The sequence below is a fragment of the Pelmatolapia mariae genome, linkage group LG18 (assembly GCF_036321145.2).
Source record: "Pelmatolapia mariae isolate MD_Pm_ZW linkage group LG18, Pm_UMD_F_2, whole genome shotgun sequence".
Lineage (NCBI taxonomy): Eukaryota > Metazoa > Chordata > Actinopteri > Cichliformes > Cichlidae > Pelmatolapia > Pelmatolapia mariae.
In genome coordinates this window covers 20,622,155-20,693,250 of record NC_086243.1, presented here as the reverse complement: position 1 = coordinate 20,693,250, position 71,096 = coordinate 20,622,155, and the positions used below count along the sequence as shown (strand labels likewise).

At 40.4% G+C, this 71,096-nt stretch overlaps 4 protein-coding genes across 5 annotated transcripts; 2 read left to right on the top strand and 2 right to left on the bottom strand.

Moving 5' to 3' along the window:
* The first annotated feature begins 49,961 nt into the window (after positions 1-49,961).
* On the top strand, positions 49,962-51,671 carry LOC134616814 (ATP synthase subunit g, mitochondrial-like). Its single transcript, XM_063461828.1, has 3 exons — positions 49,962-50,059; positions 50,339-50,499; positions 51,476-51,671. Exons 1-3 carry the CDS (start codon positions 50,008-50,010, stop codon positions 51,572-51,574), a joined length of 312 nt encoding a protein of 103 aa, XP_063317898.1. The 5' UTR covers positions 49,962-50,007; the 3' UTR covers positions 51,575-51,671.
* A 58-nt stretch (positions 51,672-51,729) lies between these two features.
* On the bottom strand, positions 51,730-57,158 carry ift22 (intraflagellar transport 22 homolog (Chlamydomonas)). The gene is made up of 5 exons (XM_063461827.1): positions 56,885-57,158; positions 52,729-52,811; positions 52,428-52,511; positions 52,122-52,324; positions 51,730-52,044 (listed from the first exon to the last, which is right to left on the bottom strand). The coding sequence occupies exons 1-5, from the start codon at positions 56,921-56,923 to the stop codon at positions 51,896-51,898; spliced, it is 558 nt and encodes a 185-aa protein (XP_063317897.1). The 5' UTR covers positions 56,924-57,158; the 3' UTR covers positions 51,730-51,895.
* Positions 57,159-57,343: 185 nt separating this feature from the next.
* Positions 57,344-66,608, top strand: LOC134617078 (outer dense fiber protein 2-like). 2 transcript variants are annotated; one of them, XM_063462244.1, is made up of 17 exons: positions 57,344-57,389; positions 58,248-58,419; positions 58,517-58,640; positions 58,770-58,901; positions 59,035-59,109; positions 60,275-60,346; positions 60,424-60,540; positions 60,638-60,823; positions 60,910-61,019; positions 61,112-61,247; positions 61,402-61,512; positions 62,265-62,369; positions 62,674-62,832; positions 63,247-63,347; positions 63,477-63,639; positions 63,916-64,041; positions 64,140-66,608. In XM_063462244.1, exons 2-17 carry the CDS (start codon positions 58,256-58,258, stop codon positions 64,302-64,304), a joined length of 2,046 nt encoding a protein of 681 aa, XP_063318314.1. In that variant the 5' UTR covers positions 57,344-57,389; positions 58,248-58,255; the 3' UTR covers positions 64,305-66,608. The 2 variants fall into 2 exon arrangements, with proteins under 2 accessions (XP_063318314.1, XP_063318315.1); XM_063462245.1 differs by lacking the exon at positions 62,674-62,832 and having other exon boundaries at positions 64,140-66,606.
* A 904-nt stretch (positions 66,609-67,512) lies between these two features.
* On the bottom strand, positions 67,513-69,663 carry LOC134617079 (CCN family member 1-like). Its single transcript, XM_063462246.1, has 5 exons — positions 69,307-69,663; positions 69,013-69,217; positions 68,566-68,913; positions 68,269-68,465; positions 67,513-68,169 (listed from the first exon to the last, which is right to left on the bottom strand). Exons 1-5 carry the CDS (start codon positions 69,346-69,348, stop codon positions 67,867-67,869), a joined length of 1,095 nt encoding a protein of 364 aa, XP_063318316.1. The 5' UTR covers positions 69,349-69,663; the 3' UTR covers positions 67,513-67,866.
* Between the last annotated feature and the right edge of the window lie 1,433 nt (positions 69,664-71,096).

The window sequence follows — 71,096 nt, the reverse complement described above, 5'->3', positions numbered from 1 at the left end:
TAAAACACTCTCAGATGGATGAGAAGTAGGAAACACTACTTTCATTCACATTTATCAGAAGGACACTTTGGTTATTTATATTTTTCTCCCCGACACATCCACACTATTCTCCTACCATGGACACTCCTAAGCGAACAAATGTGTATTATTCTGTAGATAAAAATAGTCCCCCAAGAATACACCAATTCATTATATGCTCTTTGTGTAATTTGAGAAAACACAAGATTTATTAAAACTGAGTGCAGCTGGGGCACTCAGGACATCAGAACAGTTGAGAGTTTCAATGTTTATTATTTAGTCAATTTAAAATACTGGTGCTGGCTAATGTTTGCTGTATTGGGTATTAATTTGTAGGATAGAATAGCTTAAAGACTGACATTTCAAAAGAGTAAAAAGGCCTTGAGGGGAAACTCATGGGCTGGTTGTGATGAACAGAAGCACTAAAACACTGACTTATTTAGGTCGCCAGACAAACACACCACATGCAGCATTCACTGAGTTTCACATTTAAGCTTAAAACAGGAGAAACCTGCACGAAGATGAAATAATTTTGAATTGTAAAACAAAATAAGGTAGCTGTAGATGCATCTTGTTTTTCAATCTTTCGAAAGATAAATCTAGTCTCCATTTAAGACGACCGTGACCAACAACAACCCAGTGATGCTGTAGATATTTTACTTTAGGCAAGAAGAAAAATAAAAAAGCACTTTACAAGTATAAAGCTGAAGTTAAGGTGAAGGGTGTAAGAAGAACATAGTAGCTGAGATGTTTTTGACTACCAGTGTTCAAGCATCCCCACATGGTTTCAGTTGAGCGCTGGCAGTCTGCCAGTCCACTTCACCAGAGGCAATACCGTCCAGACCAGAGTCGTCTCTGCTAGCGAGCGTCCAAATGTAGGAGAAAAAAATCTGTTTCTGAGATAAACAGCCTTTGAATAGGAGGGCAAAACTAACTGCTAGATGAATTAAACCATGTGGGGTTTAAGTTTGTTAAAAAAAATAAGTAACTGATTTTTCTTTTCCTTTTTTCTGCCAGCACAGCTTGGACATTTGTTTCCTGAAGCGACGTCCGCTGACATAAATAGCGACTGAAAAGACCTCACAGGGCTAAGCTGCGAAAACTGGCCTTTCTTTCTCATGCTGCAGTGTCTGTATGTTGCATGCATGCAGCATATGGAGCGCATTTATTCACTGCACATAAACAGTGCTGCGCTTAAAAGACGGACGTTCTTAAAAGAATGAAAAGGTGAAGATTTTTAGTGTGGGTTTAAGAAGAAATATGGAGTTGTTGATAAATAGGAAAAAAAAAGATAAATATAAGTGATTTTGGGGGGGTCACCATACATGTAAAACACAAATAAACCAAAATAAATAAATGAGATTGAAGAAAATTTTACTTCAAAATAGAAAAAAATAGTATGTTGAATGCATACAGGAGGTGAGACCTGCTACAAGAGACATTTTTCTATGAATTTCCTGTGAGAAAAAAACAAATAAAAAACAAGTTAATCAAGTAATCATGAAGTAATCATCCTGCACCACAAATCAGTTGGCTTTTTTTCTCACTTCTGCCCGCGCCGCCTCTCTGAGGTTACGGTTCTTGTCGTAGAACAAACTGCACAGTTCAGCTGGTCAAACACTGCAGTGAAAAGGGCCCGCCCAAACCTTTCATTAACGTGAGTAATGACAGTAAATATGAGTTGATAATAGCAGAGTTCAGGCAAACATGACTCACAGCTTGTTGGGAATAACAGATGTCCGTTCTGATTAAAACGTCTGCTTATTGTTTGTTGTGTTGCTATTATCTCTTCATCTTTTTTTTCTTTTTTACGCAAATGTCTTTAACCCTTTGAAGCTAAAGCCTGAAAACTGCTAAATGAGTCATGATGTATGTTCTTATTTTGCTTACAGCATATATTCTAGGTCCACAAATTCAGCCCTCAAAACTATTTAACAAAACAAAACTTGTATTTTTAATACAAACTGATGGGAGACATATCCACTTTGTACTGCATGCTTTTATTTTAATAGTGTGGCATCCACAGGTATGTTAACTATTAGTTCATTCCAATAAAGTATTTTTAATGTAATCTGAAAGATTTTCTTTTCTACAGAAACAGTCTTATTAAAAGAATTTAGAAGTTGAAGCAACCCCTGGATTTATGAATATTTTTGATTATATTTTTGAAGGATAGAAAATATTCTATATAAAAATCAATGTTTAGTTGATCGCACACAACAAAGCAGAGGTACGGGACAAAGAAAATTTTATTTGAGTGCAGCAAAAGCTTAAAGTGACAATTTATGTGGGCTTTACACACATTCACACGCATGTCTTCACACTTTTTTTCACCTCCATGAAAAACTCTTAAACCAGGGGGAAAAAATGTTTAACAGTTTTAATGGTCTTGAACCAACCTGCATTGTCCAAACATGCCATGTTGTATTACAACTGCAGCCAATAAAAAACTCGGTGACTGACTCATGAGTGTATTACCATTGTTTTGATTTGTCTGTAATTTTTAACAGAGCTCTGCAGTTCACTGACCTCGCTTCTGAAGCACAGTTCATATTTCTCCCCCTGAGCTCTCGCTCTGCCTTTGAAATAAAAGCAGCATGTAGCGAGGTCGACTGAGGTAGCTACGAGTGCTTCGTTATTCAGAGGAGGATGTACTACTCACGCATCTGTGTGTGTGTGAGTGTGTGAGAGAGAGAGAGCCTCACCATCTGGCCTCCATCCGCAGCCTGAGCCGAGGTCCTGCTGACAGTCATGACCAGCTGGCTGACTGGACAACTGTGCATTTGTACCAGAGAAGACCAGAAGCAGAAGGAGGCGGGTTACTGCGACGTCTGACCCGCACTGTGGGAGAAAAAAAAACAGACTTTATTTAAACTTTTATTAGATTTAACAACTTTAATCATACAGTCCATTCAGCTATAAAAAGCAAATCCAGTATATTTACTGTTATTGCAGCATGCTCTTTTCTTTCATGTTAGAATCACAAAATATTCCTTTAATATTCTTTTGTATGGCACACACAGCAGTAATGCATTCATATATGTCGATGTGAATGAGTAGGAGGTATGCGATGTTACTCAATATGCATTACTTAAGTGCATTTATGTTTTATTATTATGAATAATTTTAACCGGGTCTTATGGGAGGTGCTATAACCCCCCCACCCCACCCCAGTCTTTGGTGCCAGCCATAAAAGGCATTTCAGAAAATTCAATTTACTTTCAATATAAATCTCATTTGCTAGTCTGAACATGTGTCTTGCATTGTGGGAAAAATACAACATCTACAGTAATAACAGTGATGAACAAAACACCCCGAATGAAGAAAAGCATTCCACTGCTTTAATTCCATCTTATTCGATTACTTTACCGACAAAGGGTGTCACGCTGTATGATCAGCTTACAGGGATCACACTTCACCTAAACAAGAAACCCACCAGATAAAATCATTTAACTACATAATTAGGCATAAGCAATTCATCTGTGATATTGTAGCTTTACCCGATAAAACCTCTGTACTTGTGTTTTACTGTGATTTCTGTGTTATTTTATACTTTTATTCTAGACCTAGACCTGCATCCATAGACCGCTGTGCTTTAAATACTTCACAGCTTCCTGTGTTATGTGTTGTCTGTGGCACTCAGCACATTTTCATACTGAAAACACACAAATCTGTGAAAACTGGTGCAGATTCATTCAGATCAAACACAGTGATCCTTGAGTGTTTTTAATATATGCCTGTTGTGGTGTAAAATACGAGAATAAAAATATGAGACATCCGCTGCACACAGCAGTACTAATTTAAGCGATGGGTTCATGGCTGCTTCTGATCTTATTAAGTGTTTTGGTGAAAATGTGGTGGAAATAAGTACAAAAATTGCATTTTTTGTTCTTTTTACTGCGTCATCTACGTAAAGGATTCACCCCTGACAGTTTCTCAGACAGACAGAGCACATGGAGCAGCTGTCAGTTTGGGAAGTAGAGGTCTGCTACATTTCCTCCATATTCAGCCCTGGATGAGATAAGAGGGCAAACCAGGCGCACAGCAGTAAAATGCAGAGGACTGAGACATCCTGTATGCCTGCCAGCACCCAAGCTGGCACATTGCCTGCGTCTGATTATTGTATATTCCACCGCCGTGTTTCAAGTGCTGTGACGCACATTTGAATACACTGTGGAAATTGCCAAGCGGCCTGTGCAACTGGTGAGTCAGTGAATCGTTGTTACGGCCCACCTTCCTCAAAATGTCCCCTAAGGGCCAAAATGGACCAGAGCACAGCAGAAAGAGAACAAAGCATGGCCTCTGGCCCCAGTGTTGTTCCCACACTTCCACCACTAATCATAGAGAGTCCAAAACACTAGAAAAAAACAGGCTTAGATGAATCAAAACAATTTCTATAATCCATTAAGTCTGAATAAGTGCTAAGAGAGAAATTATTAACAGTTTTAAAGATAAAAACAGCACGCTGCTAACGTATCAGATATCTTCATTCATTTGAAAATTACACCCAGTTTTGTGTTGTTCAGGAGAAAGCCCTCATGGTTTAAGTCATGCAGTTTGTGACATGTGAGTGTCTCTTATTTTCATTTCATAAAAAATGTATGCGTGTATATTTTCCCGAGCACGTCTGCACCAACATCTTGTGCAATAACGGCACATCCCACGAACCATGAAACAAAAACACACACGAGGGCTGTGGTGGACTTAGAAAAACAAAACAAAACAAAAAACTACAATCTTGACAGGAGAAGTGAAAAAAGCCATGAGTGAGAATGTGTCTTTTAAATCGTTCAGCTAATTAATCACAAGAAGTAAACCTAATGCTGAAATAGTAGTAGCTCACTGTAATGGGCTGAATGTGTTTAATCTAGTAAACTGTTGTCTGGTGTGGAAAAGCGTGCTCCCTGTGGTGTAAAAAGATTCATTTTTTAAAGATTGTGTCTGACTCATTTACTGTATTTCTGCAAAACGCTTGTGACATTTCCAGCGATCATGTATTGTGTGTCTTTAGAGGCGAGCCTGGATGTCCCGGAGGTCTGAGGCCTGTGACTCATGCTCAAAGCTTTTGGGCCTGTGACATGAAGAAAGGAAATAAGAGCCAGATGCCAACAGATATCTACAAGCACATGGCTCATGCGACCAACCCCGCTCTGTGTGTTTGTGTGCATGCATGTGTGTGTTTATTTCCAGCTGTAATACAAAGGATTCAGGTGTGACTCAAGTGATTTTCCAGTGGCTACAAAATTTCTCAGAAACTCACCTTAGGAATTAAACTGTCAATAGAAAAACACATTCAAAGCACAAACTTTTTTTCAGAGCCTATAATTTTATTCTGGTTCTTAAGATTTTGGCAGAGGTGAAAACATTTCAGCTAAAGCAGATTATACCAGCCATATTTTACAGACTTTACTTTCCTGCAGGGATCCTAATATATTGGGTGTGCTGCCAGGAAATCATTTAAAATTCAAGATCTACCAAACTGTGGAAGTTTAACCATCTGCTCTTATAGCCCATTGAAAGAACTCTGCTTTTTGAAGTTGAGCGTTCTCAGGGGTTTACAAAGTGTATGCCACTTTAAATGAACATGAACAGTCATTTACTCTTTGTTAGATCATTACGAGGCTTAAAACAATAGTTTGGCAGGTATTTGGCAAGAAAACAAAGTAAACGTCACAGTTTGTGGATGGTAGCAGGAACAGGAAGCAGACTTACTAACAAAAAGCAAGACAATGTATTGACGTTGATGCAGGAGTTAGGAGATGAGGAAAAGCCCAAAAAGCAAACAACATATATAATTGGTAGGGCTACTTCATACTGATGTGTCAACACTGTGTCAAGCTTATGCAGTGCAGATGTTTTGAAATGCTGCTGCGGAGTGTGGTTCATGTCACCCACCTCACGTGACCACGGCTAATTGAGGTTTTGATGTGTTTCAGTGCAGTTTCTACTGGTGGCTTACCTGCTGCTTTTAAGTTTGATTGATGATGTGTAGAACAAATCTGATGTCACCACAAACTCCCAGAAAAAGTCATCATCATCAACAGCAGGAGTGTCAGAAGCAGCGATAGCAGAGGACTGTTTGTAGGAGCTTTTTACTGCCAGGTGAGTTTAGTACATACGATGCAACCGCTGATACCACTGTAGAGGTCAAAAGACACCTCACAAATGCATTTGTTTCAAGGGCACATGGTCCACTAGTTTATTTGCAGGAACAATGTGTTGTATATCCACACTTTTAGAGCTTAGCAAAAAATATTTATGTATATTCGCAATAAGTTTGAACAGGTTTTTGGCAAGTCTCAGGACATAAGAAACTGACCCAAAACAGCTGAACTACAACAAATGTAGACATTATTAATGTGATTTTCTCTAATTCATCTTCATTCTCCATAAGCATAATTAACTACAGTCATTCACACTTTCCTCTGTAGATGATAAATCTTTCACAGAATTCCCTGTTGTTTACATTTAGCCTAACTGCAAAGTACATGACAATTAAATCTACATAACAAATGTAGTTATCACAATAAACATTGCAGACTGTTCTCTATTTCTCCATTACACTGAATTACTAAGAAAGTGAAACAGTAGGTAAAGTATTTGCTAAAACAGCCTTACAGTCACAGCCTGTTGTCTAACACTCTCAAAAAATGTTCTTGCTTTGGTGTGTGACGATTTCTCCAAAACATGTGTTGATTATCAATAATTATTTATTGATAATCTTGCCTAATAATTAGCCTTGATTCCAATTGTGCAACAATCTTCTGTGTTAGTATTTAACGGAACAGTTTTTTAAAGATGTAATAATAGCAAAAGTGTCCAGTAGGTCCCTTTGTGGAGATAGATGTCCGATTGTTTTGAAATCTCTGTAAATTTCTGGCTAAACTGTGTTAAAAAATTTCAGTGTTTCACAAAGCCTCACTTTGCCCATCAAGAATAACCAAGAGGAGCACAGAGAAACAAACATCCTGCCAAAGGACACAGGGAAAATTGGGCTATTTGTACACACAGAAGCCTGACTAGGGATAATGCAAAGCTGGGGGAACAAGACACAGGGGCAAACAATCAAGACAGTCCATTAGACGGTTAGTAAAAACCCAAAACGAGACACAAGAGGAAACTAGTGATCAGAACAAAACAGGAAAGGAATTATGACCCTAACAGAGGTACAGTCATGGGGAATTAGCAACTAACATTAGAGTATAATAGTAAATCATATAAACAGGCATATACAACTCCATGAAAAGTAAACATTCTTAAACTCAACACACTAAGACAATAATGAAATCATGAACCAAAAACACAGGACTGGTCAGGTTTAGAATAATAAAGAACTCAAAACAGGAATCAAATTAAAGCTCAGTTTAAGTTATTGATCCGTATCCATCATCATTTGTTTCTAAACAACATTAAATTTGAAGCACAGTGAATTTAGTGAGTCCTTCTTCCAGCAAAACCTCAAGTGATTTTTCTTATTTTTCAGGCACAGTTCCTGCAGATCTTTGTTCTGCGCTATGAGGCTTGTCACCTCATTGAAAAGCTCTCCATGCTGCACCTCAAGTTTCTTACACCTTTTCTGCAGTTCTTCTCATTTTTCTTGATTTTCTTCATGCTTCTCTTGCAGTTCCTCATTTTTTCTCTGGCAGTTCTTTATGTTTTTCTTCTCAAACTTTCTTTTCCTGCATATTGTTGTTTGTTTCTTGTACTTTGTCATGGATGTCCAGTAACACTCTTGCACCGCATCTCTTGGTTTTTGTCTTGAAGCTTGCACTGCAGTTCCTTGTTACTAACAGAAATTATGAATATTATCTGTTAAAGAAATGTTGTATTAAAATGTAAATGTTTATTTGTTTATTTTTTAATAATTTTTAAATCCAGATCATTATAAAATCCATGCCCTTTATTAATATACATAATGCAAGTTATGTCTCAGCCATTGGAAGTATTTTGTATTATTTAATATATTTGATGCCATTTCAGCTCATTACACAAGAGAAACATAATTATTCTATATTGTCTCTGTTACCCAAGTATTCATCTCTTCTATATTCAACACCATTTCACAACATTAAATATAAATGTACATTTGCTAACTTAATCTAAGTTAGTTACTTTGTAAAAATGAAAAAAAAAATGTATATAATATAGTAAAACATTACAACAACATTAAATTTAAATGTACTCATTTAATGTAAATTTGAGTTTGAGTTATTTTATGCACTTGCGGGTGGACGGTGGGTAACTGTTTCAGGTCATCTAACCAGTTATTTAACAAAGAAGTCCTTCTAGAAGCAAGTTTCCCCTTTTGAAAGCCGTTTTATGATTCATGTTAAGGTTTCTCGATGCATTATCATAGTTATTTTTACAATCACAAGTGAAATGTGGTTAAAAAACTTTGCTTTGCCCCAAAGTAAAGTTTTCTCTGCTCTTCATAGAATTTGTTGCTAGGTACACGGCAAATGAAGCCGAGTTTGAACAGAATAGGAAACTAATAGTACACGAGCTCTTAAGGGTATACCAGTGGACCTATAGTTTAGAAAGCTAAAATTAATTAGCTCTAACAATCTAGCCTACATTAACTAACATTGTAATATTATTTAGAGAACAAATAACCAGCACTTCTTGCGTCACAGTAATGGCCCTGAGTTATCAGAACTATTGACACTTTTTTGTGTTTTGAACCTTCACAGCTGAACTGCGTCATGAAATTCTTCTTTATGTTGTAGTAACGCAAAATTTACTTAGAAATGACAAGCCATGCTGACGCATGCAGCACCTCTGTGGGAGCGCACTGGTTACGTCATCACCTCAAGAACAGTGCCTGGAAAAGGCCCGGCAAAGATCTTGCCAAGTGTAAGGCTTTGGTAAATATGTGCATAGATTTCGAACGTGTATTTAAGTTTTTCTATCGATAAAGAACTCCCCACTGCCATTCCCACTACACCAAATAGTTACGAAATCAACAATTAAATCACAGAAAAATTGCTGTTTTTCCAGTATCAACTTTACAAAAAGAGCCTTATTATAACCTTACTATAACTTTATTATAAACACAGGACATTCTAGCCAATGAGCTACCAGAAACTTTTCAGGTATTTTACACATTCATCATGTAGAAAACTGTGATGTAAATTGCACTTCTTCTTTCTTTAGGATATGTCAGGGATTAAATGTTTAGTTAAATGTCTGAAGACACTTAAGATCAAAGTGGGCCATATGTGGCCTACACTGCAAAATTAGTTTAATATCCCTCCTCTAAGGACAATCAAACTAATTTTATTACACCCCCATCAACATCATAGCAGTTATAAATTGCCCTCTGGGAACCATCACTGTGATCCATCAACAGGCCAACATTGCTATTATTGATGCAGTAATCTATGAAGGGGAGCCATGCAGTAATATGAAAGTTGCTCCCTGAGCCTTTTTTTTTTCTTTATCCAACTTTAGAAAATCTGTCTTCATCACTACTCCCCTCTGGGAAAGAAGTGGTTTCATTCACACAGAGGTTTCTTATTATTTGCCCCTGATCTAATATTTGCTCCTGTCACAATAAGTAGAGTTCACCATAACCAACAAAGAAGAAACTCGTAATCCTACATGTCTGGGCTACACAGAGCAGTTCATCCTGCCAAAGAAAGATTAAACTTGCACTTGTAAAATAATAAAACAAAACTCTCTCCCTTTTTATCAGGACACATCATTTAAAAAAGAGAGAAACCAAGAACTTTTCAGTGAGTAATACACAACGCAAAAAAGATATATCTCGCAAAGCCTAAATGGCTCAGCTATGGATATTACTGTATTAAAATCCAAGATTTTACATCTGGAGAAGACACACAAAAGAAGGAGATTATTAAAAATATGGATGTGCCTTCAGAGTAATCCATCATTTGTTATTAATCAAAACAGGGAAGTAATGCATCATGGTACTCGGAAAGGCAATTACAAATCCATCTCTCCAAAGGCTGACACACAATCGCACTTTACCGCGGATAGAAGGAGTAATTAGAACATGAATCTTTAAGATGTTATTAAAAGCTGCAGTTTGGTTTATTTTAATCACGAAGGTGTATGTTATGAGGATATCTACAGAAATAAGCTGTCTTATTCTGCAAACAGACGCACTGTTGGAAGTTACTTCTCAAATATACAAATACAAGTGACACTGCCAGTAAAAGTGCCATATTTCAGACCTTATTTGCCCTAGTTACATTTAACGCCTCATTTTTTAGATTTTTAGAGAACTAGTCACCTCTACATTAGTAACCTGATACTCATCCATCACCGAGTAACAAGACTTGATGACAATGAGGGTACTATAAATAAAAACCATGGGTAGATGGTTCCAATTTGTGAGTCTGTGACCCATAACACTGCTGCTTGTTTGTGCAATGCTTTACAGCTAGACGTGAGCCCTGATGTGACTCATGGTGTTTACATTTTCCACCACATTCTCCTCTGTACTGGAGGACATGGTGAAAGATGTCGGCCTCAGTAGGTGTGGGGTGTGGTCGAGGTCAGTTAGAGCAGATTGACTGCAGAGAGTCATCAGCAAATTGTTTAAACTTGCCTGACTGAGTCACTTGGCTTTGTTTTAAATTCCTATCTCCATCTTTAAAAAAGCACTGTTTACTGTAGCATGGCAGGGGCTTTCTCCGCTTGTTTCGATTTATTAGGACCACATATACAGTAAGCATACCCAGTCACTTCAATTAAACTGCCTGAAGGAGCAGCACAGAGAGAGCGCTGAGTCTTCTTGTAAATGACATACAATAAGCATTGTGCATATAATATAAAAACTGCACCCCCACCTCTTCGTATTATTCTGTACAGTTTTTTTCCTAATACTATTGCATATTGACAAAATTCTCTTACATTCTTACGTGTATATATATATCCTAGATTCCTTTTTTATATACCTTTAGATTTGGATTTATTTATTTTTCCAGCCTGATAGCAAATAAATGCACTGAAACTTTGTTCTGATGTGCACTGGTGTATGTTCTGAATGACAATGAATGACAATATTGTATTCTAGTCTGGTATAAGAGGTCAAGCTGCCTCTTACTATGAAGGGCTGTGACTCCATATGACTTTATACGGTGCTATATACGCAAACCTGACACTTCATTAATTACACCTTGCCCATACGGGGTTGGCTCACCTTTTAACTTAAGCACTGCCTTAAATCTGTGTGGCATAGATTCAACACGGTGCTGGAAACTTTCCTCAGAGATTTTGGTCCATACTCATATGATAGCATCACACAGCTGATGCAGATTTGTCAGCTGCACATCCATAATGCAAATCTGTCATTCTACCAAATCCCAGGGGTGCTCTGTTGGATTGAAATTCGGTTATTGTGGAGGCCATTTGAGTACGGTGAGCTCATTGCCACGTTCAAGAGATGAGTTTAAGATGATTTGTGACATGGTGTACTATCCTGCTGAAAGCAGCAGAGAGAAAATGGCTACTCTGTGGTTTTAAAGGGTTGGCTATGATTAGCAACAACATTCAGGTAGGCTGTGGTGTTTAAACAATGGTGAGTTGGTACTAATAGGCCCCATGGTGTGCCAAGAAAATATCCTCTAAACCAATACACCACCAGGCATTGATACAAGGCAGGATTGATCCGTGCTTTCATGTTGCATATGGCAAATTTTGACCCAATTATCCAAATGTCGCAGGACAAACCAACTAGTTTTTCCAATTGTTTTCATTTTTAGTGAACCGGTGGGAATTGTTGCCCCAAATTTCTCTTCTTCAGGTAACAGGAGTAGCACCTGTTGTTGTCTTCTGCTTCAAGGTTTGAGGTGTTTTGCATCCAGAAATGCTCTTCTTCACACTTTGGTTGTAATGAGTGGTTATTTGAGTTACTCTTGCCTAGACAGTCTGACCATTCTCTTCTGACCACGGACATCAAAAGCTATTTTCTAGAGAGAAAACTGCTGCTCACTTTCTCTTTTTAAGACAAACTCTACAAACTCTAGAGGTGGCTATAGATCAGCAGTTTATGAAATACTCAGACCAACCTGTAAAACAGCTGAGGTCACTTAAATCACCTCACTTTTCCATTTCGATGCTCAGGTTTTATTTCAGCAAGAGCATGTCTTCATGCCTAATTACACTAAGTTGTTAACATGCGGTTGGCTGATTAGACAGTTGCATTAAGTAGCAGTTGAAAAGGTGTACCTAATTAGGTGTCCAGTGAGTGTAATTATTGTATGTGCAAATGTATTTTTTTAATCTCTGTGAACTGAAAAAACCCTCATAAAATAGAAACAAGTAGCACCCAGAACTTTCTGCAAAGACGCTCATACTACAATACAGGCTGTCACATTTGATACATGTGAAAATTATAGTTATGCAACATTTCATCTGTTAATCGTCCAGTAATCACTCAAAAATAATGAAGTGTCCAAAATGTCAAAATCATGCTCCTGTTCAAGCAGCAATTTATTATAAATCTGAAAACAAACAACATGTGTGTACATGGGTTTATTGATCACAGTCACCACTTTTTAAGTCTGCAGCCACACAACTGCCACCACATTTTCCCAGTAAATTACTTTTATCTTTATTTATTTTTGCATTTGGGAAATGTTTTTTTTCTCAAATATCAGAAGACGCCAGAACCAGTTACTAGCTGTCCAGACAATTACACACAGAGAAACTAAAGGAAACTTGAACCTTCTTGTTTTACGGTCTGCTGGTTAATATGAATGACTTTCTCCAGACTGTTTACATTCATACACTCAACTGCTGCGATGCTGAGTGTTTCATATTTTTTTCAGACATAATCTAATCGAGGTGACAAAGACAATTTCGCTGGCTAAATTCTGATTTGCACATTGTTTCTATTTTGCCACGTCACCTTTAAGTTGTACCTTCTTCATTTGACCTTCCTGCCTTTTCAGTCCACAAACTGTGAAAGTTTAGTGTTTCCTGGCACTCGAACGCAGATAAAATAAAATTATGCATTTTTTTTCTGTGAACGTGCTCCCAGAATTTCAATATGTTTCGCAGGCCAGATTTGGATGATTTACTGACCTTTATATATCCAGCAGGGTTGTTTATGGACTCCTTTGAGGATTTCCATATACACATTGTTTCAGTCTCTATAATGTGGACGTAGCGATACCCTGTAGGGTCATAAAGTAAGACAAAAAGCAAGTTTGCCAATTAGCCTGACGAATGCACAGATGTGCAAAAGCTGATAATTGGAAGAACACAGCAAACATGTTTTAGAAAGGTTGCTGCTGTGGCAACATTTATTTAAAATGATGATTGCTGTAGGATAGATGTTTAAAAGCACCATCAAATGGAAATTAAGATTTCCACTGCCACACACGTGATCTCCGTGCAAGCCAACAACTCTGGTCTTTACCCTCAGCATTTAGATGAAACTTCAAAGAAGAGGATGTCAGACAATGAGCAGCACAGATTCATAACCAGGACCAGAGTGAACTGGAGTCACTACTCCCGCAGCAGCTGTTTATTCATCTGAGAATGTCTCTCTCTTTATTTTCTTACAGTGTAAGGACTTATTTGACTAATCAACACACTGAAAATGGCTTCTTTGCATGAGGCACTTGGTGCTGCACTGAAACATTTCTGTGTTGCAGTATAGTAAACTATACAGTTACACAGCAGTACATTTCCTTGCCTTTTTGATGCAAAACTATTTAGTATTTAAGGTTTATGTAAAAAAATAATGTGTAAAACCTTTGGTTAGCTACCAGTAACTAGTCATTTTTCTGTTGGTTATATTGTGATAGAAAATATAAACACAAGTTAATCAACTGATGACTGTAGCTAATTATTCTGCCGTTTACTGTAGTATGATTTGATTTGATGTCAAATTTTTCAGGAAATCAAGGGTTAACGCACGCTTCATTAACAAGTCAGTGTGACAGGACTCCGCCCTGACCTGATGCTGACTTCAGTTGTTCAGTTTTAATTTAAAGGCGTGATATGGCATGCATACAGCTACATTTAGGGCGGTGCTTGGCAGTCAACTCAAGTTAACTCAAGTCATAGAAAACAAGTCCACTCGAATAACTAGCTTTGTGTAGGTTTAGTGTATTACTGTGTAATAAATCATTATTCAAGCCTTTATGGCAGCTATATTTTCTTGGGCCTTTATTGTTGATGATAATGTGGTCAGTGAGATCAGTCTAAATGTAGTGGTTAAACTCGTGGCATTTCTCATACTTTGTAAGCGAGATTCAGAAGATTCAGTTGTATTGTCCACAACATAAAACATTTTTACATCCTTCTCTTGTGCAACATTATGAACTTATATTACCTATGCTTTCTAAAAAAAAAGATTGTTTAAACATTAAATCATTATTCGTGTAATGCAGGCCGCGCCTAACCTGCTGCATTTTTATTCCTATTGTACTCTGTGATTGCCTCTTTGAGAAATTTGGACTCTTAACAGCTCAAATCTGCCCCACCTTAATATACAAGGACCTCTAGTGTGAAGGTGTGCGTAGGTGCTAGTGGGTTGGTTTGTTTAATCCTTTTGATAAAGGGTACTCTTATTTCAAAATTTCATGTGAACTATCCATTTTAATCCTAAATGGATTATCGAAACAAGTCAACTGGGATTTCTCGCTAACAATAATTTTTAACTAGACAGTTTTTACGTTATTACGACATATTTTCAAGCTACGACTGGTAACCATTTTAATCCAAGAAGTATGCTACTTATAACAGCGTCTCTGTTTTCTCGTTATAACACAAAGCCGCTGTATGTCGTTAACAAGATGCCTCCCAATAAATTCAGAGGATCAAGAAACTTACCAGCTTTGCTTAAATGTGAAAAAAATACTTTACAGTTGAAGAAATATGACACAGATTAATATATAAGACGATGATTCGAACATATGCTGAGGTGTTGCTATATATTATGGCAGGGCATTTCTTTAAATGCTTAATCATGTTTAGTATCAGTGAAGTATCAAAGTATGAAAGAGCAGATACACCTAAATGTGCTTTAACCTCTCTCTATGTCATACCTACTCAGTTTAAAGTAACTCTGTGTAAAATTGCAGTCAACTGAGTTCTCATCTTACTCCTCACAATTTAAATGCATTATTCTAGCTACAGTTCATAGCTAGTAGTGATTGCAGGCTGTCAGTATGATGTTTACTTTGAAGCTTGCTGTTTTTGCTGCTAGCCAACACTAGCTGTTGTTGCTCTTATGAATGAATGAAGTTATTCTAAGTTTATGAGAATGTTAATTAGACGACATAATTCGACACAAATCAAAGTATATTTCTGTGTTGCTCTAGCTTCTGCTAGTTTGCTGCAATTAGCATCGAGCCAAAGCTTTTAGGACCCCTCACACAAAATGCCTGTTGACTCGCTGCAATGAAAACATCTTCTGTTGTAAATTACTTCAACTTCTGTTGCCCTTTGCCAACACTTTGCTGATACCAAGTGATTATTGAGCTATTTGCAATGACCTCTACCACACAAACAAAACAAAAGCAATTCACAGCTATATTATCAAACATTACAGGAACCTTTAAATTTAATTATGAGCTTTTTCATATTTTAACACCGTGTATAAATGTCATGTTGCCATATGAGCTTTTTACTTTACGACTAGAAAAGTTAGGAGTAAAGAAAAAAGAGAACTGTTTGAGATTCTGAGATTTGTAATGAAAAAATATATCCATCCATCCACTTATCCTTTCAGGGTTGCAGGGGGCGCTGGAGCCTATCCCAGCTGTCTTAGGGCAATAGGCAGGGTACACCCTGGACAGGTCGCCAGTCAGGGCTAACACATAGACAGGGAAAACCAATCGCACTCACATTCACTGCCCCATTCACACCTAGTGGTGATTAAAATGAGTGTAAAATGAGTGCTTTACAGTTTAAAAGGCAGGTTCATGGCAGGGCTGCTGCAGCATCGTTTAGGTCTGATCAGTGATTTACTCTATAAAAGGGTGAAAAATGACTCACCGCTCTAAACGGCAGTTTGGCGAGTAATTTTGGCACGTGCGAGGATATAATTGCGCGAATTTAGTCTGTCATTTGTTTTTCAGCCCAAATCAATCTCATGTTTTACTTGTGATGTGAAAGGAAAAGAGAGAGCATGTCTTGGTCAGCTCTGAAATCCTGGGACTCCTGTTGGGCTCCAGCTGAAGTGCGACTGTCTGTCAATCATACAGCAGGCAGCAGGTTTTTTTTGTTTTTTACCTCACTAACATTCAGCACCAGACTGACCTACCTGTCGGTTTGCTTCCAACTTGCTTTCATCCTTTTATTCTGCATTGCTTTTTGAACAGCCTGACAGCCTTCTCTCAAAAAATAAATAACACATAATAAACAATAATATAAAAACATATATATTTATGTGATGTGACAAAAAGATGTAAAGTGATGAATGTTCAGCAGCTTCAACCCTGTTGACCTTTTATGGGATTTAGAGCCACTCATTTCCTCTGAATCTGTGGTTTTCTGATGGCTTGGACTGGGACCAAAAGCAAGAGCTACCAGGGTAAGAAGAAATAATGATTCACCAAAAAAGAAACAAAAAAAATGAATACTGCTTACACAACTTCCTTGCGGTGCAGTCAACCCTGAAAGAAATACATGATTTATCATGATCTTTAAATTTTTCATCTTTAGTGAACCATATAAAGCAGAGCTTTTATGGTTATGTTGCAAAGAAGGATATTGAATATTAAAGGTGGAAATTTTCTCTGTCTCTTTGATGTAAAGATGCTGTTTTCTCCTAATGCTGAAGTCGAGCTTGTCAAAGGAGATACTGAAAATGGAAGGCCTGCATAAAAACACCCAAATGTGTTAACGTTTAACCTTAATTTAGGCAATGAAAATCTACTCCCACTCCTCCAGGCAGTTTGTAAGAACATGGCAAATATAATGTAAAACTGTTGTCAGACATAATAGAATAGTTAGTGAATTTGTGAAACCTTAAATACTGGATAAGGTGATGCAATAACTTCTAATCTACTGTGAAATGACATTAAGGTGTTTAAAGAAAGCAATCAGATTCTCATCAGCTTGTGTTTCGCATTGGCACAAGTTAGCTAAGCTAAAATTTGTTTCAAAACAACTTCAAATGCTGCCACAGAAGCAGTTTTTTGTGCCCCAAGAAGTAACGCAGGAAAGGATACTAAATCCTTTCACTCCTCACTTGTACTCCGCTCTTCACAGTCATGAGCCAGCCTTTTATTTTCCTCAAAGAACACACAGACTTGGTCCCAAAACTGTGAACTCTTTGAAGATAAATAAGACCCCAATGCAAGTTCAGAGTCTCCTTTGTTTAAAATCAAGCTGGAAAAAAAAAGAACTATTGGTTGGATTTTTAGGATATGTTACCAGCCAGTTCCAGGCAGTAATATTATGTGGGTCGGGCAGTACAAAACAACAAAAAAAGAGCGCGAGTGGATGCCTTCCCTTCCTTTGAGAGGAGTGACATTTGAAACAAAGAGCCCAGTTATGAGCAGTTCTGGGACAGGCAGACTGACGGAGGCCAAATACTCCCAGCCCGCCAAATCAACCGCCCACATAGGGTGGGGTCACCCTGGGATGACTCATTCATACATGTACAGGGAAACATGAGCACACACACACATACACACACACAGAGGGGGGGGGAAGTATACAGTGTTTGCAACTTTCTCAAAACACTACATTTGTAAGGCAAAACTGCAGAAAAAGATGCAACCCAGTAAAACTGTGAGTACGCGCTGAATGAAAATGAAAGAAGAAATAAATCTCTCTGCTCCACTCACGCGCTTTTCTCCCAGCAGCTGCTTTTGTCTGCGGCTCAGGTGAAAGTGTTCCTGGTGGGATTGCCTGTCTGGCCGGCTTTCTCTTGTCACTGATAGTCCGTGCGTAGGCGGCCTTTGTTTTCACTTCCTGTTCGGGCAACCTGCCAGACCAAGTAAGACTTTTTATAGTTTGTGTCTAGAGCACTCCTTTGTGAGATAGCTCGTTTTATGGATCCTTGGAAAGGATTTGTCAATATTTCAGCATCCATTTAGTCACAGTAAATTACAATGGCCAGACAAATAAACACCATTTACTGGCGTTTGTGTGGTTTTTGTGTCACTGATGTTAGTCAGTTCCAACAGTAGCTTCTGCATCTTTCCCTGGAACATTTCTTTGTGTTTCTCTTTGAGGCTGCAGAAGAGAACAGATGACATCAGACATATACGTTTCTGCCGCTCACTAAGCTGCTAATGCTAATTTGATAACTCTGATAGAGCTGGCTGTTACCTAGCAACATAATATTTGGCCATAAATAGAAACTGATGGACAAACATTGCCCTGCTTGGCTACTGTCCAAACGTCACCTCTGATTTCAATGAACATTTTCATGAACAATTATTTCTGAAACGGCTGATTTATGAACATTGATGACTTCAGCAAAAAGGAAAGAAAACTTTTACAAAGTTTTTGGAGTTGTTTTCACATTGTAGCTACAAAGTCACCGGCCTTGAGTCTTCCTCATTTGCTCCGTTTTTCTTTTTCCAGTACAGACAATAAATTTTAGAGCATTTCTTTCGATTGCACTTGTAGATGTAATTCGTTTAAAAACAAATAAGGATAATAGCAGCATTTTCCATGCTGGGATTGAGTGAGGCTCCAGTTCAACATGTCAGCAGAGTGTAACGCTACGTCTGAAAAAGTAAATAACAAGTTATTGACTCATGACGTTTTTCTTTACAATGGATCTGAGCACACCCAACACTATGGGCTGTACTCAGGGGGGATCGGTACAGCAAAGTATCACAATATCTTATCAATACAGGGACACCAAATACTGATGTTTTATCAAATACATTTCAAAAATGTACCACCACCATCATCCTGAGCAAACTTGCATTAAATTAAAAAAAATGGGGGCTGCCTGGTGATTGTATTGAATGTTTTTCATATTCTGCAACCTGTTGAATAAATAGTTGCTCAGAGCTGGGTGTTACAGACTGTTGCCTGATAGCAGGCAACCTTTCTGCAAACAGCTGTAGTCTGACTTAGACTGACGGCAGTCACTCTTAAAGGTTTACAAATATATTTTCTTTTTTTGTCTGTCCCATTTGGTTCTTTAGCCGTCAGAATTGTTGTCTGAAGACCAACAAGGATACCAAATGGATTTATTTTGCCAAATGGATCATCATGGCATTGCCGTATTGGTCCATTTGATCAAGCTTTGTTGTTATTATTGATTTTATTTTCAGTTGTTACAGATGGGACAGACATGACTGGGGGATAGGAAAGGGAGAAAGAAAGAGAGGAAGGAAAAGAAAAACAGAAGGGAAAAGGGACAGTGAGAAAGGGCACTTACAAAGACAAAGAGAAAAAAAAAATCTCCTGGATCACCTGTTGAGAGAAAAAGAAGAGAAAACAAGCAAAAAAAAACAAACAAAGCAACATACTAAACACAACACCATCACGTTAATCTAGCTAAGTGTGAAAAAACAGTAAATACTAAATATTGAATGTTGTTGTGCAGCACGCAGGACAGACAGCGCACAATGTGCTTTGAAGTAGCAGCTAAGAAAGGTGTAGTTTAAATCAAATCAAATCAAAATCAAAATCAAATCACTTTTATTGTCACATCACATGTGCAGGTACACTGGTACAGTACATGTGAGTGAAATTCTTGTGTGCGAGCTTCACAAGCAACAGAGTTGTGCAAAATACAATAACGTAAAACAAGCAAAATATAAAAATGGCTAATCTAAAAAGTAATAAATATATGTACAATATGTAAAGGTATATACATTACTGAATGTGTGTACTAAATATGTTTTTCTACGTGTGTGTGTTTGAGTGTGTATATAGTATGTATATACATGTTTTACAAATGAAATAAAGTAAACAATAAAATAAGATATATAAAATATACAGAGGTTGGTATGTGCAAAACAGTGGTATTTATATACAGTATGGAGTGCATAATGTTGAAGTTCCAGTAGTGAGGGTGAGGTGTCTATGACGTGTTCAGCAGTCTGATGGCCTGATGGAAAAAGCTGTCTCTCAGTCTGCTGGTACGGGACCGGATGCTGCAGAACCTCCTTCCTGATGGAAGTAGTCTGAACAGTTTATGGCTGGGGTGACTGGAGTCCTTGATGATCCTCTCCGCTTTCCTCAGGCACCGCTTCCTGTAGATGTCTTGGAGGGAGGGAAGCTCACCTCCAATTATCCGTTCAGAGCACCGCACTACTCTCTGGAGAGCTTTGCGGTTGTGAGCGGTGCTGTTGCCGTACCAGGTGGTGATGCATCCAGTGAGGATGCTCTCAATGGCACAGCGATAGAAGGTCCTGAGGATGCGGGGGCTCATGCCGAATCTCTTCAGTCTCCTGAGAAAGAAGAGGCGCTGCTGCGCCTTCTTCACTGTTTTGTTTATGTGTACTGACCACGTAAGATCCTCAGCCAGATGTACACCAAGGAAGCGGAAGCTGCTCACTCTCTCCACAGCGGCGCCGTTGATGGTGATGGGGGTGTGTACTCCTCTGCACCTCCGGAAGTCCACTATCAACTCCTTTGTCTTTGCGACGTTGAGGGTGAGATGGTTGTCTTGACACCAGTGGGTCAGGGCGCTGACCTCCTCCCTGTAGGCCGTCTCATCACCGTTGGTAATAAGACCCACCACTGTAGTGTCGTCCGCAAACTTCACAATGATGTTGGAGTTTCTAGTGGCCGTGCAGTCGTAGGTGTAGAGTGAGTACAGGAGAGGGCTCAGTACACACCCCTGTGGAGCACCAGTGTTCAGTGTGATGGGGGATGAGGTGGTGCTGCCCAGTCTGACCACTTGGCGTCTGTCAGACAGGAAGTTAAGGATCCAGCTGCAGAGGGAGCTGCTCAGTCCTAGATCCTGCAGTTTCCTGTCCAGCTTCGAGGGAACGATGGTGTTGAATGCTGAGCTGTAATCTACAAACAGCATTCTCACATACGTGTCTCTCTTCTCCAGGTGTGACAGGGCAGCATGGAGTGTCAGGGCTATGGCATCATCAGTGGACCTGTTGTGGCGGTATGCGAACTGTAGAGGGTCCAGTGAGTCGGGTAGTGCAGAGCAAACGAAGTCCCTGACCAGCTTCTCGAAGCATTTGCTCACGATGGGGGTCAGGGCTACGGGTCGCCAGTCGTTCAATGAGGAGATGGTGGAGGATTTGGGTACAGGGACGATGGTGGCCATTTTGAAGCAGGCTGGGACTACAGACAGAGAGAGGGAAAGGTTGAAGATGTGTGTAAACACTCCAGCCAGCTGAGCCGCGCATGACTTGAGGACGCGGCCGGGAATCCCGTCCGGACCAGTAGCTTTGCGTGCGTTCACCCTCCTGAAGCACTTCCGCACATCCTCCTCAGACACAGTGTGCGCACTGACGTCATCCGCGGTGCGCACACTGTCCGGTCTCGTGGTGTTCGCTGTGTCGAATCTAGCGTAGAATACGTTTAGATCCTCACACAGAGAGGCCGTGGTCTGCGGTGTGCTGGTTTTCCCTCTAAAGTCTGTGATCGTGTTTAGTCCCTGCCACATACTCCGAGGGTTGTCAAACTGTTGCTCCACCTTGTCCCTGTACTCACGTTTGGCTGCTTTGATCGTCTTCCGGAGTTGGTAATGTGCGTGTTTGTAGTCCGATGTGTTCGCGGAGGCAAAAGCGGTGCTCCGTGCCGCCAGTGCTGTGCGAACATCTCTGTTAATCCAGGGTTTTTGATTTGGGAAGGATTTAACTGTTCTGGATGGGACGACATCTTCCACGCATTTTCTGATGAATCCGCAGACTGAGTCTGTGTACTCATCAATGTCTTTAGCAGCCACGTGAAACATTTCCCAGTCCGCGTGATCAAAACAGTCCCGCAGCGTAGACTCCGATTGGTCCGACCAACGGTGCACCGCCCTCAGGGTTGGAGCTTCCTGTTTCAGCTTCTGCCTGTAGGCGGGCAGGAGCAGGATGGAGCGGTGATCTGATTGGCCGAATGGGGCGCGGGGGAGGGCTTTGTATGCATCCCGGAAAGAGGTGTAGCAGTGGTCAAGAAGCCGGTCTCCACGAGTGCTGAAATGGATGTGTTGGTGGAGTTTTTGTGAGACTTTCTTCAGGTTACCCTTATTAAAGTCCCCGGTCGTGATAAACGCCGCCTCTGGGTGTGCGGTTTCCTCACTGCTGATCGCGCTGTACAGTTCCCTGAGTGCTCGGTCAGTGTCGGCTTGTGGGGGAATGTAAACCGCCGTAATAAGTTTATGTCTACGAACAGTGAAAATCCGTGTGCACACCTGTGTGGATCAGCGCGCTTGTATACAAAAGGTTTCTCCATGTAACGGTCTGCTAGAGGGTGTGGGGGGCCATAGCCCCGTCCCCCAGGGCATGAAGCAGGCATGGAGGAGATCCAGGCTTCAGACATCCAGAGGCCCCAGAGTGCGAGAGCCCAAGGAGTACCACCGGAGGGGCATCTGTGCCACCCTCCTGGGAAGGGCTGAGGAGATCCCCAGACGAGGGGTCACCCAGTAGCCACGGAGCAGAAGCCAGAGGGGGCTGCACCGGCATGCCAGAGTGAACCGAGTCGCAGGCCCCGAGGCCGGAGGCCCGAGGGCCCCCTTTGCCCCGGAAGAGGCCTGACCGAGCGACAGGCATCAGGCCCCGCCAAGTAGCCACCGGGAGTGAGCTGGTGCATACCTGAGCGCCCAGCCCCGGACACCAAGAACCACCAATGCACCGACCCCTGAGGGCATCAGTTACCGGCAGGGAGTGCGGTGAGGGGAGATAGGCCTCCATACTTTGGAGGGCCTGGGTGTTCCCAGGGAGGTGGAGTCTAAGACCTGACCTGACATATAGACACAGACAAACAGGCACACACAGACACAAACATGCTTTCCCACCCTCATGCACACATATACAAACACTCAGCACTCACCCAACGTAGGGATAGACATACATGGACATATACACACAATCATACTCCCCAAACATACTCTATACCCCGGGTCCAGGTACCCTCACCCCCAGAGGGGGAAACGGCACCCAGACCCAAGAGATGTGACCCTTTCCCCCAGGGTGGAGGCAAGCAGACCGCCCCAGGCTCCGCAGCAGCAGGGAGGCCAATCGGACAGCCAACACCTCCTCCCAGTCCCCCACCCCGATGGCTAGCAGAGAACGGGGGTGTGTGAAGACCCCATACCTCTCTCCTCCCGCTCATGTGTAGTGTTGCTGCGTGTTGTTCTAAAGTGCATTTAAAACAAGGGAGGGCATGGTGCTGCTGCCAGAGAGCAGCAGGTGTTAGCACGACCCTCAATGTCTACATGGATTTAAAATTGAGAGGTGGGCACCGGCGCCAGAGGTAGGGTTGAATACACAGACCGTCCACTGGACGCCGTTAACGTGGTCACCCTCAAGGCGCTATATATATGTGTGTGTTATGAGAGTGTGAATAACACACACATATAATAATTTACAAATATTTTTAAATGCAGACAAATGCCAACATCAGTCTGCACAAATTGAATTTCATTGGCTGCTAGCTTGTTGTATTCTGGTCTTGTTCCATTGGTGGGGAAGCACTCTTTCCAGCTTGTGTACCGTCAGAGCTGAAAGACCCATCTGGGTTATCAATCCTGTTATCCTGTCTTCTTCCCATCACGCCCAATCCCTGAGCCTGGCTCTGCTGGAGATTTCTTCCTGTTAAAAGTGAGTTTTTCCTTCCCACTCTCACCAAGTGCTTGCTCCAAAGGGTTCGTCTGATTGTTGGGGTTTTCTCTCTATTATTGCAGGGTTTTTACCTTACAATATTGATTTGGTGCTATATAAATAAAACTGAACTGAGTTTTGGGCTGCAATGTAGCATAAAAGGCGAAAACATGAAAAGACAACAACCCACATCTAGTCTTTGTTTATTTGTTCAAAATCAGTCTTAAAGTGTTACAGAGTATGCTCCTTTCGTGTGCTAATTTGAAGCATTTTCCTTGTGTTCATGAAAATTAAATGAAATCCAGTGGTGGGAGCGCACGAAGCCTTTTGTGTTCGCCTTTGCAGCCAACAACAGAACATTTGGCGTAGTGAGATTTTAGAGTTGGAGAAATGTCTCAGTTACTAAAACAAAAGACTAAATTGAATATGAATCTCTCAGTGTCGACAAATCCCACAAAATAAAAAAGAAAAGAACAAAACCAACAATGAACTGAGCCGACTTGCTAGTGCTGTCAACGTGTAGTCAAATCCTGATATTGTGTAGGTCACAGAGCTCTGCGTTGTCCTAAAATGATTAAAAACACACACTGGTGCAAATAGCGACACGAGAACTGTGTTTTGTTTTAAATGGATCCCACATGCACTGTCCTGTTGCCGTAAATGTGAGCTAGAGCGCCAAAAAATTCTATTCATCGACAAATGGAAATTAAACACAGAGAGGGGAGAGAAGTTTTAAGGCACTGGGAAACATGTTCAGCTGTGGTCTTTTGTGTAAACGCGAATGCCCTGTCCTAAAAAGGAAAATGCGTAGCGCTTGTTGACAGCACTGTTTATTTCAGGTACGCTGTGAAACTGACTGCGATGTGAGACAAAAGGCAGAACGTGGCACAGACGTCGCCAACAACAGGAGTTTGATTCCTGCTGCGCCACGCTCACCATTCACGGCGCTGTAAAAAGCCTTTGGATGAAAGGAGCCACCAACGGGCCTTCTGTTATAATAAAGTGAGATCAAATAAACGGAGGGGCAGAAGAATTGCTCTGGGATCACACGTGTTTGGTTAACGCCAAACAGATGTAGGCATACTGTATGATTACTACATCATAGCATGGATTGTATACCCACTCAGACAGGAAAGCGGTGGCAGCTGTTAGCCATCAACAAGAAGGCACAGGCAGGTCTTAACTATAGGCTGCAGCCGTGCCTACTCAAACACACATGAACGTATGCACGTGTTTGCAAATGTACACGCTACGCAGCCGGATGCACACTCACAGGGGGGAGCGTGGGGAGGCCCGAACACACACACACACACACACACACACACACACACACACACACACACACACACACACGCACACACACACACACACACTCACAAACGAGTCTCTTTTATCTAGTTAATCTAAAGTTTAACGTCAGGGCCCACCGTACGCCTACCGCCATCTTAAAAGGCACAGAGCTTCTCCAGAATAACATAAACATCCTGAAATGATCGCTGCTCTGTGTCATAATTTACTTTTCATAACAGATCCTACTGCCTGGTTATTTAAAGGCTATGGGTGACCCTGAAACCAGAAGTTTCCTCACTCCTCCTCTGTTGTTATTTAAGGAAAACTTCAGTGTTTCCCTTTCTGCTGGGTGACTCCCTCTCTCCCTCCCTCTCTCTCCTTCCCTCTCTCTCTCTCTTGCTGGGTGTGGTTTTGAAGAGGCAAACTTGTGTGAATGATGTGGACTCTCTGTAGTCATAGCTCTGAGTCAGTCCACACCCTTCAACTTAAAGAGGAGTTTTAAGGAGGTGGAGCAAAGCAACCGCTTGGAGCACAGTTTGAGCTCGAAGGCTTTTGTGAGCAACAAGTACGCGCGCTGCTGTGACCTGTGTTGACTTTGTGCCGCGCTCTCTGAGCTCTCTGACTTTTGGATCTCTTCGCTCTGTGCGTGTCGAGGCTTCAGGGGCTCGCTTTTATCCGTCTCCTCTCAAAGATGTGTGTGAGTATGAGGACAAATCTTGCTTGCTTCTCTAAAGTTTTGGAGCTGAGTGAAGTTTGTATGTGGCAGCGCATACAAAGGTGAAAATGAAAGAGGTGAGGGAGCAGGGGGGCCTTTCATGATGAAAATGCATTATTAAAAAAAACAACAACATCCACAGTGGAATTGCAGCACTTGCAAACCTGCCATATGCGACAGACGCTCAGTTATAAAAGTTTTACAACCAAGGTTTTAAAATTGGAAAATTTAGATTTGATTGGCTTATTTATTTGTTTCTTTATTTCCTGGGAATCCCTTTAAACAAGTGCATGTTCAAATAATTATTTAGTTATTTTGTCTTGTGGTTGCTAATTTCTTCAGAGAGGTCAGGTCAGGACTGTATGTGAGGAAAGTGATAAAAAGAGACGGGGCGGTAGAAGGATTAGTGAGGCGGCAAAACTTATAAAACGTGTTGCAAGAACAGTACAAAACTGTAAATTTAAATCTCATGAAAGTTTTTTCGTTTTTTATTTTATTAGGATAATTTGCACATTGTACAGATTCAGATGAGGGGTTAAAGTTAAGGTGAAGAAATGAACGCGAGAAAGCGTAAAAGCGAGGCCCGTTCTGCTGGCTGAAGATTAGAAGGTTAATATTACTCACTCACTTACACTTGTGTGTAAATGGCCGGCTGTTCAGCTGTTTTCCCTTTTATAAGCTGCTAAACATATTTGTTTACACTGAGGCTTTTTTTTTTGGTGAAGTTTCCATTATGTTTTACAAATATGCGAATTAATGGATTCTCAATTCATCATTTCTTCAGCCTGCCTCAGCTCTCCTCACCAACTCAACTCATTGCTCCAAAGCTACAAATCAGTCTTCGTTGGGATTTCTTTCGCTGTTTTGACTGTTTCATGTTTAACTGTATAACTGATAACGAGTCAACAAGTTTTTTCAAAGGTGATCTGAATCATTTTGAATGTGGTGAAGGACGTATAACAAAGAGAACATAAAGCTCAGGCCATGTGGCTTCTCTTCACTCTTTTCTTTTTCTCCCTCGCTTCCTTCCTTCTCTCCATACGTTAAAAGTTGGCACAGACGGAGGAAGTAGCCGGGCTTTTCCACCTTACATCACTTTGCAGTTACACACACACACACACACACACACACACACAGGCCACAACTCACTGCGTACTCGAGTGGCTTTACCAGTCTGTCTGGGTTTCCTCAGCGAGCAGTAAAATCTAACTGATATTGTCCAGAAAACTGCGGGAAAACGTATCAAACTCTGACTTGAGAAGGAAAAAAAACGAAGAAAAACACCTGCCTCAGTCTGTGTCAGGGGGAGGTGTTGAAATTGTCCAGAGTTAGTTTAACTTCTCATTAAGAAAAAAGAAAAAAAGCGGGAGCACTGAACAAAGCGCTGCTTAGAGCAGTAGCATGTCACCGTGACAAAGTGCTGTTGACATGAAAATATGAAATAAGTCAGTACTTTAAGCATCTGCAGCTGTTTTTGGAGTCATTTCGCTTTTAATTTGCATAATATTTCACACATGCTTATTTCTAAAAGTATGAAGTGTACTTTTTACTTGTTTTTACACCAGTGGTGATGCATCGGCCTCATAATTGCAGCTGAAACTTATTAAAGCAGATACTTTTAAACATCCAAAAACGTCTGCTGCTGCAGCAGCACACAAAGACAATTTGATGATATTTTAATTTGCAAGAAGCAGAGAAAATTACAGGAAAACGCTCAAACTGCAGCACTGCCATAAAACTGCTTTACATCAGCACCGGATCGAATAAAACACACATCAGAGCAGAGTGCGCTGTGACAGTGTCCAGGCCTCGCTGATTGAAATTTATTGGTCTGATATTTCACGTGCACAGTGGAAGCCTGGAAAACACCCTCGAATGAAGCTGTTTTTTTTAGTATTTACCGACCGTGTTGATTATAAACACCAGCTACTGTTAGAAACAGAGTCACCATTAGACAAAACATCTGAAAATGACAAAAAAAAGGAAAAAAAGAAAGAAAGTTTAAAGAAAACCAGGTCAAGTTCTGCATTAAAATAAATGCCACTGTCTGAATTTGGGATTTTATTGTAAAATCTATAATAAATTCTCCAAATTTGGGAACATGCTGTTATAAAGCTAAAAGATCATCCAGGATTTAACATATGTGAGGAAAAAGAAGCTCGACGGGGTGCTTTAGAAGAAGGGGAGGGAGGGAGACTACAGAGCTGTTTTGACACAGACTGGATGAAGTGGCAGACAGAAAGAAAGTTGGAAGTCAGAGATCGGAGACTGAAAGTGTAGAATAGCAAGGAAAAAAATGGAGGAAAACAAAGATGAAAGGCTAATACGAGGCAGCGTTGGAAGAGCGTGAGGGGATTTGTTCTCCTCAGTCTTGTTTACAGGAAGTTCTTTTAAAAGTTCCACAGATGGCTGCATTCACAGAAAGCCTCTTTTATTGCATTTTTCCAAGGCCCATAAACTCCCTATACCTTCATTTATGTGTGGGAAACTATGATTGATGCTGCTGCTTGGCTCGAGGATGGTCTTGTGAGGTTTCTTCAAAGCGAACTGCAGGTTTGCTGCAGGTTGACTGCAGACATCACCCTCTGAAGAATTCATTTTGTATTTGGCAGTGTGGATTTCTGTCAGGATTGTTTTAAGGTCAGAGCTTTCGAGAGGTTTTAATCTTCTCATCAATTAACACGTCGTAACAGAGCGAACACACAACTACCGACGACGCCTAACAACATGTTTAAGTTCTGGTTTGTGAAGATGGGCCTGAACATAGCTTCACCTCACAGCAATTAAGCATCTGGCATCGTTTATTAATTAAAACATATTGTTTTGTTCAAATGGTTAAAACTATAAACTAAATTATTGATGTAAAAATCTAAAAAAGTAAAACAAACGTTTTGGTCCTTTTCAAGTTTAATAGTAACCAGAATCAAGTAACATCGCTGACGGACTTTGAAGTCCTTCATCAGATTGCACTCATGTGAAAATTAATAGAAAGGAATAAAAACATTAATAAAAAAGAAGATGACGAGAAGGAAAAAGAGAAAGGAAAAAATCTCAGTCATTGTCAGTCTACAAATTATCAGCTTCTAAACAGCCAGAGAAATTTGATAATGTATATAGATTGTAATTTAATTATTTAAGGATGCATTCAGCATTCATCATTCATTCGTTATTTTATTGCTTGAAAAATAAACACAGATCAAATCAATACTGACGATAACTGCTGCCTCTGCACCTTTAAGCTTGCAGTCACAGAAGAAACTAAGTATTCCTGTACATGCTTTATTCTGCAGTATCGCAGGTCTTCACAAGTTAAAGGGTCTGTTTAGTTCCAAGTGCCCAGAGCAGTAATTTGGTAACTTGGAGGTCCCTCTGAGGCCTCAAGTCCACAGAGGGCTCCAAAACCTTGCACTGCCCTGCTGGCATCTTGGGAGGTAAATAAAGTTAAGCACTCTTTAAAGGCTTCTTAGCCTCCGGATTTTCTGCGACGTTGGTCTGTAAGAGATTTAGTGGGCACGGCATTTCTGCAGAAGTGATTTGGCTGCTGTGGCCAAACCTCAACCTAATTATTTTGTGTTGATTTATTTTACAGGCAAATGTAAACCATCTTATGACTTGTAATTATCCTTATTTTGCAGATTTTGTTTTCTTATTTTTTATTTTTTTTTTTATTTTTTTTTTACACATGTGTCGACAATTCGGACTTGTGGAAAAAACATATTCAGGTTATATTCGGACGTGAAAGTCTTCAGATGAATACCAGAGGAGCTGTTGAACATGCATTCAATTATAAAATAGTTATGTCCCGGTTTCTCTCATCTTTTGAGTTAAATTACTACTAATAAGCACAGGGAAGAAAAACTTTTTCCCCGCCTGCAAAAAATAAAAGATCAAAGGACATGTCTAGGTATTTTATTCTACTGAATTCTATAATTGCCACAAAGTTGTTGCTTTGACAAAGACAGATAAAAGTAGTCCATAAAGGGTGGAGTGCTTGGCTAAAAGAAATAGGTAGATTATTGGAAATAGCTTTAGGCTATTCATATGAAAATGTCAAGCAAACATAAAGTGGAACCACTGAATGTCATATAAGAGAGCCTTTAAAGCCAGAGTTCAATCTGACCTTTTCTCTATATAATACATAAATATCGCTTCAAACAACACTACTTTAGGTTATTTTAACAAAAAAAAACAAAAAAACAGTCTGTGCTGTGTGTGGGCTCCTGGCTCTGAGTATCACAAGTCCAACAGCACAAATCTGCTGTGAAAAGGCAGCTAAAGGACATCTGAAGTTAAACCCCTCAATCTCTGAAGCTATTTAGTCTTGTTAAAGTTCTTGCTGTCTAAACACACGTCATGTCTCCTCAGTCTGACTTTCCTCTTTTCTCTCTTTTCTGTCTCAGCCTCCCTTTCTGTTCTGCCACTCTATCCCTCTCCCTGCCCACCTCTCTTCGCACCATCACGAGCACAAAGTCAATTGCACTGCAGGCTCAGGAAACTCCTCCTATAGATTTGCAAAAAACGCAGTGACCACTTTGTCCACATGGGCACTTGTGGCACTGGAATTAAGCCACCTTAAGATGTTGACAAGTGAATGACTTTGAACCTTTGAACATTATGACTAAAAGGCCAGAAACTGATGATCTAAGTGTCCGGCAGCTGCTGTTATTTTTTTCTTTGGCGCGGGATACTGAACGCTTCAGGTCAAACTGGGATAAATCAACCATGCACAAACCCCAGACAGACCCCAACCAATCATGTGTGCCCTTGGCCTGCTCCCAGAAAAAAAATGTCTAGCCAAAATACAGCACAGCTGAGGCTGTTAAAATCACGGGGTAATCACAAGAGGAATGGCTCTGGCTAGTAGCTCTCCAGAGAGCGAAGGTAAGGTGAGAGGATCAGAAATTGTTGAGCAGTCAGCGAGGGCTCCCATATATGAGGTCCATCTATGTGTTGAGTGTTTGGTTAATGCATCCCCAGATTGAGGTGGCAGCCAGGAAATTGATGCGCTTTCAGCATAGCCATAGCAGCACTCTCTTTTTCAAGCATACTTTTCCACCAGATAAAAGGAGGGTGAGAAAAAGCAATTTTCTGCAAACTTTATTTCTGTCATTCTAAAGAACATGCCAGCACTCGTGGATATAGCGCTTCAGTACTTATGTTCTGCAAAGGCAGCTCAGCAGATGAGCTTCGAGCCTGGCTGCAAGCAGCGTGCTGTTATGAGCACTCTAAGCGGAAAGAAAAACGTTTAGTGCAGAGGCTCAAAAAGTGATTTTAATTGTCACGAGATGTCTTCCTTCAATCCGTGACGCCATTTCAACTCTTGATTGGTCAAAAATCAGGAGCACCTCTCAGTATTATATACATACAGCGAAGACCTGCACGTGACTGTTAACCTCATTCATTTATCGTCACATCTTCTGTGATTTTCATTTAGAAAAAAACAGTCAAACGTGTTGCAATGAGCAGTGTTTGCCAGTGCAGTCTCAGTTGTGAAAGATTGAAGTGTGGAAAATGGGAAAGAACAAAAAAAAAAAGGAGTGTGAAGTCTGAGTGGAGGGCATTAGTCATCTACGTTCCTCCAACTGTTATTGAGTAGCTCAGGCGGTCTGGAGCTCGGCCAGGCCAATTGTTGCTCATTTAGCTGTCAAACACCCATAGCCCAGGGGCAGCCACAGGCAAGGAGTGAACAAGTTTTATGCTGGTTGAAATGTTAGACTCTGTTTCCATGTTGTCATGTGAGTTTGTCTTTGGAGACATGTGATGAACCCCTTTGAAGTACAAATCAGGGTTAATTTTAATCTTTCCTTCTTTTTTTTTATGCTCCACATCCTGTGTCTAACTTTAGCAGTGTTGGTTTCTGCTTATTTGGTGCTCCCAAACAAAATCTGATAAAACCCTCACATAGGGTCTCCCCTAACAGCCCCTATGTGTGGGTTTGTCACTCCCGCCATCATTAATTCAGCGGCTCTACATTAGTGCACATCACTGTCTGGATATATACATCTATAGGCTGGTGTCTGACAGCTGGAGAGCGTGTGAGGGAGATGGAAATGTGGATGGAGAAAGGCAGACAGCACCGAGCCTATCGAGTTACCGTGACTGACTGTCAAAGCTGAGCCCAGGAACAGACTAGCTCGGGGCTGTTACTGTCAGCGAGCTGTGAATCCAGACAAACACAACAGGGGACGCAAAAGTTTGAGACAGAGTAGAGACCCAAAATAAGACAACTATTAGCACAAACATAAAGCAATTAAACAACTAGAAAAAAGCTTTCAGGACAGTGGTGACGTATTATCACCTCAGTGAAAAGCTGTTAAGCTGGTCGCTTGCAGACATTTCATGTGCCGGTTGCCTAGGTAACCCTCTAATGTATTTACTACCAGGTCACCTGTAATCTCAGGTTCACATCTTCAATGTCCACCAGCTTCATGTAGTCACTTGAAGTCATTGGATTCCCGCTTTATGATCTCTGATCTCTGGTCGTCCTTGCAGCCTTAGCAATTATTTGCCAAGCAGCCCCTGTTAGCTCTTTTTTGGTCGCCATCAACCGCTGAGGCAGCTAAATGCTGTCCTCTTATTTCCCAAGGGGTCACCACAACAGATGCATCCACATGTTTTGATTTGGCACAGATGCCCTTCCTGATACAACGCTCCCATTTATCCAGGCTTGTGACCCCCCCGAGGTCGAGTTTGTGTCTCCTCCTAGAACTGAAACAGGGGTTTTGACTTTGACACCATGGAGCCTGTGTGTTGCATGGAAAATGGTAACTGCTAGTAATTAAATTAGTATACAGGAGTTTTTAGACCCCTTTTTTGGTATTTTTCATGTATTCATTTAACTTTTGGCTGAAAATTGATGGCTCTGAAAAACACAAAACCTCTCCATGAAGCTGTGCAATTGCACACAATTAGTTGATACAAATTGTTGTAAAACATTGTCACGTTGAGCAACTATTATATTTTAATCCATTGAAAATATAGAAATATTGAATGCACCAGCTTTAGCACTTAAAGATTGTTCGAACTTGTAGGCCAATGTGCTCATTCTGGTGCGTTATAGCTGCGTTCACACATCCAGGCTCTACACATTTTAACAGAAAATTCATTTTTTTAACACGTTTGTATTAACAGTTCCAGAAGTTATGGCCAGCAGGCGCAGAAACATTTAACTGAGAATATCAGTGTCGAACAGACAGGAAGGCTGTTGTTTACTCTGGGTTGGTTATTCATATTTCCTCTTCTATCAAACACTGTGTTGAGATAAATATTTGGAAAAGCCAGCCACATGCGCCCCATTTACTCCTGTTTCTTGGATGCAAAATCAGGAAGCAGTTTTCCCAGTAGTCAGGTCACATTTTCTGCCTTCTTATGTTCTCCGGTACCTGGAGAAAAGGCTCTTATTTTAATTACTACTTTTTTAATTTTAATTAATACTTAATCAAGAATACAGGCAACCAGGAAAGTTTAGTTTTATGTTTCCGAGAAAAGTTGCCTAATTGCATAGATAATGTTCCTTATAATGAACAATTTTGTAATGCAAAAAAATGTAAATTTTCCTTCCAACTTTTCTTCTCCAGCTCACTCAGCAGCGCTGTTTGTGTTGCAGGACATTTGTAGAGACAGATGCAGGAATCTTGTCAGTCAAAAGCAAAGGATCGCATTGTGAGAGAGAACCTAAAGGCAAAGTTGCACAACACATGCCATGGATTTTTCTTATGGGTGTGGTCTGTCCCAAAAGTACTGAGTAATGAGATAATAAAGATACAAAGTATATAACAATGTAGAATGACTACTTAGTGCTCGCGTAAAAAGTAGTTATGGCAACGTAATGATGTCATTAAAGGAGAATAATGATGGTTTAAAGCGTTAGCATGTTGACAGACACCTTATCTGGGATGTTTCAATCACAGATAGACTAGCTTTAACGATTCACAAGTGCTACAAAAACTAAAACAGGCCATCGTCATAGAAATGGAAATGACAAGTTTCAAAATAAAATACTTTCATGGGCGAAACATCTCGTCTGGTGTGGCAAACGAGCAGATACTGTTTTATTGTGGAATTGACTATGTTTTATGGAAAAATGATTACTCTGTGTTCGTATGCCTGTATATTCACTTTTATAGCGTGTTGTGTTCCTGCTGTTTGTTTCCAGTCTCTTCATAGTCGTGTAGCTAGCCCTAATCAAAGCCAAGTCCTTTTCTTCACTCTGGAGGGCTTGCTGTTTTCATCCTGCATACTCCAAACCTAACAGAAATCCAGTGTTTATAATTTGTAACATGCATGGTATGCCAGAAGCATAATGTGGCTATTCTGTAGGCTTGCGTGATTGCTGTATGTGAGAGTGTAGCAATATAATCAGCACAGTCCTGCTCAGCTCCAAACACACTCGCACACACTCCGTGACCCACCTGTGCGAGTTCCTACAATAACCCGGAGCCTATAGATTTAAAATGCAGATCTGTTTGTCCAGGTGCGTCAGTGAAAGAAAACTCTACTGACCACCACACACACACACACACACACACACACACACACATACACACACACACACACACACACACACACACGCAACACAAGCATGACATGTGGGTGTGCATGTGTTACCATTTAAAAGTGTGTGTCCCATAATGACATAGTGATGAAGGGGTAAATCTACTCTGCGTGCTGATGTGTACTCAGATAGACACCTGCAGTCTGTGCCCTTTTTTCCTTTTTCTCTCTGGCCTCACCTGCAACCTTCTCTTCTCCACCATGACTTACATCTTTCTTTTATTTATTTTTTTTAATTGTACCCTCCTCCTCCTCAGCTTCTGTCTTCACAAACAGGATACTGAATGGTTGGTTTTGCTGGAGGGATTCCTGGCAGAGTGATTTGGTTGTGATGTAATGTAAATCACATTGCCAGGGATTTCCAACCAGCTACAGCTGAAACTCACGTCTCCTATGCCTGACGGCTGCTCGGCAACATCAATGTTAGCACAGCTCGCTGCTCTAAATACTTTGACGCATCCTCTCGAATCGAAAAAAAATGAATTAATGTTATGTTTTAAAGGTGCCATTTGCTAAGATGCTGTTAAACTGTGTAAAGTAATTCATACGAAAAATGTTTTAAACCACATTTAGTGCTAAATTTGAGATAATCTCAGTAGATATTTGGGATTCGGGCTTTTGTTTCGGTTTGACATCAAACCATTTGCTACCAGTGGTTGATGCTACTCCCTCAAAGTGTAGGGTAGAATTATGGTTAGGGTTAGCACAGTTAGCTAAGGTGAAAGCATGGTTAGCCTGGTTCATTTTAGAGGTAAAAGCCTACATAAGAGCGCCTATAAAGCTATTAAAGTGCAAGGAGGAAAAAAAAGTTTTGTGGTCAATGGTATATATGGCCCAGGCTAAAGTTTGGCCCCAACTAATTTACTGAGTCTTTAATTATTGAACAATAAGTTTTTCATACTTTGCTGTTTTGCATGTGTTCATTTGTATGTGTCAGTTACAAAGTTTGTCTTTGGACAAAGCAAGGCTAGCTGCTAAGCTAAACAGCTGCTTGCAAGAGCTCAGCATTCACTATCTAGATATTAAAGTCATATTCAGATCTCCAAAAATGTTAAACCTTTCCCTTAAAAAGCGATCCATGTGTACTCTTGCTCGGGCCCTGCATTACAAAATGTAGATGCAGTGTCCTCCAGACAGCTTCAGCATTAGTTTGGTGGAGGTGAAGGACTTAGCTCGCTCCGTGAACAGTTCAGTGAAGTCCTGTGTTCACAGTGGCTAAGTTCCGCTCCTCTCAAACCTTTCCAGCTCTTCGCTCCCTCTGCCGTAACAGATGTAAGATATCAACAAGTAATCAAGGGTTTGTTTGGTTGTTTGTTTTTTTTATTAAAAATTATGTTCTGCTAGCATTATATGATGTATAATTAAATATATAATTGATTTTGGGCGTTTAACGTCCTGCTCTCACTGCTGAGAGTGCTTGAGGGTGCATGAGGCACATCCTGTATTGGTTGTGTAACTGACCTGCTGTAGTAGAGAGCACAGTGATTTCCTACCAAACCATTAACATGAAAATAACAAGCTTCTCTTTTACAGTTTGTCAGATGGAGCGACTCAAAGGGTTTCTGCAGTGCACTTCCCTTCTTCTCTTGCTGTCTACATTATACCATCTGCTATGTATGTTATGCAGCAGTCTTTTGTGCGCTCTCTGAGAGGACAAAGATAAGGCTTATGAAAAAAGAAAGATGGGTTAGATGTAGGCAGGAGGGAGGGACGGGTAAGTCTTACTCATACAGGAAGGAAGTACAGGAAATGTCCCATCGGGAAAACAAGTAGCAGCGTAATTGTGAACCCTGGGCTCATTTACTGTCTGGGTGGTCATGAAAGCAAGGTACTGATTTTGTGTGTATCTCTGTGTGTCCGTGCATGTGTGTATTCATGTTTCAAGTAAACACTTCTGTGAACTTGTATGTTGATTACACAGTGCTACTAACACTGTTCTTTGTTTAAATCTGGAGATTTGAGATTGTTTTTAAATGTTTCTCAGTGCTGAACACTGTAGAAGCATCACAGCACTCTCATAGGGGTTATCCTGTGTTTACAGCAGCTATCTCTATCGTTCTTGCTCACCCAATCGCCACACGGTTAGAAAAAAGAGCTACGGGAATTTGAACAATGTCGTTAAGAATAATAAAATATGTCTTCAATCTGACTCCGTTTTTATGTATTTTAATATTTTAATGTCTTTTAATGTGCAGTGTAATTTTGAACAATAGATGTAGAAGCTCAACATCAGTGCTGGTATCGGAGAAGTCCAAATAAAATTGGTATTGAAAATTGAATTTATGATGGGAAAAGTCATAATGTATTATTCACCCATTTAAGTTTATATGTATCTTTAATGTTCAAGCTGTTAAATACTTAAATAATAAGCTTTTAAATACTTATATACCTTGGTAACATAATCTATGAGAATGCAACATATCTACAAAATAATAAAGCTTTAAAATAAAGGGTACCAAATATAGTGGGGAAAAAACGAAAACAGAATAACATTGAAATATTTCAATTAAGTGCACGCATGTTAAACCTGTACTAGACTAAATGTACTCAGTACACTTGTAGTGGTCCTATTCATCCTTTCATCCAATAATGCTGGGTTTTGTAAGACTAGTACTCTACTTCTGTGGCATTGGTGGGGGGCAGTCATGGCACCCTATGCCCTCTTGCAGACACACCACTGGTCACCCCCTGGATAATCTGGCACTTTCTGATCTTAGGCTGTATTAATATATATAATTGAAATGGTGGTAAAGCCTAACCAAGTCAAAGTCAAGTCAAAGTCAGCTTTATATGTACCATATGTACAGATCAGACACAGGAATTTGAAATTGCATTGCTCCCACGGCCCTCAGCGCACAGAAATCAAGAGGTGCACAGCTAAAAATGTGGCGCATGGCAGTTGTGACATCACTTTTGGCACAGTCTGTAGTTCAGTAGTTCAATTTACTCAGGACTGAGATAGTGAAATGTTTTTTGATTTTTGGTTCCCAAAGCAATAAAAAATAGTCCCTAACTCTATGTCTTTTCCTCGCTGTCTAATGCTTACATGCAAATTTCTTTCTTATTAAAATCCTAAGTGTTCAATGAATTTTAATACTGTTTGTAGAACTAAATGTGGCTTCTACTGAGCCCTTTAAATGTCCTTTTTAGTGATGTAGAGGCACAAGTTTCAAATAATACATGGCAAGATATAACATAAGACATACACACGAGAAAATACTCTTCTGTAATCTTCAGGAGGTTTTGCTTTAAATCGACTTTTTAAAGCCTCTTTTTTTTATTTGAGCTGTCTGTTTTTATGTTTCCCTACCTGTATACCTGTTGTTTGCTTCCCCTTGTGGTGAAAGCAGGGTGGTGCAGGTGCCTGGGCTCAATCTCCTGTGCCTACTGAGCTGATAACAGTTAGATGTTAACAAGCACTGGCTCAGTTCAGCAGGAACCGGAGTTAGGCCCTCTAGAAACATCGAATCATCAAGCTGCAGCCTGAACCATCTGTCTAATTACAACAGCACACGGCAGCAATCTACATGTGCAATTAGCGTTTCCTATATACTGTACTACATATGTAGCATTATAGCTGGCTTGCCTCCAACAGTAGTTGTGGGATTTTTTTTCTTTCCTCCTCTAAAAGTCCATTAGACTTTTCCCACAAATGCTCATCAAGGCCAATCTCCAAGAAAAAGCCAGAGTGCAATCATCTGTTAATGAGAGCAGAGGAAGCACAGACCCACACATCCTCTCTTAATTTAACTCTCACAGTGTAAAGCTCGTGATGGAGGAAATCTGCTTCTGTTGGTTTGGTATTACTAAAACATCACAGGAGCAGAGTTTTTCCAGCTGTATTCAACACTTCCTAAGGTCCCAGGAAAATTCCTTTGGATACGATTTAAGCCAAGCTGTGTATTTCAACAACTATTTGACTTGCCTTCAATTAGCTCCTTTTTGCTCATAAATCTGTGAAACAGACAGTTGCAAGTTGGCTACATTAGCAAAGAAGTCCTTAAAAATTACAACCTTCTCACAAAAAAAGTAAAAGAGTACTTTCTACTTATTTTATTAAACCTGTTAAATACAGCTAATGCGATAATAAAGATTAAACCCAGGTCAGGCTGTGGCAGAGCGTCTGGCAGAATAAGTAATACTGTTGTTACTTTTGATATAAGCACATTTTGCTGGTTTATAAGTGATTACAGGAGGTTGCTAGTAGTGCTAGGTGAAACTGGTCACAAAGAGGTATACAGTGTTGCACCGAAAAACCTCCTCATGATGGCTCTGGTTGCTAGCAGGTTGCCATGGTTACCTGTAGTTTGTATGGAAGACGCCGGCTTGCCTGCGCTCGCCAACTACTTGCTGAAATTGTGAAAAGGAAACAGAGAACATTCGCCTTCAAAGTAAATCTTTCATGCAAACATTTGCCAATTACTTGCTGACCAGTTGTGAAACCAGAAATGAAGGATTACTTTCAGATTAAGGGACCCAATATACCTGTCTTATCACTGTGTACCATTAATTCCAGCAGTTCGGACACGAGTACCTGCTGCAGTATTCTCCTGAAGGAGGTCGTCACTCAGACAAAACCTCCACTTCAACGCTGCTGTAGAAGAAGTCAAAATGGGAAGCAAGGAGGTTTTTTCTTTTAGGGTTTTTTTTTTTTTTTTTTTTGAGAAAGTCTCATTTTCATATTGTTGCAACATTTCCCTCTGTATAATCTGTGACCCTCTGAGCCTCTGTATATCATTATTCTGTATGTTCTGTATCAATAAAATGGTGGTAAAAAACCAACACAATCATGCAGTCATATTTTCAACCTATCTGCAGTGACAGCAGCACAATGCACCAGGCTACTAAAAGGGAGAAGTACATGACTGGTTGAAACAACCTCAAAGTAGCTGCTTGCATCAGTGGATCGCTAGAACAAAAATGTCAAGCATAATAGTCCCGTGCAATTCTACAAAATGTTGCTCAAGTTTACCAAACTACTGTAAATCAAAAATACAGCAACTTTACTGTAAATACAAATTACATGAAAATACTAGGAATTCCAGTTACAACAATTTATCTTATGTCACTAAATTTATGTCATCGCACTTACAAGTAAATTCAATTACAGCAGAATTTTTTTCTCTAAAAGAGGTTTTCAAAGTAAAGTTACTCTTAACAGTGTTTATTGTAGATTACTGGCATCCAGGTGCCAGTGAGTTAATGCAGAATTTACAGCAACTTATCTTAAAATTAGTTTTTTTCTGGTGTAACAATTGCTTTATTGTGAACTTGGCACTCTGAAAAGTGGTAAACACCAGAAAGGTGGCACTGTTTGACGGCTGCTGCCTCTCAGTGACAAAGTACCACTTCTCCAACAGTTTCTCCAGCTTACTGATGACAGTAATGTGAATCCCGAGTTCACTGTCAGACTGTGTTTTCCAAAGTTTGTTCATGCACTTGCAAAAACAAGAAATATATCATATATTTTGCTATCATGTCTACGTTCTTTAATTTCTTGCTGTAAACATGTATTTTCTTTCTCTAAACAAATAGTTAGAGAAATAACATGAAATAAAGCAGAACAGCGAAGTAGCTTTGAAAAAAAAAACCAAAGCACTGGTTGTCTGGTTTATTATTTATAAATGAGCATCACTGCTCATTTATTTATAAATGAGCAGTGATGGTGAGTAAAACTCTGCTAGAGATTGCTCCCCTTCCCTTAAATCCTGTACTTTGTTGTTTTTCTTAGAACAGGATATTTTACCAATATGCTGTAGCCTAAAAGGATATTTTGAAGTGCTGACGTTTCTGGTGTTGTGCCTTAAGTACAAAAGTTACACAGAGGAGATGATATGAGGAATTTTTAGCTTCTCATCGTCATTCTTTTCCCCTGTCTGGATTCTGCAGCCATGAGTCAGGTACCTGTTTCTGTTTGACATCTGGCCTGTTGCATCTGCACACAAGAGCCCACATTAACACAGGCACATTTATACACAACCGTATCCACACAAACTCTTACATAATGTTTAATTTTACACAGGTGTACACACTCCCATAGGCTCAAACCGCTAAAAGAAGAACATTCACACTAGTCATGTACACATCAGGCCTAATTTTTGCTCTGACTTTGCAGCGTCACACAACTAATGCACCATCAGTGTGCCCTCCTGTATTTCTTCTATGTTAGAGAAAACACAGCTGTAACGTTATACTGAAGAAGAAGCCAGATTGCGTGACAATGGATCATCTTCCCTATCTGGGAGAAACCACAGCAACAGCTGTGTGCGTGTGTAAATGTGTGTGTATGTTCTGTACCGTCTGCGTTCAATATGAAAATGAATCATCTGAAAGTGTGTGTCACGCTTGTTTGTGACAGCCTCAAACCCCAAACCCAGAACGAGGTCTCACATTTCAGTAATTTAAATCGGCTCATACATCATCAGGCTGGACACTTTAATCCTGCCTTTCAGAGGCTATTTCACATGTGAGGCCACAAATAGAAAGGAAACATATAACATGCTGTTTTTAGATTTAACAAATTGGAATCCGGAGAAAGTTTGGGAGACACGGGCTATCCTGAAGCAGTCTTTCCATTTAGATCGAAATCGTTAACTAAATCATCTGTCACAAGACGGAGGCCTTCAGTTTATTGCGTGAGAATGGAGAAACTTAAAATAGATCATTTGAAATTAATCAGATTTAAGAAATAAGCAGTTCTGTGTGTTTTGCACATTTTTAAATACTTTATCTTGTGAGTCAGACGAGAAGAGAAATGAGGAAAATAAAATGTTGGCTGAGGAAATTTAAGGTTCCTTAATTGACTCCAGTGTGAAAAGTAGACTTCACAGAGACTGAATCTCTGACCTGTGTTTGTGTATGTGAAGTTTTGCTTTCTCCTGTTAGCTGAAATCTGCTTTGACCTGTGGATGTTTACTTGGTAGAGTCTGCATCTTTGAATTAAAGTTCATGTTTAGATTCTATCGTCAAAATAGTGTTTGCACGTAACTGCTATACAAGCAGATTTAAGCTCCACTGACATTACTGCGGTGGCGGCGTGGAACGAAAATGGTTTATACTGACAGGGGAAGAAAAGATGTTTACTCCAACAGATAAAGGTTGTCAGTGTGAATGTTGAAATTGTTCCGTCTCAGCACACATCTGAAGTTGGTTATGATACAGGCTGTGAGACAAAATCAACTTTAACATACCACTCTGTCCAACATCCACAGTATAGATGTGAAAGTCTTGTGTGAAGCTGGAAACTGAACATAGAATTACTTGGTGGTAGAATTACTGATCAGCCATATGATTAAAACCACTGACTGGTGTCATGAAGAACACTGAGTATTTCATTACAATGCAGCGTCTGCAGGGAGATCTAGGATCCTGGCATCATCTAAATGCTACTCTGACATAGAAAGATTCAATCTTGCAGACCCCTATGGCAATGGCTCTCTCCACTGCAGTGCAAGAACAGATCAGCTACATTAATTGGTGGTGTGGCTGTGGCTACAATGTAGCTTGCCATCACCAGTGTGTGAATGTGTGTGTGAATGGGTGGATGACTGGATGTGTAAAGCGCTTTGGGGTCCTTAGGGACTAGTAAAGCGCTATACAAATACAGGCCATTTACCATTTAATTCTCCAATCTCCAAATTCCCCAACTTTCATCATCTGGTGCTGATGCTCCTGGAAAATCCTGATCCAAGACACTCCCAAAAGTCAAGTCCCCATGTTCAGAGTTGCTTTGGCAACACAACAGAGGATCTGTACAACATTAGCCAGCCATTTTATGTATTTATGCTTATTTCATTTTTAATTTAGCAAATTTACTTATTTATTATATAATGATATAATAAAAAGGAAAAAAGTAAACATGCAAAAGGTGGAATTTCAAACAGGAAAGCCATCAGGATAGAAGTAGGAAAGCTGGTAACTACTGTAACCATTTGTACTCTCTACACAGAAGATTTCACTCCATTGGTCCACGTTTTGAGCAAAGTGATCAAAAGATGAAGCAAAAGATAACGTCTCTTTGAGTTGCTGGAACACAGACTCATTCAAATTACCGTCAATCTTGTTGGAGTTCTGCAGATTGGAGAAACTTTTGTTTTATTGTGTTTTGATAACAATATTTTCCGCATTTAACTGAACCAACAAAGAGCTGCTGGACAGTTTTCTTGACAAAAGCTTCTTTTTTCAGCTGTTCTCTTTAGAGGTCGCCTTCAGCACGTCCTTCACTACATCTCTGAACCTCCTCTGCGGTCTTCCTCTTTTCCTCATACCTGGCATCCCCATCTTCAAGATCCTTTTGCCAGTATATCCACTCGCCCTCTTTTGTACATGTCCAAACCATCTCAGTCTTGTGTCTTTAACTTTGTCTCCAAACTGCTCAAGCTGAGTCACAGCGGTTCACGCTACCATCTTTCCTGAGACTTAAGGATGAGACTAAGTTCACAAAACAGAAAAACCTTCTTTAAAGCCAAAAAGTCACCCGTGACACAATTATTCCGACCCACATGAAGATTTACACTACATACAGTCATGATGCAAACCTCACCCTGTATCTAACCTTAATATCTACAACCCATTGTACTTACACACTTAGAGGAACTTTAGAGGATGTTACTCTTCATATATTTGTAGATTTTTTACCAAAAGGTTTATTGTGACAATGAATTGGTAGATTTAACAGTTGGAGGTTGGATGGGTGAATTAATAGATGGTTGGATGAATGATTGTTTTTCGACACATTCAAATAAGAAGAAAAAAATTACAATTAAAGAACAAAGCAAATCACAGTGCCGTCATGCTACTGAAAGGTTTCAGTACATTAGGATAACATCGCCTTACCTCACTAACACATCCACCATCTTAGCACTTCCATTTCTTTAAAATTAACAATACAGAGATTTTGTGTAACACAACCATACATTAAAGTGAGGAAATCTCTTAATCAGTTACAAGGTTAAGCAGAGTGTTTTGTTCTCAGTCTGGTTGTAAGGAGGTTAAAGGCCTACCAGGCCAAAAGGGTGGGTGTTATATAGACTCCTTGGTGTGTCCAACAGATTGACAGGGAACATGATAAGATGTATGCCGGTGTAGTTAAATGAGGAGGAGTTTAAAACTTGGGATTTTAACAAATATAGTCATTGTTTACAAAGTGGTCAGAAAGTTGAACCCTTATGTTCATAGCTCATGGACTTGGTGACGAGTCAACCGCAACACATCAGAGTTCGAAAGCAAACCTCCTGCACTCTCATCCAAACACAGCTATCCCACAGCGCTGTGTGTTGAGCTCAAAGCTCCACATACTATTTACCTATGACAGTTTCCCCATCTGCACCTTGAGCTCCACAGCTAAGTTTGCTGATAACACCACAATCATTGTCCTCATTTCTAATGACGATGAAAATACCTACAGGGTGGAAGTGGATTATCTGACTGAGTCATTGTTATTGACTTCGGGGAGTTTACTGTTAGGAACATCCCCATAATCAATCAAGACGCCCTGCCTGAGTTTGAATCCAGCACCCTCTTGCTGTGAGCCAGCACTGCTAAACACTGAGCCCGTGTGATCCCGTCATGCTTTACCCTCCACAGCAGGCCTGGTCGCCACCACAAAGAGAAATATGTACTGCGAAACTATCACAAGCAAAATACCCAACATGAGAAATTATATTTCACCAGCATCAATCAGCAACATGAAAACACATTATTGCAGTAGTCAAAAGTAAAAAGAAAAAAAAATCACCATTAATAGCAGTGCACATACTGCACAGTTGACAACATTAATAAGCAAGCAGACAGACGCCACGACATCATGCTTAAGCAGATCAGCAGGAGAGCCATAAAAGAGAAACAGATACTCGTAATTCATAGCTTACTGGCATGGGACCACAGAGGGAGTGACTGAACCAGAGTCACGGTATCAATTCCCAAATGCCGTGTTTGTAAAAAATGTACTTATTTTGTGATTTGAAGCAGTTATTACCAAAGAATAAGTCTTTTTTTAAAAGAGGGTGAAAGCATCTACAAGCAACTGCATATTTCGGGGCCCACAGTTTCTATGACCTAGTATTAGTAGCAGAGAAGGCAGCACAAACCCAAGCACTACATGTGTCACACTGAAACAATTACAAATAAAAAATAGATCTACCTCATTTTAATCTTGCTGATCTTCTCTTCAAGCTCATCTCTTTGGGCTTGCCTGCAATGCTTCCAGGTCTGCTGCTACTTGTAGATCGCTACCAGGAAGTCCTGTCCCTACATCTGTGCTCTGTAATGCATCTCAGTTCTTCCCCTCTGTTTTAAAACAATCTCTCTTTAATTTAAATTTTAGAATAATGTATAATGTTTGCAAGTTGCCGAATCTTAAAAGTTGTGACACATGCATGTTGCCTCACCTTCAGATCTGGATAAGAAAGACTGGAAACTGCTGTTTGGTCTCTCGGGTCTCATCATCAGTGATTTATTTTATTTTATTATTTTCTCATGCGCGGACATTCATGTTTTTCGCACAGCCAAATCATCGCCATTTTATTGTAATGCTGACAGATTAATATAAAACAATTTCATCATAGGGTGGATTTGATTTACAACGTTGGCCCAAGACTAGAAAGAGAAAGTGTTTCCGAACTCTTCAAATACAGTGACAGAAGAGTGTGCATGTGCTATGTAATTTATTATGTGCACACAATCAATGACCAGCAGTGTTCCACTGTGTGTGTGTTTGGGATCATTGTCATGACGAAATATTAAGCTATCTACATGGTGTTGCATGGAGGATCAACATCTGATGGTACATTTCTTGTTCACAATTGTTTGAGGACACACTGCACACTATACCAAAATATACAAGTTATCAGCTCGTATATCTTTCAGGAAGAACCTTGTTGATACAAACATACGATTTTAATTTGAGATGCCTCTCAAACTGTGTTATCTTTTCATTTTTTGTCAATTTCAACAATAGAAATGGGAACTCTCTTTTTTTCGCAACAGACTGCTCGCAACAAAGTGCCTAAATACAAAAATTTAAATTGGTAAGTTGTGTGTTATGTGTAGACACAACATTGCTCCATCTCTTGAGTTAGGCAGTTTTTATGTTTGAGTGATTGACAGAAAAAGCAGCCAGTGTCCAAATAAAAACTTTGAAAGACCTCCAGAAAGCCTGGAGAACTATTGCTCTAGACCACTTTTTAAAATGACAACAAAGTCTGGCTCCTTGGAAGCAACATATAAAGAAATGAGGGGCGGCTCATGACTGCTGCACCGAGGTATAGTTTATATTTACAAAGCTGTATTTTCTTGATCAAAACTCTCAGAAGATCCAAATAGTCTGTTGATGCATTTCTTACTTTCTTGTCTCCCTCCTGTCTTTATTTAAAAGCACAATTCTTGATGCAAGAGAGCCAAAACACATAAAGCTACATATCAGCTACCATCTGTTTACTTGTTACACTGCACTGTTAGAAAAAGACGAATGCTTTGCTGCAAGGATAGGAATACATCTCCCGAACAATGTGTTTCATTATTAAAGCGAGTTTGCAAGTTAAGAACTGTGAAGCTTATTTGCCACCTTTAAGCAAGTCTCCTCCACATAACAAATCGCCGTCCTCCACTGATCCATCAGCCTATTTTTCAGACTCATTTGCAGTCTCATCTGTCTCCTTACTGTCTTACCAGAATCTCTGTCCCTCTGATGGGGTGTGGGTGGGATTAAATATATAATTACAACTGTCTTCACCAAACCATCACATCACCTGGCACTCTTCATCATGAAAGAGGAATGACTTAACTGTGAGGTCCTTGTGCACAGCTGAGCTTCCCAGAGACTGAGAAAAAAAAAGATCAATCTGTGAATCAAGACCTATGTGGAGAGGTTCATAACTCTTAATACCTCTGTGGTCTGGTATAATGATCACAGTACTGCTGTTAATGCGCTCAACTATCCAAGCCGAGCGAGGTGCAGGGAGTTGTGCTATAATTGGTCCCTTTACGCGACTAGACTCCAGCAAGAGTTCACAATGTCACAGTGTTGTTACAGAACCAGTTCATTTGCTGACATTAGCATGGGCGATCTGCTGTTTGCTGATGTTTTTTATCACCTATCTGCTTGAGCTGGTGGCTCTCAGGTAAAAGACGATTAGCTGCATAAAGGGGAATAAATTGTGTTCAGCATCTCGTTGAATTTTGTGATCATTAGCAGCAGTGTAACAAGCACCAACAGATTATATGCCATCAGGTTCATAGAGCAAACTTGGTGGTAAACATGTAGATCACAAATATACTTTATTAAGTTTCTGATCACCTGATATATTTAAGTCTAAAATTCCCCATATCATCATTAGATATTTGACTTTTGATCTTGCTAATGTTGTGTGTGTTCTGATTAGTGCACAGAGGGCTTATCAGGGGATTTTTCAGATTTTTCTTGAAAACAGCTACGTGCATTGGCTGAAACAACACAGTGAGAGAGAACAAAAAAATAAATGAATAAAAATGCAAATCAATTTGAGCCATTTCATCATAAAAATGGTATAGCAGCTCTCAGGCTTGTGGTGGAAACCAGACTCAAACTGATTCATTCATATTCTTCCACTGAAGGACCAACTCTGGGAATTTTATTATAACAGATGTGCCAAGCACAGTTTGTCTAACACCTGATATAAACTATCACCTTCATCTGACTTTTTTCGCTTTTCCTCATTTTCAGTTTTTATTGCTTTATCCATTTTGTAAATATACACACACAATAATCTTCTTTTGGAGCTTGAGCACAGATTGTCACAGATAAAATCTGCAAGTTGGGAGGGAAGCAAAATCTAATCAGAATTCATCTGCCATCAAATTTTCTGCAAGTTGTGAACTGCACTGTTTCTGATGGATTATCAACAGCGGAAACTCTAAAGAGGACCAGACGGCGAGAGGAAACGCTAACAGGTAGCAAAGAAGGGGAGAAAAAGAATGATTAGGATAGAGATGCTAATTTTAAGGACTAAAAAAAATGTAGCTGCATATGGGATTAAAACAAATGACTTCATCACCTCAGTGCTGGCAATCAGCAACACACTTCCCTACAGACCAGCACACAGAACTGGATGAGGTCCCTATCTGTCTTCGTAGCCTGCAGGGCTACGACTGATTACTGCCCGCACTGCTGATCTATCTCCAAATGCGCATTCGTGCCAACAGCCAAAGCAGAGGTAGTGATGTCATTCGTTTTAATCTCAACTGCATGTATGGGCCATTTTATACCATGAAAGGCAAGATTTATGTCATCACTGCAGCTTCTGTACACATCTGCCTTTGTCTTTCTGTCTGTCACCATCTATTTCTATGACTCACAGCAAGTATCCTTCTGGATCACTGTGTAGAACACCTCACTCTTCTATGCTCTTAGTCATATCCGGAGAACATGTCCCCTCCTTACATTATTTATTTATTCACTTTATTCGTTTATTTTTATGGTCTTTTACTAATGCTGATATTCCCAATGAGGAAAATTCATACATTTGATTTCTTGCAAAGAGTTACATTAGAAAATTAAAGCCTCTGCCTTTACTAAGATGCCAGGAAGTAAGCGTAATGAGTGGAAACAGGGAGAACGAACCAAGCTGTGAAGGTTGGAGTGTATAAATAAATAAAAACACAAATGATCCCTTATTTCCCTCCCTTTATTTTAAATTATTTATTTTTTATCAACCAGAGGCATCCTATGATGTCATTGAGAGGGAACTGGTTCTAAATCAGAATAAAGAGGGTGTTCTCAGTCAGCAACTATAGACCAAGCTTTTCTTAAGAAGGCATTTCTCTCATCTAAATCTTGAAGGTCATCAAGGAAAAAATTTTAAAAATATCTTACTCAGGAAGCAGTTTGAGTTGTGCATTAAAGTAAATTATACTTTTTCCACAGTTTCCCATTATACTCAAAGTTACTCTAAAATAGCCTCAGAGTTCAATGTTTTTCCACGCCATCACATGCCTGTTTGCAATCTTCCTTTGCTTGTTCACAAATGCTTTGAGGAGCTGTCACGCTTACAGTGAATGTAATCTAAAGTGTCAACGTGAAATGGAAAATTCTTTCTGCTTTCTGAAACCCGTTTTACTTCGATTATATTTCCCTGTAATCTGAGATGACAAGTTTGGTGTTTTGCATTGGTAGTTTTAGCTACTTTCAAAATAAAACACTGGGGGTTGTAACTGTGTTTGTCTGGGAAACACAAGTTTGTAGGGGATGGGCCCACCATCATTTGAGAACCATTTGACAACATCAAAATATAAGAACATACGTGCAAAAGACTTTAACAAGGTGTGCGTTTCTCCCTAAAGCCTTTCAGGGGTTATAAGATATTAGAGAGCACCCTCTAGTGATTTACTGTTTAAAAATCTAGTTGAAGTTCCTGCCAAATTGACCGCATGTAACTCCACTTTTTGAATTGCACTCTGCAGGGATTCAGAAAATGAGAAACCTGCAGAAAGTCATCACTGAACTTTTCAATTTGCTTTAGGGCCATCTCAAATGTGAGAAATTCTTCCAGCTCTACAAATCATTTATGTTCTTGCGTGTGAAAACATGCAGTGATTTGGGTAAAGCTTTATAACAGTGAATTAAACAAATAGTACCGGGAGTTGGGCGTTTACCTGGGAAATGCAGCTCTGGCCTCCTTTCTTGTTTGTACTTTGGTGCTGCTCCAGTTGTTTTGTTTAATGTGGCCTGTCGGGTGAGTCAGAGGACAGTGAGTAATGACTCAGTCATGCGTGTAATACTAAAAAAAAAAGAAGAAAACTACACCCACACACACGGACTACTGTACAAGGTCCAAGTTTTGTCTTTTTCATAGTGGGATAAAACCTTTTAGTTAATTGATGTAAAAATAATTTTAAAAAAGGTCAGCACATTTTTATCTCTATACCACCTTTCAAGATAAACATCACAAAGTGCTTCAAAAGAAAATACCAGAGTATAAAAAAAGAGCTAACCAAATGCAAGCGTAAAAAGGTTCGTTTTTAGCAGTTTTTTAAGACAATAAGAACTGAATAAAACCAAACATAGAGGAACTGTCCATGATTTTATGCTTTGTCAGTTTGGATAAAAAAAAATAAAAAATAAAAAATAAATCAGCAGCACAACATGACTACCTTGCCAATTAGGAGAGTTTCTGAGGTCAACTGCCCTCACAAAGTCTTGTGCTTGTATTGTAATACCTGTTTGGACTTTCCTAAATATTGCCCCTCATAATGTGCTCCAAACAATAGCCTGATAATTAAAAGGGGGGGGGGGAACCCAAGAAACATGTTCCCTGAAACTAATAAAAATGGCAGGCTGCTGAAACTAAAAATATAAGTAAAAACTAACTTCAAACAAGAAAACTCACCCTGGAAAACCTGAAACTAAGCTGAATTGAAGTCAAATCCTCAGGTTACTGACTGGAAATTTAGAGTTGTTACTGAGTCACTTCAAAATCTGAGCAACCCAAAATTTAGCCCAAATTTTGACTTACGGGTGCCGTTTTTTCTTTCTTTTTCCAACTTCTGAGAAAATAAGATGAATTTTTGCGTTATTAAGTCAAGTTTTTTGAGATATTAACCGAAATTTTTCACTTATGGATGGCAAAAAAAAAAAATTGTTAGTGGCGGAAACAAGCTTTCATAAATATTTAACTAATTGCTCTCAACTTTAACTTGCCAACGTGCACATGTCATTTTATTTTGAAAATCGACGACCCGGAAGATTGCTTTCTTCTTCTGGTGACCTCCTGGGAAGTCCTCATCATGGCGCAGGCAGTTAAGAAAGTTGTGAATAAAGTTCCCGCATTAGTCGGCGGTAAGTCTTCTCACTCTTCTTTTTATACTAAAACATAAAGTGAGGTAGTTACCGTGAATCGTGTAGCAGGGGCAATGTTGCTTACAGTTTGTAGCAGCTGTACAGCTGCACTGTGACCTCTGGCGTCAAAACATCAAACCCTGCAGCAAATCTTTATAAGTTTGTGAATTTGTATTTGTACTTTATAAAGTGTTTCATGAGAGGCGAAATAACCGTGTTGCGTTTGGCTTTGCTGGCTTTACTGCTCCTTGGCTGACCTGGTCTGTGTGTGACTTTCAGCCGCTCTTACATACTCCAGACCCCGGCTAGCGACCTTCTGGCACTACGCCCGAGTGGAGCTGGTCCCACCGAGCCCAGCTGAGATCCCCAAAGCCATAGAAGCTGCAAAAGGTCTGATCAGGAGCTATCAGACGGGACGCCTGGGACAAACTACAGTGAAAGTAAGTTTGAACTGAGTCGATTAACCTCTGTTGACCTTTTAGATTAACTTTGCTGCACAGAAAGTAGACCTTGAAGGAATGGCCAGCCTGTAATTTGTAATGAACAAATAGTTTGACAGATGTGTGCTTCCATGTCACTGTGGGAGTTCAGGGCCCTGAGTGATTAGATTTTATATTGGGCACCAGAAAGTGCCTATTTTGAATATTTACCAGTAGTTTGTGAATTTTGCTTAAGGGTCATTCCAGATGAGTTCATCAAACGCCTCGCACCTATTTTAGGGACTTTAAGCATCATTCTATGTCAACTTCAGCTACACTTGTGAGAGTCCATATTCATATAGCCATGGCACGAGATATTGCCCTAATATTTGAGGGCAATTCAAGTAGTTTATGTAACTGGGAAAAACAATATATTAGGTTTTAAAAAAACCCTACCTTCATCTATTATTCTTTTAAAATAAAATTTAATATCTAACTGTAGGGACCTGAAATCCCCATTAACTTTGCCCTTTTCATGCAAATCTGTGATGGTGAGGTGGGACGTTTTTTTGTTTTTGTTTTTTGTCTCTTTTTTTTTTATTTCATGGCCCAACATTGACCCTTGATACATTGGTCACTCGGTGGATATTGTGCTTTTGAGTTGGAAAACTTAAAACACTAACTGACTAACATCTTTATTAAAGCACATGTGATAGTTATTACTATCCTTTATTCTTTACAAAGTCTGTTTCACTGTCTCAAAGTAAACATTGTGGGTCTCTCACACACACAAACCTTTACAGAACGTGTGAAAGTAAAAATAGGTAAACACACCATCACAAGTGCAGTAACACCAGCTGAATAAAATCTCAACAATTATTTACAAAACCCTCTTTGTGTTACATTATCAGGCCTTATGCAGGGACTATTACTGAATGTGTTATTCTAGAAACATTTAAGGAGTTTTCTTGAGTGACAACTTGTTGTTTCCTTGCAGGATGCCATAAGGAATGGACTGGTGACCACTGAGGTGCTGATGTGGTTCTACATCGGAGAGTGCATTGGCAAAGGAGGCATTGTTGGATATGATGTCTGAAAAATGAACTTTTCTTCCTCCTCTTGCTTTTCCAGTCAATACATTCTCAACAGCCTGCACCAAATTCTTCCAAATAAATAGATGTTTGTATACAGGAGTAGATTTTGTGTCTCGAGTATTAATTTCAAGAGAGAACTGGGTCGTATTTTATTCATAAAAGATTTACAAAATGCAAGAAACCAACACTGAATATGTTCTACACCTAATGCAGAGAATATTAAAGCTTGTATACATGTCTAATTTAGAGTGAAAATGTAGTAGTACTGCAGATGGCAACAAAACATATCTTCATTCAGGCCGCATATTTTATAGACGCTACTGCTACGTAATGATGGACATCTCCTCTCGCTCTCGACTCTCCGACATCGCGTTCACGACGTTTCCCAGGTATCTGCAGAAAGCTTGCCTTACATCCTCTGGCTCTTCTTCCAGGTTGGAGTGAATGAGCAGCAGTCTGCTTAGATGTGACGCTGCACAAGAAAATGTGACTACATTAGCCCAGAGATAATGATTCTCATGACTCTCAGAGGACTGCAGCACAAGTTACCTAAAGGTAGCCGTCTGTCTTCCACTCCACTGCCAGGCTTGTGGTGAGCTATGAGCAGACACTGGCTGTCCTGCAGACCTTGAGAGGAGATGAACATCGAATGCCACGTCTCTATTTCTTTGAGGTGACTTGGAACATCGGGGTTAAAAATGATCACCACACCGCTGGAGTCCTTCATGACTGCAGGCCAGCATGACTCAAATCTGTATGAGAATACATTTTACTACCATCATATTACAACGAAAGTAACAACACTTTTCTTAATTGTCACATAAAGGTAAGGATAACATCTATGCCTCCACTTACTTGAAATCCCCTGAACAGTCCCAAAGTTCAACCTCGCACGACTTGTCACTGCTGCCCTCAGGCTGTGATTCAAATTCCAGTATCCTTGAAACAACAGAAAGTAGCTGCACTTTGTATTTTTACACACAAAGACTGATATCTGTCAAGGAAGGCTATGATATTGGTTTAATCTTGTCATTGCAATGACTGATTTTACACTAAAGTGACACTCGGAGCATCCTGTCAGATTATATTATTTCTATATATTATCAGTGGCTTAATAGTGATGTTGAAAGCAGTAAAGCTCACATAGGATTTGTACCTGACTCCTTGAGTAGGTCTGTATTCACCGCCCACATTTTCTGTTGTGTCTGAGAGAAAATTTGCAAGAACTGTTTTCCCACTCTGAAAAACAGAAAAGCAGATGGCTTTAAGTACGATGGCAAAATAGTAGCACATTACCCAGCCTGACAGACGGGAATTATTACCTCCGGCAAGGAAGTCATGTTTTTGGTAGCATTTGCATGCATGACATTCTTTCTGTCTGTAAGCACGATAGTTTGAAAAGTTTTGAATGAATTCTGGTAAAACTTGTAGGGGTGTAGAGTGGGGCCATGTTAATAAGCTATTAAAAATTTGACTTGTATCCAACAAGGTCTTTGAAGTCAACTTAATGATTTACTGGTTGAAAATTGACAAAAAGTGTTATAACTTAGAAACAGTGATTCTTATAAGTATTCTGTGCATTTTCAACATATAGAATGTACCATACAAAGATTTGAAATGTCACATTTGACCTCTGACCTCTTCTAAAAGGTCAATAAATTGAACTGAAGGTCAAAGTGATAGTAATGCTATATAGAGCTAACTTAATGCCATTATTTGTATGGGCAACATTTAGGAAATAATACTGGTATATGGGGACTCTAAATATCACACTATGGTTTGCATCCAAATATCGTGTCACATTTCATATCTGCCTTTCTTCCACCTTGACCCCAAAATGCATTATATCTTTAAAATAAGTACTGTCAAGAGAAAGAGAATGAGCTGCAAGCTCAAGTTATTCATGAGTGAACTGCCTTGTGGAGGTTTGCACTCTCGTGTTTTTAAGTAAATATTAACTTTAAAGTTAACTACTAGTATTACATAAAAAAGTAAAAAGTAGAATATGTCCCTTCTTCTCCTTTCACCTGCTCCCTTTAGGGGTTGCCACATCAGCCACCTCAGCCCTTTTTGTGTCCTCCTTCACCACATCCATGAACCTTTTCAGTGGTCTTCCTTATTTTCTCATGCCTTGTAGCTTCATTATTAGCATCCTCTGTACATGTCCAAAACATATCATCCTTGCCTCACCAACTTAGTCTCTAAACTCAACCTGTCCTCGTGCATGTCTTCCATCACCCTACTCCTGACTTCCTCATCCAGTACCACACTTCCTCTCATAGCATCCTGAACCTCCATCATTTCCTTGGTGGCACAAAATAAACATTCTTGTACGTATAAGCACATTAAAACCAATACACACCCCTCAATTAATATAAACAAGTACAGTAAGTTTTGATATTTATTTATTTTTAATATTGTGCAAAAGTCTTGAGCTACTTTTTGTCGTTCTTCCAAGGACCCAGAATTTTTTTTAAACTGGTCTCGAGCAATAGTTCTCCAGGCTTTCTGAAGCTCTTTCAAAGTTTTGCCTGCCTTTTCACCTTTTAACTCAAGGGATAAACCAGTGTTGTGTCTACACAGAACAGACAACTCAGCAACAAACCTGTCTTAAAATGTATCTCTAGGCACTTTGTTATTAGTAGCCTATTACAACCATATAATTTTGGTCCCATAGTTCTGGTTGAACCCCTGTTACAGACTGGCAGGGTGTACCCGGCCCTGTAGCAGTTGGGATAGGTTCCAGACCCCTCCGTGACCTTGATAAGGGTAAGTGGAAGAGGATGGATGGATGGATGGATGGATGTTTTAGTTGAAAATGCCAATAATGTAAAATATGAGTCAATTTGCCAGGCGCAAAATAGTATTTTCTACCAGCAAGGGGATTCCATATCAGTTATTAGCAGAAAACTTGGCATGTACCAGCATGGTGTGTCCTTAGGAAGTTTGAGGAACCTCAACAAGTTGAAGAAGATAAAACCTGTCTGCAGTAATTGAACAGTAACAAAAAGTCATGTCCTTAAGATATAGGGAAAAAACTGAGAGATGCATCTGGCCAGTGTTCCCTCTAATTTTTCATGTGTCTGAGCGAACACACAAGCTCCCTGAGCGGTCCCTTGGACCACTGTGAGCAACATTAGACGTGTGCACTGTGGTCACGCCAGCATCGAATCCATCCAAGTTACATGGTTTATTAAAGTAATCAAATTACAGCACTTACATTTATGTTAGACTACTTTTAATTAACTGTTTTAGCCCACTTACAAGGAAAATTTAAAAAAAATCTTGTTCATGACCTGTGTAGTATGTTAACACTATTGGAAGTAAAAAAAAAAATACATATGTATATCCTGACAACAGGAGATGTATCACTCCTGTAACACCTGTAACATTCAGTAGTCGCCTCATTGCTCTGACACACACAACAAAACTATTGACTACACTACACACTAACTACACAAGATTTGCTCTAAACGTCGCAGATCTCTCACATCTCAAAACACCGCGGTCACTCCTAAAACTTCCCCCTTCCTAAACATCTAAATGCCATGTAGCCATATCCTTTTTTGATTGGTCGACATGGTACATTTTTCCACCAATAGAAAAGGGTGGGGTTTTTTGGTTTTTGTTTTTGCTCACAGGCGGAGAGTGCTTTTGAGCGTTTTCCTTATAAAACGCCGTTTTTACCGTTTCTTCCCGCAGTAAATATAAACAACAATAGTATTCAGGAAGAAAACCAAACATTGCAGATATTTTTATCATAACTCTGGTTTTATGTGGCCTATCAACACAATTTGTATAACTGGTATAAAGTCCACACTTTTCCCTTCAATTGTTCCGTCTGTCCTGCTCACATCTCCAATGGTTGTGCACGTTGTCATTAACGTGGCTTCACTCCACATCAGCCACGCCGCTTTGCTAGCTAAAACACCGGTGTCGGCACATAAGGACGCTGTCATAGCCTGTCAACGACGTTGATTAGCTGCGTATATACGAATGTGAATCGCATTATTGGCTGGACTATGGAATAAGGTGGCATCGTTCAAATCCCATACGGGAGCAGCCAGTCACTCACTGACTAACACTGCAAAACAGAATTGTTAAAGTATTAATTTTAATTTCAATTCAGGTTAGATTTTTTTGTGCGCAACGCAGATTTTCTGTGCGCAGAGACCGTGCCAGCAGTGCGCAATTGCGCACGCGCGCAGCTTAGAGGGAACATTGCATCTGGCCCTTCAATTGTTCAACTGTTCACTGAAGCCTCATTAGAAATGGTGTCAGTGGAAGGGTGGCTGTCAAAAAAAGCTATTTCATTAATGAAAGGAAACAGGGGGGAAAGGCTGTGGTATGCCAAATTACACAAGAATTGGACTAAAAATCAGTGGCAACAGGTTTTCTGGAGTGATTAATCCAAATCTGAAATTTTTTGGTTCAGATCATCTCAGCATTTATGGGGAGGTCAGAGGAGAATTGCAACAGTTAAAGCCATATGTGGGGGAAAAAAGCCATCTCGATCTGTCATGGTTTTGAACTGCGTTTCAACCAGTGGTGTTGTATATCTTGTCAACACTGATGGAATTATGAATGCAGAAAAGTACTGTCAGATTTTAGTCCACCTTGCAATACCATCAGGAAAGATTCTGATTGGCAGCAGTTTCATTTTTCAGCGTGACAGTGATCCCAAACATATTGCCCATGCAGCAAATGCATACACAAATAGTACAACTGAAAAACACGCATTTTGAACACAACCAGCCATTTATTGGGCTCCCCAGAGCCCAGTTCTCAACAGAACAGAAAAAAGTCGGCCACCATCTAAAGAAGGGTTTTGAATGTCCCTAGAGAAATATTCCTGAAGGTACTTCATTACACGAAAGCGTGTCTCAAAGAGTTCAGACTTCGTTGAAGAATAAAGTTGATCATACCAAATATCGACTTCCAAATTTGTTATAATGTTACAAACTCAGTTTTTAATTCAATATACTGTGTTTCAATCTATGTTTGCACATTTTTCAATAAATCTCTGCACCCATTTACCTATCAAAATATTAAAAAATAAATGAGGGGTGGCTCGAGACTTTTGCATAGTACTTATCACTCCTTTTCCCTTCGTTACGACTGAATTTATACATTACTTTGTCGACCAGTGACAAATAAACTCGGACCGTAAATGTAACGGTGAAGGGTATGAATACTTAAGTCCTCTGGTAATATTAGCCAAGGCAAATTTCACTGTTGACGCTTTTCGCTACCTGCTGGAATCTGAAAGGTAAAATAGCAACCGGTGTAAAGTCAAATGAGAATTTACTCACCTCATTGGGACCAACAAAGAGTATTTTAGCTTTGAACATTTCCACTCAACTGACGCTGGTTAGCATTAGCTTTTCAGCTAACTTATCTTTTAAAAATTCCGGGATAGCGAAGCAGTATCGCAACAGCAAGGTAAATGGAAATCAGCCAGACTTAGCTGCGTACATATCTAAACCACGTCATACTATATGACTTTACTTAATAATATATATCTCTTTAAATGATCTTCGATGCTTCCCGAGGATGGCGTACTAGCAATCGCGACAGTAAACTTCTTTTCCGTTTCTATGGTTTCAACCAGGCTCTCTGCTTTCTCTTGTTTATTGGCTGTTTACGGGTCTAATCAAATTTGGCCCCGCCCATTCAACCCGTAGGGAACGAATCAACAAAAAGATAGTAAGTTGACGTCGTTACGCTGCCTCACATCTAACCAATCGAGTGAGACTTTCCAAGAGGCGACTCCCCAGTGTGGAGGAGCGTTATTTACAAGAGGTACAAGGCGAAGGAGTAAGTGTTGTTTAAATTTTCAGGCATGCTTTTGTAAGTGGTTACTTGGTTTAGGCGTTATCAAACACGCTAGACTTGAATGACGATTTACTTGGTATAATTACTAGCAATTAAGTGCTTGCTACGCTTAGAGTTCCTTAAAGCTTAACAGCCACTTAACCTTGTCTGTTGCTAAGAAGTAGCTTCTTTGGCGACTGGCTTTCTCAAACAGGACTTACTTTTAACCTTCCTCTTGTGTTAGCTGTCTGTAACTATCTCTAATGTTGAAGGGTCGCCTTTGACCAGTGTTCTAAATCAGCCAGAAAATACCCTCAAAACAGAGGTTTATGATCCAGTTTGTTTGTAACCAATGGGTTACATTGTTAGGCTTTTTTTATTAATTAAAATGATCAATTACAGCATATTGCTTCTTTTCATTCTAAAAAAAACCCCGATAAACTGAACCTTAAGAGAATTTTATAAAGAAATATAAGGTTGTGGTTCTATTACCTAACTATTACTGAGAAGTATTACAACAAAATGTCTAAAATACATTTCTTCTGATTATTATTATTATTTTGATATTATTGACTATAGTAACGATTTTTTTTTTTTTTTTAAATTTTGTCCACCATGGTAAGTTTTCTCCTGAGAAGGTATTGCCCCAGATCATAAATGGTAAAGAAATTGTCACACATGATATTGTGACCCCACAGTCCAGTAGTCATATGAAGGACTACACGCTTTCCTTGGTTTCACCCAGGGATGCCACTCGGAGGTTTGCCTGTGTAACTCTGTATTTCCCATGCATAGCCGGTTTTTGCGCATAGTATATTTGCACATATCGTTTGAGCATATTATATGCACATCTGTTGACAGTAAGAGGCATGTCTCCAGAGGATGACCTTCGAAGTCCCCCCCTTGGTTTCAGCGGTACCAGGGAGGATTTCACTCTGAGTCGTGGTGACTTAGACAGCAGTCATGAGCCTGTTGGTAGGACCAGGGCACGCAGCAGTCTCCATACAGGAACCCCAGAGTGTGAGATCAGCTGGTGAGGCCCTACAAGGATGATGCATTTGAATATGCACTTGCCAGCTACCACGACTTTACTGATTCAAAGTGTTTTCTTGCTTTCCTTTTTATTTTAGTCTCAGAGATTTTGGCTATAAAAAGAATCCTTTCCTGAAAATGCTAATGGATGCAGAAGCAGCTGCCAATTCTGCAGCAATCCAGCTAGTGTCGTTTAAAGACGCCATGGACGATGAGTATGCTGTAGGTCTGCAGCAATTTTGGATAAAGCTAGCTTTGTGTAAAGCCAAAGGGTTTTCTACATTAAACATATGTTTTTGCAACTGCTATCCTGCATTTTCTCTAATTTTCTTTTTTTTAATGTCAATTAAGGATTCAAGACAGTCTGCCAAAGATAAACGCCGAATTGCAAGACAGCGTGGGCTTCTGCTGGAAAAGCTAGAGGACTTTAGACGAATTAATAAGTCAGTGCGACAGAAACTGAAACAGCTCCAAGAGGTGGAGGTTTGTTAAACTGCTACTACACCGTATAAGTCAACTGTATTTAGTTTGAAATCATAGCAGCACATGAAACCGTAAATAAAAACATACTGAAAATGTGTTTATTTATGTCCTTGCTTTAAATAATTCTGTAAAGACTAATCGAATTGATGCAGACCAGCAGATTGACACGCTGCTGAAGAAGATCATGCAGGCTGAGAGTGAAAATGAGGTGAGTGTTTTATTACACCTATGCATTGGCACAAAAGAGGGAAGTGTAAGGGAATTAAGCTTTGTGATTAGCTTGTGAAGATTTTGTCAGTGAAACAAAGTGATAAAGGATAAGTTATAGTGGTTAGATAGATGGATTATTAATAATATTTCATTTATTGAAATTCCATTGTCTCCGCCTGTGATCAAATTCTTTATAGATTCCCTCACTGATTAAATTTTTCTGTGGAACAGAAGTAGAAATATAGTTTTCAGCATCAGCTCAACTGTTTTATTACCTTTGAGTTTGAACACGGTGTAGGAACAAGAGAAGAAAGACATCAGTCCCACTGGAATTAATGCCAGAACAAGCTGGCACTGATAAAAGAAACTGATAAGCTTGGGCTGTCATTCATTGTGCACTGGTGTGGTTTGTAGTCGAGTGTGAAGCAACTGAGATGGGAATCAGCACCTCCAGGTCTGAGACCATTATTCTCAGCTGGAAAAGGTAGGAGCGCTGACTCTGGGTCACTGACGATTTGCTGCTGCGAGTTCCAAGTATTGGGGGGTCTTGTACAAGAGTGGGGGGGGAGAGTGAAACGGGAGATCGGTAGACAGATTGACGCAGCGGCTGCAGTGATGTGGATGCTGTAAAAGCTGTAAAGATGGAGCTGAGTGTGACTCAGCTCTAGGAAGTGACTGAAAGAAAGGGATCACAGATAAAAACAGCCGAAATGGTCTTCCTCCAAGCATGGTTGGGCTCTCCTTTATAAATAGGGTGAGGAGCTTGGGCATTTGGGAGGTGTTCAGAGTAGAGCCACTACTCCTTAATGTCAAAAGGAGCCAGTTGAAGTGGTTTGGGCATCTGGATGCCTCCTCAGTGAGGTGTTTCAGGCATGTCCTACCAGGAGAAGGCCCTAGGGTGGACCCTTGACACGCTGGAGATTATATCTCTCAGCCTGAGAATGCTTTGGTGTTCCCCCAGATGAGCTGGAGGAAGGGGCTGGGGCAAAGGGGCATCCTTTAGTGATTAAACTAGTGAGAGCACAGCCACATTGGTTCTGATGTCACAGGACATACTCTAAAGGTGTTAACTTTACAAAAGCGATTTTAATGCACAAACAACCCCTAAAGTGAAGATATGGTGATGTGATAATATGCATTGGTTTCCATGTTTTTTCTCGCAGAATTTAAAGAAAGATTTGAGTGAGAGTGAACAGAAGGTCAGGGAGCTGATGGATCTGCGGAGAAAAGAGCAGGTAAGTACAGCAGAGATCATTTGCGGATGAATTAAGTCATTGCCCATGAAATTATATGTTCACGCTGGCTTCAACAGGAGAACGTAAAGAGTGCAGTTCACATGACCAAGTCAGCAGAGGCAACACGTGCTCACCTACAGGGACAGCTACGCAACAAGGAGGCTGAAAGCAATCGCCTTACTGTACAATTACGGGTACAGACACCTTTATCAGCTGGCTGCGCTGTAGACTAAACTGCTTTATTAATGTATAAATTAAAACTGCACACTTGTGGGTTCATGGTCTTTGCAGGCTCTGGAGAGACTCATAACTGAGCATAAGCTGGAGATTGATGATCTGAAGGGGTCCATCACCTCTCTGTCTGCGAAGGCAGCACAGGACAAAGAATCTCTGAAGAAAGCCACCCGAGCTCAGAAACTGAGAGCGGAGAGATTTGAAGCTGCTATTGAGAAATGCTACGCACAGCTGAGGGAAAAGGTACGAGGTCAAATTGGTTCATTATTTTGGCTTCAGAAGCAGTTGAGGATCCCGTTTGGACTTTGTTTGTCTTGTTTGGCAAACAGGATGCTCAGCTGGCCAAAGCCCATTCAGAGAGAGACTCGAGGAGACGACAGAAGGAGCAAACGACAGATGAGAAAGACAAACTCGTTGCTCATATAGACTTATTGAAAAGGTTGGTTGGTTCTCCTTCCCAGCCATTTCTCATTTCTGAGTACATCAATATTCAGATGATGCATGAACTGTAAGTGTCTGTTTCCATTAAAGTCAAATTGCAGACTTGACAATGAGAGTGCAGAAGGAGAAGGACGAGCTAACTGCAGCAAATGAAACTCTGATGCAAAGGCTCGAAAAACTCAGCTCAGACAACGGAGAACTCGGCATAAATAATGCAACACTCAAGGTACAAGTTACTGAACAGCTTGTATGTGAGAGTCATTACTGTGAAAGGCAAAAAGCACAGACATGTTGCAAGAAGTTTGAAGTCCGGTTTCCATATTTAGGAGTTAGGAGGACCTTATTTTACTAAAACTGTTTGGATTTCTCTGCTATCCCAGGAATCTGTAGCTCAGCTGGAGCAGCAGCTCGCTGAGTGCGAGTCTGCCCTTGTAGAGGAGAAGATCGTCTCACAGGAGAAGAAGCACCAAGCTGAACAGTGCCGTTATCAGGTTGGTATTTTGATTTAAAACCTTTTACTTTCTCGTGTGCTGCAGCCCTGAAATATTCCAGACATCACCCAGTGACAGTGGGTCAGCTCCGCAGCGCTGTGCCTGTGTACAGGTGACTGTCCAGTGAATTCACAGCAAGGAATTGAGCATCTGGTTTGCTGCCTTCTTCCTTTTTTTGTGCAGGCAGAACCTCAAAAATCAAACGTATCAAAGTATTTTTTTTTTCCAGCAGTGACAAACCAGACCTAGACCATCTCTTGTTCTCTGCTACGTGTGTGCAGGGAAACTTTTAATCATGTTTGTAAATGACTGTTATTTTTATAGACCCACTACTTTACTCTGGAGTCAACAAACATCAAAAAATGTACAATGTCAAAAAAAAAAGGCACTCTTTCATCATATTTGATCCTCTTAAAGATCATTTCTGAATAAACACTGACACACAACAAAGAGTGTTTTATGTTCTTAAAACTTTCAAACCTTTTACTTCTCATCTATTAATTTCAAATATTAACCTTTCAGTTCTTGTGTTTTTTTATTAGTATTTTTATATCTTTTCATATTTGAAGGTCTCTTTTTTCCTGACGCAGTTAGGATAAAGTAGTTTCCAAACAGGATTACAACAAACCTATTATTTACAGATACAGAATGTGGTCTGTAGAAGCCAATGAATGAATGACACTAGTTTTTAATGACAGGGAAGGCCACAGCAGGTTTCATGTTAATGTTCTGTATTTTTTTTCCCCCTCCAGGTTGCACAACTTCAAGCTGAGCTCCATGATCTAAAGATAAAATATACTAATCTTTTAAGAGAAACAGAGAAGACCCGAGATGGAAAAGAGGCAGAAGTTGAGAAGGTACCACCGCCCTTCTCTTTAATTTGCTTTATTTTATTTACGTTATGTGCACAGTTTCTGTTAAGCTAAAAACTAATTCTGACAGCCCATTACAAGTCTGTCCAGCTCTGTTTCACCTGCTGTTTAATGGACAGTCATTGTGCACTTAGTTTTCTTTTTTCAGCTGCATAACCACAACTGAATGAATCATGTACTTCTGTGACCATCTCTTGGAGAGGTGTGCTGAGTTTTAAAACATATTACTGTGTTTCATTTCCCGAAACCCAACTCTTCTTTTTTGTGCCGTTCCTCCTCTGGAGCCCAGGTGAGACAGGAGCTGCAGGGGCGCGTGGAGGAACTGAACGCTTACCCCGAGTTACTGAATGCAGCTGAGCAGAGTCTCTTTGAGTGCCAGGAAAACCTGCAGCGCTTGGAGAGGAAGTGCTCAGAAAAGTCAGAGTCCATTAGGCAACTGCAGGTTAAGGTGTGCAAAGCCAGCTGCTGTGGTCAAACAATGTAAAATGCAGTCATTTTCCTATTTTTTGACCACTGGGTGGCAGTATAGCCTCAGGTGACCGCTGGTGCATTGTGGTTTCTAATAGTTGTGTGAGTTTTGATGTTTGTGATTGCTGTGCAATGTTTAGGTTGAGCCACTAGCGAGTCTTTTGTGCTCCCCAGTGTGATCTCTGGTAGAACCAGACGACCGCGTGTTTCCGTCAGAAATACTGAGTTCTTATCTTGAATCCACTCGATTTGAGGCTGATAAATGTTCAGCAGATCGTGGAGGTAGTTGTTGTTTTAAAGTAGCGTTTGTGCACGTGGTGTGATTAAATGTTTTCTGCACAATTTACTTGTAGCCCGTGGAGGCAACTCTGAATTTTATGTTTTGCACACACAGATGGAGAGTCAAAGCAAACTGCTGAGATCATCTGCAGAGATGAGGGAGTCCATTCATGAGGCCAACTTACAATTACAAGAAAAACTGATTTCTATCCAAAAGTAAGACCCCAAATATCAAACACCTGCTCATATTATCAGTATAGAAATTGATGCTTACTCTGTGTGTGTGTGTGTGTGTGTGTGTGTGTGTGTGTGTGTGTGTGTGTGTGTGTGTGTGTGTGTGTGTAGAGAGACAGACAAACTGCAGCAAGAGAACCTGGAGCTGGTACGGAGGCTCGCGGCTCAGGAGGAAGCTCTCAGCTACAGCAACCGGCAGCTGGATCAGCGCTCGTCAGAGTGTCAGGCCCTCAGCCGACAGCTGGAGGCAGCTTTAGCGGACGTCAGACAACAGGTACGGGTTAGCTGTTGGACTGCTGGCCAACAGTTCAGCACCTGTTCTTCACTCAGATCATCAAGTAAGACATTACAACCTAACAGTTCAGTCGGGATTTGTTTGAAGCCATGACGTAGGTAATCCAGCTGGAGATACATAGTAAACAGGCAAAGCTAGATATGCATGTATCTGTATAAAACAACTCGTGTTACTCCAGCTTGGTGTCAAAGAGAGATTTGTCGTGCAGAAAATGGCGCATCACATAATGATATTTCACATTTTCACCCCGTGTAGGTCACAAAGGTGAAAGAAGAGGCTGTTTCCAGGGAAGAGGCTCTTCAAACCAAAATCCTGGAGCTGGGAGCCGAGAAGAGCAGAAGGGAAAGCGAGCTGAGGCTTCTTCGCCAGAGCAAGCTCAACGTAAGGGCCATAGAGAAGACGCGCTCACATTAGACTGAACATTTCTTGGAAGGCAGCGCTGAGCTGTATTGTCTGTCTGTGTTTCTCTCAATCTGCAGGCAGAGAAGCAGTATGAGGTACGTCTGAAGGACCTGCAGCTTAGCCTGGACCAATCAGAGAGCCACAAGCGAAGCATTCAGAATTATGTCGATTTCCTCAAAAACTCTTATAAGGCCATGTTTGATGAAGGACTGCAAACATCAACATCTTATTTTCTGAAATGATGGAGGTTTGCATTTTAAATCCTGATTTGTTTTGCACTCTGATATTTATTGGGTCTGTTTAAAAGGGCAACATGGGGGTAACTAAAGCCTGATATTTAATTGGTTTGATCAGTTTCTACTTTTACATTCAGATTTTTGAACTGCATTTCCAGGGATCAAGTAAATCTGCTGCTGTTTTTTTTAAATACAGTAATGTTTTCAGATGTTTGTACATCTTGAACTATGATGTTTTGGTGCTATTCTGCCCTTATGACAAGGAGCTTGTTGCATAACTGTTACATAAGATTAGCCAAACTCTGAGTTGAGTAACACCTAATAGTACTGTTGCATAAATATTACACATTTCAAGTGTGAATGTAAGATAGCAAAGACTACACTGGACTGTAGGAAACCTCTTTTCAATTTCTATTGTTTTATAAATTTTAATAGATTCATTTATAAAAAACAAAACAAAAGGACTTTCCAGCAGGGTAAAATGAAATTGCTAGAAGGACTAGTAGTCAGGTTATTTTAGGCACAATGCAGTATGTACTTGATCTGTGTTATGCAAGTGGCTACAGATGAACAACTTTTTTCCACAGCCTGCAACTGAACACCAACGAAATTATGACAGCAGTTGTTAGCCAATGCAAGTGGTGCTTGAAAACTAAACATTTTATTGGTGCTTACATCCTTTTCCTTGTCTTTATAATGCATTCAAACAGTGCACGTGTGCGATGACATGTGCAAGTAAAGCAGCAGGCACTGCACACAAATAATGTTTGATTGTAAGTCAGATACATGTGTGATTAAAATGTGAATTTATGAATTGAATGAATTCAGAGTGAACTAAAAACATGCAAATGTGGTGCACAGCACAGTGCATCACTGGTGGAAGGGTTTCCCAGCTGCCAGTAATGGCTATCTACACTCTGCCATATTAAAGACATAGCACACTGTGTGTAGTACCTGAAATAAGTGTAACACTATGGCCTCTTCACTTAAACTTGCGCATTCTGTCAGGGTTGCGATATCTGATAATTGGCAAAATTATAAATTAGCCCCTAAAGGCTGCCAGAATAACATAAATCCCAATTCAAATATAACATTCTTTCTATTAATAAGCAATAAGCAGTTCATACATTTAGAAACAAATTTCTGCTCCATCTTCTCCACGGGCTTGATCTTATAACGCTGATAACTGTGGAAGCTTCCACACCGTCATTCCCATCGTCAGTTCAGCAGAAAGCAAAACTTTTGGATTCACAAAAAAAAAAATCTAATTTTAATTGCAAATGACTTTTTGTTTGGTCACATTTTGTTTACCTGTGATAGAATGAATCCATATTTCCAGCTGTGACTTTGCCCATCACCCATGATAAATCTTCTGCTCTGACTAGTGAAGGTGATTCAAAATTCAGCGTCTTTACATCGAAACTTTTAATTTCCCTGTCATCCTCCCGGTGCTGGAAACAGGCATGTGTTTGTTTGTTTGTTTGTTGGTAGTGGACATGGTAGTGGATTCTCAGCTGGACTGAGAATAATTATGTGTAGCCATTAGCTGTGAAGTCCATGCCTTTAGGTTGCAAATGTAACTACCCACTTCTATCTCTGTTGTTGGTTTGTCTAATAAAAATCTTATATTAATCTGGCCTGGAGGCAAACACAAGAGCTATCAGCTGCAGCGTGACTTACCGAGATTTACCGAAAACTGAGCCATAAATGTACTGTGTTTATTTCTTTTTGTTCTATCACTGTTGCTTGTGCTTCCCTGCTGTATCTATGGTAATAAACTACTGTGAGTCCAGACCTCTGAAAGACTGATGTGTTCCTGCATCGGACGTATTCCCTCGAGTGAGCAGGCCTCCTCTCAAGTTCTCAGAGACAAAGCTCTATTGTGCTCTCCTTCAGGGGATGGAACGATTTCATGGCTGCGTGCGTCAGTACTTCTGTTTTTTTCCTTTGCTCTTGTGGTCTTGCCTGTTTACGTAATTCTGTCGATCACTTTGGGAATTTGCTTTTTTCTGCTGCTTTCTGCTTACATCTGACTTTCGGCATTTCAGCGCCGAGATGGGCACACCCTGTGCTTATGTGCTCGTTAGGCTCAACAACTTTGATAGCCCATTTGTCTGTTTTTTCTTGAGGGTTTTGGTGCTGCAGAGCCAATTATCGCTAACGAACAGAGGCTTCACTGACGCATAAACTCTTGCAGCTCTGCGTAAACCTGTTGGTTGGGTTAGTAGTTACGTCCCAGCTCAGCTCAGGGGTGGTGGAAAGTGCCATTCAACCAGACAGTCAAACGCAAGATTTATGAATTACAAAAGAGGCAAACTGCATGGATAAATAGGGGTTGGCAAATCAAAGAAAATTTAAAAAAACAGAAGGGAGATTTATAGAGTTCAAGAGATTATTAAAGTTCAAAAGAAAATAACTCCCTGGCCAAAACAAAGAGCAGAGCAGCAACACCCTTTTCCCTAATGTAGCTAAACAAAAGAAACGGCTGATGTGTGCACAACCCCAGGCATACACAAGCACCTCAAAAACATCATCACTGCTCCTTATTATCTGCTCATAGCCTTAAAACCAAATCAGCAGAACACATCTTAGTGTGTGCATCACAAATAGCAGTCTTCAATTAGACCTTAACCAGGTGCATCTAGTGAATGCTGGACAGGACCAGCATCTCTGTAATCAGCAGCAAAGACGGAGTGATTGTGACAGAGCCAAGTGATGGCACAGCAGAGCCCGCCTTTGACAGAAATACTGAAGAGTTAAGGACACGAGAGCAACAACAGCCACGGCCGTGCAATTCACAGTCATATTTCAGTCACATTTGCCTTCTATTCTGCGTATCGTAAATCGCAGTGGAGGGTTTAGATTATTGGTGTAAGCCTATACCACTGCCAGAAAGCAAAAATCTGCAACTTGTGCCCAGCATCTGTGCAGCACCAGGCAAACTGCTGAGAAGTTTACATTACAGACATTCCCAAAACTATTCAGTGACATGTAGGTCCTCTCAGAAGTAGGTCAGCCAGATGCTAAAGAGACTGAAAATCGTTGCAGCAAAGACCCCCTGAGAATTTCCAGTTTTTCTCAAGACAAACTCTTAAGTAAGATAGTGGGGAACTGAATTGGTTTTCCTTGAATTTATTGGAAATTATAATCTGCTAACCATGAAATTAACAGTCTGTGTGTCCAGGTTTCAATCATATTTCTGTTTTGCATTGACAACCAATTACAGAGACCAGGACAGTTTTCCATGCTTAACATTAACTTTGCATTAAAATGAAAAAAAAAAAAGTATGAAACATAAATCCCTTTAAATAACACGAGTGCAGTGAATCAAAAGAAACAGCTACCGCGTGACGGCACATTTAGCAGCTGCCATAACTTTCCACACTGCGATTTAACATGTTTTGTCATTAGAGGCTTAAATATTATTAAGTACGTACAAAGAATAAGCAGGAAAAACATTTTTAAAAATGCAGCATCCACCATTTAAAAGCAGCTTCACAAAGAAGCAAACCACAAGGCTCCAATATATGAAGCAGAAGTCTTCTTGCGCTTAAATCAAGCCTTTCGGTTAAATTTTCAGTTTGTGGATGTCATCGAGAGGTCTGTAGAGCTCAGGTGTCTTTTTAGCGTTGTTGGAGCAGTTGAGATTACACTTGCACGATTCGATCGTCATCACCATCCTCCTGAAGGTCTCTCCGTTTTTGCACTGAAAATGGAGAGGCATTGTCCGGGTCCTGTGTGGCCTGCAGCATTGTCCGTCTGAGCAGGATCCACAGTACCTGCGCTGCAGCTTTTTTAGGCTACGACAACCTGCGTATGACAGGTGAACTGGATGGCTTGCTTTTCCTCTGTGACTGCATTTTTGACCTTTCTGCAAGAGAGAATGTATCTAGGCTTTAGTCTTCACATGGGTGGGTTCTCAGCCTCTAATGAAATAATCACTGTATATGTTCATCAGCATATGGTGTACCTTCAAGGTCAACTGTTTGCAGGGACGGATTTCACAGATCCGAGTTTCTTTCACCAGTTTGCACTGTTTGTTGCGGTTGGTCAGCCTCGTGGACACACCAGAGCCGCAGGATTTGGAGCAGGGTGACCAGGCTGTGGTTTGAGGCATGCACTGGACTCCTCTGGCAAACATGTGGTCCACTGAATGACTCCTGAAAGCTGTGCAGATGTTTTTAAGCAGATATTTTTGAAGTTAAAGGTGGGTTAAAATAATGAAAGCAAGCAAGACTTAAATGCAATAAATATCAAGACTGCTCACCAGGCAGAGACTTTGATTCTCCCCACACAGAGGTGAACTCGTTCTTTTTGGAGAGGTCGTCTTCAGTGGTTTTGACTTTGCTGAACTTTCTTCTGTGCTTTTTTATCATAGCGCTCTGTGCTTCTGTTTCCTCAGGGCAGACTAGTTGTTCGCAGCACCCTCCCGGTACCTTGACCCGTCTTAGTTTGGCACAGCCCAACAAGGCCAGCGAGAATTCACGTGGGCAGAGGGAGACACATCCGACTGCACCGTCGATGCAAGTGCACTGGTGCTTGCAGTTAGGATGGAAGGTTTCCCCGTTCTGATAAATCTTGCTGTTGTACTCGCATGTTCTCCCGTTTAATTTGGCTGTTAAAGAGAAGCAGGGAAAGGCTGATGTGATGAAAAGGGAAAAGGTGACAGTTGAAAAGCAAAAAAGATCAGAAAAAGGAAATGAAGTCAGCGTACCTCGACAGACGCCTTTATCCGACCCTCCGAAGTTGCACTCCAGTCCCTTCGCGGCATCGCATGGCTGTGTCTTGCTGCAGTCTTCAAAGAGCTGCCGGGCACAAACCTTACAGCATCCACAGCTGTCCAGCATGAGGCTGACACTGTCTGCACATGTTGGGACTTCAGGGGGACACTGGCAGTCCTTCAGGCACAAGGCTGACACCTGAGGTTAGACCAAACATCCCACCTTTGTAATCAACATTTCTTTCACCCACAGAATATAACAGCAGGCATAAGACACCTTTTCCTCACCAGCGTAAAGCAGAAGATCTCGACGACAAAGACCTTCCACATCTTCTCCAGCTGAAGCAATCTCTCCTGCGTGAAAAAGAAAAACCAGTCTCCTTAATATCACTCAGCAGACCTGGCAGCGAGATGACGGCTGTTTGTTCTCCCTCTTTGAGATTCCCCATCCCCTTTTATCCACTTCAAGCAGATCTGACGTAGACTGAAGAGGTGTCCCGAAACTATGAGAGGAATGCTTCTCCACACGTCCTCCCATAAGCCAAGCAGACGTTTCTCCCTCCCTCCTCACACACTCGCTGTGCCAAGAACCACCCTGTGCAGCTCCCACTCTGCCAGGGCTTTCTCTCTGGTTTTACCGTGTAATGCTTTCTCATTTCCAAAGAAAGCGGATATTTTTGACTTTTCGACCATTAAGATTCTCCAGAAATAAAACCTTACGTAACATGCAAAACAATGGCATGGATAATTCTTTGATTGCAGTGCTGGGAAATGATTTTATTCTGTTTTGTGACACAATGATTGCACTATTCAGTCTATATCACTGTTATGAAGGAGCTCTTTTGCTCCTAACCAAGACTTTACCAGCTGGTGCTGGACCATATATGTATGTATACCTGGCAGTTGAAATGCATGTGAACATGGCTCCTTAAGGGATTTGACACTGGGCCACTGCAAGTTCTGACATAAATATTGAAGGAAAGCCACATATTTCTATGACTGACTGAATTTCTCCCTGAGCTGAAGCTCTGTTTAGACTGTTGCACGTTGTCTGCGAATAACGTTTGTATTTTCCAGCCTTGCTAGTGTTACAGATTAAATTTCCCTTCAGTCACCCTGTAAGGGCGTGTGGATGGATTTGAGTTTAACTTCAAGATTTCATAATGAGAGACGAGAGCCTCCTGGAAATGTTTGAAACTTGGTAATCCTCTGTTTAGTCTAAATCAGAGCAGTCAGAATGAGATGCTAGACAAAAAAAAACAAGAATAAAAAGAAAACCCAAGCAATGCCTGAAGCAAAATTCCTCTCAGGATGAGCATTGCAGGTTTCTTTGAAATAGATGCCAGGATAAAAAGCATCTCCTTCCATCCACATCAAAGAACAAAGGCATTTATAAGGGAGAGAATACCTTTCCTTTCATTATAACCTGTGAGAATAAGAGGCTGAGCAGAGCAGATTGGCACAGCCTCCGTCTTATCTAACTAAGGTTACAAAGGCCGGTCTGAGTCAGCGCCAGCTCCAGCAGATGAAGAGCGAACAAGCGGGAGCTTGGTGTGTTTACCGATGCCTGGAAATCGCTGACTGTTGTGGCTTGGTGTGGAAATTTCCTTTCAAAATTATAATTTCAAGAATCTGCACAAACATGTTAGGTAAGAAGAACAGAGGCGGATGTGGAGGGCAAATTGCATGTCCTCTTCCCACAGTTCAGAAAATGAATGTGAAATAAAACAAGTGAGAAATTGAATCTTTCCTCTTTCTTAACATCCTAAAACACTGTTACCCCAACAGTTTAAAGCCAGGGTGTCAAACACTAGGCCCAGGGGCCAAAGTCGGCCTCACGGAGACTCCAGTCCAGCCCACTGGACAGCTTTAGATAAAAATGAAGTAAGGCATGAATCTTGGACTTTTAACTGTGTTTTCATAAGCTTCATTTTTGCAGGTAAAGACTTCAGCCATGGTCATTCACGCTACACCGAAGTAACTGGTCTTTTCTAATTGCAAACTAAGCTTCTTTACACTGAGACTGGCCCATGTAAGATCAAAACTGGCTGTATCTGCTCCTCGATGAGTTCAAATGA

Excerpts from the sequence above, each read along its gene's own strand:
- LOC134617078 (XM_063462244.1), top strand. The coding sequence starts at position 58,256 with ATGTCTCCAGAGGATGACCTTCGAAGTCCCCCCCTTGGTTTCAGCGGT. Across the intron at positions 62,370-62,673 it reads AAGAGGCAGAAGTTGAGAAG|GTGAGACAGGAGCTGCAGGG; the intron begins GTACCACCGCCC and ends TCTGGAGCCCAG. Across the intron at positions 64,042-64,139 it reads TTCGCCAGAGCAAGCTCAAC|GCAGAGAAGCAGTATGAGGT; the intron begins GTAAGGGCCATA and ends CTCAATCTGCAG.
- LOC134617079 (XM_063462246.1), bottom strand. The coding sequence starts at position 69,348 with ATGTGGAAGGTCTTTGTCGTCGAGATCTTCTGCTTTACGCTG. Across the intron at positions 69,218-69,306 it reads AGATCTTCTGCTTTACGCTG|GTGTCAGCCTTGTGCCTGAA; the intron begins GTGAGGAAAAGG and ends GTCTAACCTCAG. Across the intron at positions 68,914-69,012 it reads GGATAAAGGCGTCTGTCGAG|CCAAATTAAACGGGAGAACA; the intron begins GTACGCTGACTT and ends TCTCTTTAACAG.
- LOC134616814 (XM_063461828.1), top strand. The coding sequence starts at position 50,008 with ATGGCGCAGGCAGTTAAGAAAGTTGTGAATAAAGTTCCCGCATTAGTC. Across the intron at positions 50,060-50,338 it reads AGTTCCCGCATTAGTCGGCG|CCGCTCTTACATACTCCAGA; the intron begins GTAAGTCTTCTC and ends TGTGACTTTCAG. Across the intron at positions 50,500-51,475 it reads TGGGACAAACTACAGTGAAA|GATGCCATAAGGAATGGACT; the intron begins GTAAGTTTGAAC and ends GTTTCCTTGCAG.
- ift22 (XM_063461827.1), bottom strand. The coding sequence starts at position 56,923 with ATGTTCAAAGCTAAAATACTCTTTGTTGGTCCCAATGAG. Across the intron at positions 52,325-52,427 it reads GACTGTTCAGGGGATTTCAA|ATTTGAGTCATGCTGGCCTG; the intron begins GTAAGTGGAGGC and ends ATTCTCATACAG. Across the intron at positions 52,045-52,121 it reads AGACAGACGGCTACCTTTAG|CGTCACATCTAAGCAGACTG; the intron begins GTAACTTGTGCT and ends TTTCTTGTGCAG.